Consider the following 51,294-nt stretch of genomic DNA (forward strand, 5'->3'; position numbering starts at 1 on the left):
TGCCATGCGCTGGCCCAAGTGTTGTACCGTGCCTGTGATTTGTGTTGTGCGTGATGTTCTGGTAGGGAGGTTAAAGAAAGGGCCTAGGGACCCGATTGCTTTTGGGAAAGAAAGTATAGGGGGTCCTGCATAAAGTCTCAGGTTTATGTTTAAGTGGGATTGTTTCCAGGGGCTAGATAGCAAAACGCAGGGGGTAGAACGTTAAGGAAAGGGCAGATCCGTGAGGGGAAAATGTTTTCTTGGGGCTAGCTTGCAAATAGTTTCGGACTGGTTTTAAAATGGCTAGTTTTGAAAATGTTGACAACTTTGAAAATGCATAGAACCTAGTAGAAAAATGATAAAAATGTGATTCTTGTTACATTGAATTCCTTATGAAGTCTAGTTTATTTTAGAGCTGAGTATGTGCAATATGCTGCCATGTATTTTGTGCTATGTTTTTATTTTGTGTGAAGGCCATTAAATGCATTAGAAAACACCTAGTGCTCTAAAAATGGTGAAATCACTTTTGTTAGTTCACTTGTGGCATGCATGTTCAAGATCTAAAAGTTGTGCTACTAGATTAGATGGTTTTCATACTGTTTTAGATTTAAAATGCTTGTTGCCATCTTCATATTGCTAAGTGCATGATAAATAGTGAAAAATTGGTAAAATGATGAAACAACTTTTGTTAACCTTTGTGTTACATCTAGAATCTAGGAAAAATGTTGTGGGTACTTTTATGGTTGAATTACATGCCTTTTTAGATTTAATATGTTAAATGGTAGTTTAACTTGTTTAAGCTATAGCTACAGATTAAAAATTGATTTTGAAATGAATCCATCTCACATAGTTTTGTGTTGCTGTCTCCTGCTAGTGAGATTTATTTCATGTTTATTTCTCAACAAAAGACTTGAATTTTACAAATTCGTGCTTGTTTAGCTTATTGTGCAAAATGGTTTCTTTCGTCGTTCTTATGTGATTTCATATTGTTGTTAGGAAGGTTGTTTTGTTACTCGGTGATTTCTTACCGTTTCTTTTATCATTCAATGCATTTCATGAGCATTTGCACTCATAGCATCATCCCTAATGCATGCACGCATTTCATTCTGTTAGAGAGCATATTGTCGGAGAACATAAACCTTGAGCCAAGGTCGGCATAAAAAAATCAAGCCTGAACCCAAAAATAAGTAAGGCCAACCACTTAGCTTCTAGTCGCTTACTGTTTAAAATGAAAGCGTAACTAGGCGTCACTATAGGTTTCTTTTAAGTTATCTTAGCACTTTAGTAGAACCTATGTTTTACTGTGATGACCTTCCTAGCCTTGCTGTCATACCTTGTCACTCGAGTAGTGTTAGTTAGTAACTTAATCTTGCAAATTTACTTAGTCCTGGTTAGTCATAAAACGACCACTGGATAAAAAGAAATGGCAGCAGGATAATCAACACTTTTTCTAATAAGATTCTTCCTTAATGTGGTTTAATAAACTTAAAATATAATAAATAGTTAACATGCTCAATAAATGTTGGAAAATTTGGAGTAGCCTCTGTTAAGACTTGGGAACCTTATGTAGAATCTGTAAATTCAGATTGTCCCTGAAACCTGAGTTAAAAATAGATCTTTACAATCTGCCATTGGATACTGTTTGAATTTTAATAATTTTGGTAGAAGTCCAATGAGTCCCAAATTTTTACAGTAACTCACTGATGACTTTAAGAAGCCTCTTAAACATTTTCAGCCCCAGGTCACACTTTATGCAACCAAAAACACTTTTAAAGTGAAAGCTAGTTAAATGGAATAAAAACCAATATTAAATAAAAAGGGTAAGATAAGCAATGCTAATCTAAGTTGTTTAATAATTCAAAAATAGGATAACTTTCCAAATGAATGCCAAGCAACACTAAAATAACCACCACCTTTCTTTTATAGTTTTGAAGTTATTGAAATCCTATATCTGTACACAATCACCGTCCAAGTAAAGCACGACTTTTAATCACATCCCACCTTGCTTTACAAGAAAAGACATAGTTATAACCTTGTCTAGTTAAGTGTGTCTAAGAGGAAAGAAATGTTTAAAATCTTATCTAAATAAATGTGTTCCATAATACACCCTATGCTTGTACCATAATTAACAAAATGCAATCTACACATAAAAGCATGTAACTAAAATCTTGCATTTGCATCTCGTGTAGAGCTAACCGCGCTGATGGAACGTACGAGCTCGATCGGAACACGAAGCAAGAGGGTGTTTGCTGAGCTAGACATAATCGTGACAAATCAAGGCTCGAACCATAGTTCGGAAGAGCCCAAGGCTGGGTTAGGGCAAGAAGGCAAGTCCCAGAGCATAACCCAATTTTCTAAATTTACGCACTGCTTATGATTACTTATGTTTGTGCATTTAAGTTCATAGGAGTTGCTTGAAACCCTAGTTGCATGATCCTAGGTACCTATGTGCTGAAGACTAGTACGTTAAGTCATTTAGTTGCTATGCTAAATAGGAACACGATAAAAGTCGAGTGATTTCTTGTCACTCGCGAGCTATAGGAATTGCCTGTTTACTTATGTTGGAATCATAAGGATTGACGGGCGGGGCTGGTCTATATGATTCTGAATTGGTGGATTATCCTTTTTGTCTAGTGGAAAAATATGCTAAGGTCGAACCATGACAGTGATTGTTGTGGTCAAGTGTTTGAAAGTACTAATCTCATACCTAGTATGGGATGGGGAAGTCTAGTACCTGATTGAACTGGGACGTGGGCGTACCTCCCCACTATCTCTGGAACTTGGTTCCCCTGCTGCAGCATGTGGGTACAAGTGCAGTCACGGTACGACGATGTTCCGGGACCGTGGGGCATTGTATCCAAGGGAAGTGAGCCCGACCACGTGCCTGTGGATTGATGGGGACGACTGACAAATGAAGCAACCCGTCATGGTGCGCGGATGTCGTGAGGTTAGGTTCACCTTGCAAGGTTTAAAAACTCGATTTGAATCGTCTGTCTCTCACAGTTTGAGACTGCTTGGTCACTATGTTGCACTGAGTAAGAAGTGAAACAAAGGATGATGAATAATACTGATGCTTGATTAAATTGCTTGTTCACATGCTTGCTTAGAATAGGTACTTACCTAGACTGGTTAATCAACTAGAACCTGATGCTAAAATTTGAAAGTAAGGACCTACTTTAGATACTTTCAGCAAAACAAACCTCTCGGCCAAAAAGCCTTGCATGTCTAGGAGTCGGTGGAGTAGTTACCACCTGACGGATAAGCCTTGTTGAGTATTAGTATACTCAGCCTTGCTTGTGGCTACCTTTTTCAGGTGTTGTTGTTTGCTTGGTTGCTAGTGTGACTCGACCGTCTCAACTCCCTCTGGGTTGGACTATCGAGTGGGGCCCATCCTCGGTCGGTGAGGATCGTGGTGATTGATATCATGGCAGGCTTCACCATGGTATTTTGTATCGATGTTAGACTATCGTTTACTTTTCCGCTACTTTTGAACTCTGAACTGTACCGTTATGCTTTTGAACTCTTGAGTTGTAATAAATGAAGTTGGGACTTGTATTAATCTACTTGGATTGTTGTAATCTCTGAACTCATCTTCGTGCGAGTCTGCTTTGTTTTGATCCGAGACAAGTGGTTTTATCGGGTGAAACCCGACGAACTGCCATTTTAACTTGATTAAAGTGTTAATTCGCATGTGAGGCAACATTGAGTACACTTTAGCCGGGTTAATCTGGACAGTTCCACTACACATCGGCACATCAACAAAGTCTCAGGGTCTGATGAAGAAGACCTTCAACTGATAGCCGATGTTGACCAAATTCGCTTGCGTGCGATAGAGGCCATTGAAAGAACAATTAGTCCTCTTTCGAATTCTCTTGTAATTTGTGTGCAGTTACTTTACCCTTTGAAAGTGACCTTTCAATTCCATCCTTTACTTTTTTTGACCTCACGCAATGAATTTCTTTACCACTTTTAGGCCAGGTCAACTATCACGAGAACACTATTGCCTTGGTGATCTGTGAAAGCTGAAAGATTCATGCCATTACACCTCACGAGCTTTTTGTATTGCCTTGAAGATACACCAGCAATCTTGTTATAAATAGACCACTAGTGCTAGCACTTTCCACCGCAAAGAACCATGGCTCAAAGAATAGGAGTCGTAGCTGGAAGCTCATAATATTTGAAGCTCATAGAGGATCTATAACCACCAGATGCTACAAGAATTCTCGTGAAATTGAATAGGATGCTCCTTCCCTTTACAGCCTCTTTTGTGAAATATGGAGGCTATGATGCAAGAAGAATTCTCTTGATGTATCTCCACAACATCTCCAGTGAGCTTCTCGAAGATGCCGTGACAGAAGGACACCATCCCTCGTCAAACTTGCACTTCCTCTTGTATTTTCCTTTATTTTTTGTTCTAAAGGCGATATCGCAAGTTATCGGCTATCTTAATGTGACATCCCTAGTAACTAAGAGAAGTGATTAAGGAATAAATCAAAGCTAACTCTAAATGACTAAGTGTTAAACACCTTTTACTAAAGCACTTGGAAGGCAAGTAAAAACAAATTTTATATAAGAACTCAAATTTTGGCCAATATAAAAGTGGTAGATCTTTTCAAATGAAGCAAATTTCACATTTAGCACCTTTCTTGATTTTGAGTGGAAGGTGTTCAAAAATTGAGTAGAAGTTATGCATTGTTAAATCACATAATTATTGTTTATTGTTGAAATTCAAACTTGTGAAGCAACTCAATTTTTTGCTATGCAACTATGCCTCTTATTATTTTACTTAAATACTAGATACAATTTGATGATTTTACAATATTTTACTTAATTTTTTAGAGATATTTCCTTGTATCAAAAATTAATTTAAAGTTCAATTTTAGCTGTTTTCTTTTGTCAATTTCGTGAAAACCTGAGCAGCTCTTGAAGCGATTGTTGGCATTGTATTGTTTGTATTTTTATCTTTCAAATGAGTATTTTTGGGGAATTTTTAGCTGAGTGTAGCTTGGTCAAATGAGGGGAGAAATTTGAAATAGTTTAAAAACCACGAGCCCACTCGTCAGCACCTGTCTTCCACCTCTCTCCACACCTGCTCGCACCTGTGCATCTCTGGTTGGCCCGGACCAATGCCGAGGCTTGCCGTTGGGCAGCACCAACAACGCCAGCAGGGCGCCCACTGTTGATTGGCTGCTAGGACGTCACCACGCGAAATTCCACCTTTGCCCTGCTCCTCCTCGCCCTTGCAAGCCCAGCCACTGGCCAAAACCGTCCTTCACCTCCTCAACCAGCAGAAGCGCGCCGCCACGCGGCCGTCATCTCCGGCGACCGCCCCTCATTGCCAATAACCGCGCAGATCGGCCCGCTGCGAGCTGAGCTTGCTCTTGGACGCCTTGCCATCCTCATTCACCCACACCAGCCTTTGAACCAGCTTCCCCCAAACAACCTGCCTCTATTACAAGCCACCGAGCTCCTGAGCTGTCTATGTTCGCCGGCTGATTCCTCCGCCATCCCTCCGCCTCCACCAAATCCCTCTTGCCCGCACCAAGTCCACTCCCTCAGCTACGCCCTCAGCCCCTCCTCTCCGTCCACTGGCCATTGAGACACCGAGATTCGAGCTTTTCCCCCTCCGCCCGAAGCTTCAACCGCTGCCGCCTACCTCGTCGTGGAGCACCACCTTCTGGCCTTCCTCGTCCTCAACCGACTGCTCAAATTGACCCTAGGTGAGGCCCTGGTGCTCATGCTCGCGCTTGTTTCCCATGTTGGTTAAGTTTCCACGCGCGTTCCTGCGCTTGCCGCCGGCTTGCGCCGCCGCCTCCTGAAGCCCCTGCTACGTTGCCTTTTTCCTCGGGGTGGACCTGCTACTGGTGAGCCTTTGGCCTTGCTGCGCAGCCCCGCCACTATCTCCTCCCCCACCGCCGCGCAGTTCTCCCCTGCTGCTGCTGGCCTATAGCTGGGTTAGGTCCAAGCCCCGTGCCTGATCTGCTTGTGTGTGCATGTGGACGTGTTTGGAGAAGAAGAAGGAAGGGTAGGGGGTTTTGTATAAAGGTTCCGGATTTAAGAATGAGGTGGGATTTATTCCAAGGGTGTAAGCGCAAGATGTAGGGGGTTAGATGAGAAAGGAAGGGTAGATTTGCTGAAAGAAAGTTTTCCTAGGGGCCTAAATGTGAAGTTGGTTTCGGTTTTGATTAAATTGCTAGATTTAAATTGTTGCAAACTTGGAAAATGCATATAAAAGTGTAGAAAAATGTTAAAAATGTGAATCTTGTTTTGTTGGGTTTCTAATGATATCTAGTTTATTTAAAAAATGATTTTGTTCATGTTACTATTATGTAGTAGGTGATATGTTTTATTTTGTCTAAAAGTCATTAAAAACCTTATAAATCATATGATGAGCCAAAAATAGTGGTTCTGGTTTTGTTGTTTCCTTGTGAGGTCTAGTTTATTTCGAACTTGAGTATGTGCATTCTACTGTTATATATTTTGCTCTATGAATTATTCATCTGCTCTATGAATTATTCATCTCTAGACTTGTTAAATGCCTTATAAATCATGTGATAGTCTAAAAATTATGAAACCACTTTTGTTAGTTCACTTGTGACATGCATGTTCAAGATCTGAAATTTGTGCTACTGGATTAGATGATGTTCATACTGTTTTAAGTTCAAATGCTTAAATAATTATTACTAGGCTTGGTATACTCACAAGTGATTGTTAAGCTTTCCATCAGTAGCATGCTCATATCTAAAAGGTTTACTAAACAGTACCAAAACACCACCATCCTTTCTTTGTGAAGTCTAAAGTTGTTAGAATTTTATATGTGTACACAATCACCATCAAGTCAAGCCCGAGTTCTAAATTGCAACACACTTTACTTTACGAAGAAATCAAAGTTTAATTCTTGTCTAGGTAAATGTGGCCGAAAATGCACCCTATGCTTTGGTAATGAATAACGAAATGAAACCTACGTCGTGAAAGTTTATGAACGAAATGTTATGCATATGCATCTCATGTAGAAGCTAACCTCGCTGACGGAATATACGAGCTCGTACCGGACGGCGAACAAGGACAAAAAGTAGGAGAGATGAACTTGATCGAGGCAAACCAAGGCCCAAACCAAAGTTCGGAAGAGCCCAAGGGTGATTTAGGGCAATAAGCCAAGCCCCGAAGTATGACCCTGGTTTCCAAATTATGCAATGCTTATGTTCCTTATGTTTGTGCATTAAGTTCATAGGAGTTGCTTGAAACCTAGTTGCATGCTCCTAGTACCCATGACTTGAATACTAGCATGTTAAGTCGAGTAGATGCTATGCTAAATAGGGACACAGAAAAAGTTGAGTGATTTTCTATCACTCACGAGCTATAGAAGTTGCTTGTTTACTTATGTTGGAATCATAAGGTTGACGGGCGGGGCTTGGTGCTATGTTTTGCAATTATTGATGCCCCATCTGTATAGAAGAAAAACTGCTAAAGTCAAAACGTGTGGGAGTCTTGGTCAAGTTTTTGAATGTACTAAACACATGCTGAGAGTATGGGGAATCAGTAAACCTAGTACCTGATTGAACTGGCGTGGACCTTTCCCCTGCTCTCTCTGGAACTGGGTTCCCCTGCGGCCGCATGTGGGTACAAGTGCAACCGCAGTACGACGTCGTTCTGGGACCATTGGGGCATTGTATCCAAGGGAAGTGGGATCTGGATAAGCGTCGTGAATTGATAAGAACCGTTGATATATGTGAACCTGTCACAGCAGTAGCATATGTCGTGTGTTTAGGTCCACCTTGCAAGGTTAAGAAATTTGATTCAAATCATCTGCTTCTCACAGTTTGGGACTGCTTGACCTCTTTTCCTACATTGAGTAAGAAGGTGAACAAGGATGATGCTTAATATTGTTGCCTGATTAAATTTCTTGTTCTACCATGTTTGTTTAGAATAGGTGCTTACCTAGAATGGTTAATCAACTAGAACTTGATGCTAAAATATGAAAGCAAGGACCTATTTTAGAAGCTTTTGGCATAACAAACCCCTTAGCCAAAAAGCCTTGCATGTCTTGGACTCAGTGGATTAGATACCACCTGATGGGTAAGTCTTGTGGAGTATTAGTATACTCAGCCTTGCTTGTGCCTATGTTTTCAGGTATGGATGTGAATGACTTGGTTGCCAGTTTAACTTGGCCGTCTTAGCTCCCTCCAGAATGTACGGTTGAGTGGGACCCGTCCTTAGTCAGTGAGGATCGTGGTGATTGATATCATGGCAGGCTTCACTATGGTATTTGTATTGATGTTAGACTTATCATTTTTTTTCCACTGCTTTTGAACTCTGAACACTACCTTATGCATTTGAACTCTTGAGTTGTAATAACTGAATTTGGGACCTGTAATAAGTTATCTGGATTGTTGTAATCTTTGGACTCGTCTTCATGCGAGTATGCTTTGTTTCGATTCGAAACTCGTGGTTGCATCGGGTGAAACCCGATAGACTACTATTTTAATTCGATTAAAGTGTCTATTCGCATTTAAGGTGATGTTGAGTATTCTTTAGTTGGGTTAACTTGGGTGGTTCTGCCACACTTATGATGATGAATACAATCATTGGCTTTTGTAATCCATTGATATGAATAAGTTCGCACGACAAAGCTTATTTTGATATGCTTTTAACATTAATCGCCAATAGTCTTTATTCCAAAGGAAACATTATTTATTTATATATTTTTTATGCTAAAGGCAATATTAACAAATATTGGCTTTCTAAGGCGACGAATCATACATCGGCTCTTACATACTGTCGGCTCTGACCTATCACCTATGGATATAATTCTCTAGCAGGTCAGCCGACACAACCGCTCATATTTGCTTCATTCCTCCTCATCGGCTGCTTGATCCTGCTGAAAAAAGAATTTTGCAGCATCTATGAGTTCATCCTCCTCCAAGGCTTTACTAGATAAGCAGCGCACTTTGTCAGACTCCCAAAAAGGAATTTCGGCTGCAGCAATGGTAGCAGTGTCAGATTTAGTAGCCCAGCAGTCCACCAGGGGGTTACCCAAGTGGTTTATTTGTAGGCAGGGAGGATTGCGAAACTAAGAACTCAAAGGTAATCATGAGAACATGAAGGTTTATATAGGTTCGGATCTCCGGAGAGTAATACCCTACGTCCTGTATGTTGGTGGTTTTATATTGCTTTGCACTAGTGCCAGGAATAGTTGGGATTGGGGTTACCGGGAGGCACCCTTGGCTGCCTTATATAGGCTGAGGACCTAGGGTTACAAGTCAGTTTCAACCTAATCTACTCGGTTGTTACATGGAAGGAGATCTGAGTCAGATTACAATACGTATCCCTCAATATATGGGCTGATTTGAATCGCACGGCCTCCTTGTCTTGTGCTCAAAGTCCTTGGCCCGCACGTTTTGGTCGGGTGGGCCCACTTGTCACGACCAGCCAGTATCCTGGTCGGTGGGGACCCAAGGGGTACGCATATCCCTCAAGCCCCCGAGCAATGTGTAGGCGAATAGGAACCTGAGGTTATCACAGCGAAGCTTGGAATGTAGTCAGCTAAAGCTGTGATGGCGTCATAGTGACGGAGACGATGCACAGTGCTCAAAAAACAAGAAAATCCGAGCGAACGCAGAGCCATATGCGGAAAGTGAAGTCGAGTGCCAAGTTAATGGATGTCGGGCATCTAGCATGTCGAAGTGAAGTACATGGAGGGCGTCACAAGATGCACTCCATAGGAGTAGCCCCCGAGCATTGAAGTGATTAGTATAATCGGTCCAATGGTCAAAAAAGAAGAGATGATCACAGAAGCAGGTCCTAGTGCCCGAGCACACGGATAGGTGAAGCCATGGAGGCCCGTCAACCAGAAGTGAGCGCCCAGTCCCCGAGTATGAGGACTAGCGGAGCCACGGAGGCACACCGACCTGAAATAGGCACCCAACCCCTGAGTACGAGGACTGGCAGAGCCACGGAGGCATGCTGACCTGAAATAGGCGTCCAGCCCCTGAGTATGAGGACTGACGGAGCTGTGGAGGCACGATGACTAGAAATAGGTGCCCATCCCCTCAGTACAAGGACTGGCCCAGCCGAGGAGGCACGCCGACTGGAAATAGGCATCTCGCCCCCGAGTACGAGGATTGGCAGAGCCGAGGAGGCACGCCGACCAGAAATAGGCCCAACCCCTGAGGACAAGGACTGGCGGAGCTGCAGAGGCACACCAACCTAAAATAGGCGCCCAGCCCCCGAGTACGAGGACTGGCGGAGCTGCGGAGGCACGCCAACCAGAAATAGATTCCCAGCCCTCGAGGATGAGGACTGGCGGAGCCACGGAGGCATGCTGAGTCGCATCCTACCCTGAGCTAGAGAGGTCAGCTTAGCGATAGGAGGCACGCCGAGTCGTCTACGGTGCCTAGCCCCCGAGCCTGGGAGCCGGCCGAGCCACAGAAGCATGCCAATTCGCCTCCCACCCTGAGCTAGAGAGGTCGGCTAGGTGGCAGGAGGCACGCCGAGTAGTTTTTGAGCTACAAAAAGACAATACAAACATTATGTAGCATAGTGTAGATCATTTAATAATTGAACAACTTAGAAGTTTAATTTGCTGTATAAGTAAATTCTTGCATGTCTTGCTCTTGTAGGTCGTGTAATTTCCCCGGGTAGTTAGCCTGTCACGTTTAAGCACCTAGCCTTGCTGACCACTACTCACGGAGAGGATGGCTTATCTCAGGCTATAGCGTTAGGGCTGACCCGATGCTCGCATATAGGCGACGCGCAGGATGAGTCAAGGTTTCACGGATTAAGGTGTGTGCTACCCGAGTACTTTAGCAACCGTTAAGAGGGACGGACAAGCCGCAAAATAGTCGAAACTGTGCAAAAAAGCACCAGCATAAGCTGGGCACCCGTGGGGCACAGCCCTGACTGCTTGTGTAGTGGACGGACCAAGCTGTATAGGTAGTCGAGATATGACAGGGTGGTCGGCAAAAGTCACGGAGACATAGGAGAGTCGAGGCGGTCGGGGAAGCCGAGGCATATGTAGGTATACAGAAGCCGAAAAATATTTAATTGTAAATAAGACTTAGCTTGATTCGTGGTCGAGTGGGAGAACCTGTGTCGTCTTCGTGTTTAGGCTTAGAAGCAGCCGAGCGTAATCTTGATCATCGTGCCTAGCTAGGCGGTCGGCAATGAAGCTAACCAGTCGGGATCCGAGTGATTGAGGTTGTCGTTGAATCGTGAGCGAGTGAACCTGCTGACCCCGTACGGATGTGGGGGCCTCTACGCCTGCTTCTCACCTAGAATGCAGGGCTCCTTCTCTTGGCCATATCCGCATGCAGTATGCAGCGTGCATGCCCTGTCCCCTGATTCCCTTGCAAACAAAAATAGCTCGGACCGGTAGTACATGCATGGTCAGCTAATGGAAATTATTAGGTGTATAAAAATATGTATTGACAGGAAAAGGAAATTAGAAAAAAGCAAAAAGGAAAGAGTATGCTCCCGTTTGCACGTGTTTGTCAATCAGGAAACCCTGATTCAATCTTGCATGCACGAACAGCCGGTGTACATAGATGCATATGGGAGTCATGTCCCTATGTCCCGGTGACCAGAGAAAAGCGGAGGCAACCTGGTAGCATGACCTCGATGGCAAGTACGATGATGTTGACGACCATAGCCAATCCAGTGATGAAGTCCTTTATCCTCATTGGTGGAGCGGCAAGTGTACGCTAATCCTTCTTGCGTGCATGTAATCAGCGATGACGGCTGCATCATCATGCCCTTGCTCACTGGCGTGGTGGCCGCCTGGCCAGGTCCATCGAGCGAGCGCATCCGCCAATGCTGCAAGACGCCGATTATGTTGGAGGGTGTGGGTGGGTGGGCACTTGCGAGGAAATCCTTCATGCTCTCGGGGAAGATGACGCTAGGGCGAGATGCCATCAAGCTCGATGGGGAGAATCTCACAATCACCCCTACCTGGTGCACCAACTATCAGATTTAGTAGCCCGACAGTCCACCAGGGGGTTACCCAAGTGGTTGATTTGTAGGTAGGGAGGATTGCAAAACAAAGACCTCGAAGGTAATCACGAGAACACAAAGATTTAGGCAGGTTCGGGCCTCTGGAGAGTAATACCCTACATCTTATATGTTGGTGGTTTGTATTGCTTTGCGTTGGTGCGTGGAATAGTTGGGATTGGGGTTGCCCTCGTGAGGCGCCCTTGGCCGCCTTATATAGGCTGACGACCTAGGGTTACAAGTCAGTTTGAACCTAATCTACTCGATTGTTACATGTAAGGTGATATGAGTCGGATTACAATACGTATCCAGCAATATCTGGGCTGATTTGAATCCCCCGACCTCCTTGTCTTGTACTCCAAGTATCTTCAAGTCCTTGGCCCACACGTTCTGAGCAGGTGGGCTCACTTGTCAGGACTGGCCAGTATCCTGGTCGGTAGGGACCCATGGGGTACCCATATCCCTCAAGTAGTTTCATCAGCTGGCACGATTTCCACCATATATCATTCCCATTGAATTAGCAGCTGATGCATCATGGACGGAATATAGCAATTTGTATGGATCCAATCTCGACCCAGAAGAAGACTGTATGAACCTTTGCCATCGATAATGAAGAAGGTAGTAAGCAGGGTTTTGCTACCAATCATCAATTCAACATTTAGGATGCCTTTACCCTGTGACCTTTTCCCTTCAAAGTCTTTCAGAATCATATTAGTCTTGATCAAGTCTTCTGGAGTCTTCCCAAACTTATGATAAGTTGCATATGGCATTATATTCACAGCAGCACCACCATCAACCAGCATCTTGTCCATCGGCCGACCATCAACACGAAATTTTAGGTACAAAGGAGGTGGCAGTGTCTCTCATCCTCTGATTTCTCAAATACAGCTTGCTGAGCTGGCAATACCAATTGGGAAACCTCCTCTTCATTGCTATGACATATCCCAAATTCAGTAGGTAAAATAAAGACCATTTATTAATTTCAGCCGATACCTCTTTGCCTTTATCCGATTGCTTGACGCGCCACTCCTGGTTCTATTCCTTGAAGCGTAGGCACTGAGCCCTTCTTCTCTGAGTCTTGGTTAACCCTTCTGGGCACCAACACTCTCTAGGAATTAGCTTCTCTTGATGTCCGATACATTCCTCCTTGGACTCATCGACAACAACAGATTTGCGCCTTGGAGGGAAGCTTAGTCTCTCATGCACAAATTGGACTTCCTTTTCTTTATCGGACCCTTCGACTGCCCAATGGTGCCTTGATGACTGATACTCCAATCATTGATGCACCGATCGGCATTATCGCTTGGACTCACGATAGCCTTGATACTGTGAACAGCAGTCTGGGCAATCAACAGCCGATGGTAACCTCAGCTTTTCATTCCAGTAGTATTGGAAGAAAGGATAGTTCCAATGTGACTCAAACTTGCTCCAATCATCATCTGCCCTAGCTTCCCGAACCTCCCGTCTGCGGTGGTTCTTGTTGATGAGCATCATGGTAGTCACTTTAGGATTCCTAGCAGACTGGCTGGCTTTAGCTTCCTCTACTTCTTGAGACCAGGTCACCTTCTTTTTGTAGTCCTCAGCCGATATTTGCACCCGCAGGTCCATTGCTTCATATTCTTTGGCTCTCTGGGACGTGAGAAGCTCTAACCGGAGCCTGGTTTCCTCTTTTCAATCAATTGGGATAGCTTCTACCATGTTGACTGCTGGGAAAGGGTGCTTGTCAACCTTCATCGGTTTCTTGTTGTCGTCAACCTTTAACCTTCCTTATTCTATGACGGTTTAAATCTGTTGATGGAACACCTTGCAATCATTAGTGTGATGTGTAATAGAGTTGTGCAGCTTGCAATACTTCCTCTTTTTAAGCTCCTCAGCCGATGGTATCTTATGACCTTGAGGCAGTTTGATCTATCCCTCTTGCAGCAACAAGTCAAATATCTTATAGGCCTTAGTAATCTCAAAGTCATATGTCTCTGTATTGGTTTAGATCCATGGACATGAGACCGACTTCTTGCTCTTGACCCACTCTGCTACACCAATCTCCCCTTCTGCATTGGAGTCCTCATTAGATGAATCATATGCATTGAAGTTGAAGACTCCATACTTACCCCTACGCAAGTTCTGGAATTGGCTCTCATGAACCAAGACCTTATGCATTAGTTGTGCTAAGCTTTCAAAGTCTTAAGGAGCAAACTTTTCTTTGATAGGATCCAACAAGCCTTTATAGGCCAATTCAACCAGCTGTCCATCAGTTAAGAATATATTATAACACTTGTTGCGCACATCCCGAAACCTCTAGATAAAGGCAACCACCATTTCCCTATTTCTTTGCTTCATCATCATCAGATCCGTCAGCTTCATCTCCTGGGTTTCTACATAATAGTGCCTATGAAACAATGTTTCCAAATTTTCCCTATTGTTGATGAAGTAGGGCGCCAATGTTGAAAACCGTGTGAAAGCGGGTCCTATCAATGATAACGGGAACATTCGCACTTTAAGTGCGTCCATGGTAGCCGTTCCACATTGGACAAGGAACCGGCTGACGTGTTCCCTTGTAGACATATTTTCTTCTCCAGAAAATTTAGCAAACTCAGGAACACGATACCAATGTGGCATCACCACTTGATCAAACCATGCAAGATATGGGTGCTGGTACTTATAAGATTGTTCGTTGGGGTGCAAATCAAATTGACTCCTCATTACCTCATCAATTTTTGCAGCCCAATCTTCATTATTCTGCCCATTTCCTTGCTATAAATGTGGAGAGGTGAGGGTACAAATCCATCTATAACATGAGGTTCTGGAATATCAAACACCCTGTTTCCATCAGATGTAAAATTTAGCTGCCTTGGTGGCGTCGAGTGTTGATTTGCAGTCTGCATAGGAATTGATCCTGATCTTTGTCTCGGTTGGCCATCAGATGGGTCGACCATCGGCTGTCCGGAAGATGAATCATGTGCACCAACTCCATAACTAGATGTGTTAGCCGCATATCTTTTCCAAGACTGCTTGTTGACATATTGCTCCACAACCTGCAAGATCTATTTTGGATTACATTTGCCAATACCCTAGTTGGGCTAATCAAACCATTGTTGACCATAGAGTTGATCTTAGACTAGATCTTAAGGTCATCTTCCTCAGCCACCTGATTTTTGTCTCTGGGTGGTGGAATTGGCACTGGCAGAGGATGCTTGTTGTGACCCCTGTTGCAGTTCATGCTAAACAATTGCAGACAAGCTGCTTGGAACTTTGCAGTAGTGTCTTCTACTTCTTTGCTTTGTAATTCATCAAGTTCGTCCATGGTAATCTCAGCTGCCACAAACTGCTTGGTAGCTTTGGGATCTCCAGATTGATCATCTCCAGTCTCATCGGCCATCTGGTTGAAGTTGAGGCAACGACGAGCACTAATGATGTTTGTTGATTGTTTGTCCCACCAGGCATGTTAAGAGCGTGTTAACGCAAAATCTGGACTTCAGGCTTCTGCGTTGAACAACACAGACGACCTGGGAGATCTGCTTAACTTCAGTGTAGGCTCCAAATTGGCTCGTGAAGGTGCAAGGTGTGCCAGTCAATTTGACCTAAAATTGATAAGGGAAATGTTAAATTCTTGAGCTGGGCGGCTAAGCCTTTGAGCTCATAAACAGGCGTTACTTTGAATAAACACCATAACAGTTAGATTATCAATGTAATCATGCGTGTAAATAAACAAAAGTAATAATGGCATGTGCCATCGGCTATACGAGCCGACGGGCTAGAATAGATGCAATATAAAACAATAGCCATACAAGGAGCCCTTGCTAACCATGCACATATCAGATAAAACCATCAAAGGAGATACTTAGATTGCTAAGAACATGAACACATCTATTACTTCACCATGAATGATTGTACATCACAAGATCATCACCGGATCCTACCTTAATCTTGATGACTCCTAGCTCCAAAACTCCAATGTGATCTTCCTTGCAGGGTGATCACGCCGGTAGAGGTTCGCCTACGCTAACCCCTGAAAACTACACAGCCCTCGGCTCTCTAGAGAGGTGTCCCTCAAACTCCTTCTGCTTCTCTGTTGCTTCACGTCGAGTACATCATCTTCGATGATGGGGCTCGGTGGATTTTTAGGGTATTTATAGTCCAGAGGGCGCATGGCAAAAATTGGAAGGCGAGGGGGCGAAGAAAACCCCTAGGCCGATCGCCTTGGAGGGTCAAGGCCGATCGGCCTGGGCCTACCTTTTGGCCCCTCGTGTCCTGCTTTGTCTCCTTGTCTTCTTAGATGCTCAGGAGTCTTATTTTTTACTTGCCTGTGGGCCTGGCACATTGGTAGCTTCGGGATTAGATTGATCTTCAATAACTTTCCAAATTTTCGCTTGATCTTCTTTCATTCCTCTTTGATCTCGAAGTCATCCTTGCCATATCTTTACAAACTTATCCCTTAAGTCATCTCAGAGGATTGCTTCCCAAAGATGAGCATCAGGGGGCGCTAGAAGACCCTAGGCTGATCGGTATGGGCTCATCTAGACCAATCGGCCTAAGCCCTACCTAGGCTCATTGGACTGCATCTTCATCTAGTTCGATGCTCGTTAAGTGCTTTATCCAAAAATATGCTTTTAGGTCCAATTCCCTGCAAAAAATAGAACATCCTCCAAAATATGTTGCACATGGGAAAATGACCAGTTTATTAGGTGTGATCATTAGTTTAGGTATTAAATTCATATCATTATTGAAGATAAACAGGGGTAAAAGTATGTCAATAATGAGCGCCAACAATCCCCCCATGCTTAAACCTTCTCATCCTCGAGCAAGTCCATGATACTTGCTTAATGAAGAAATCAGCATTGCCCTTCGATGTCATCCCTACACTCAATTATACATAACAAAACACATTGCTCTCTTAAGTATTTAGCATTTAAAGTTCAAGTTGTGATCGGCTACATTTTCATCATGAAAGATAGACTAGCAATAAAGAACATGCCACAATAAAAATAAATACAATGCTCTTGAACTTAAGTGAACGTCAGACCTTTACCTTGTTCTATCATGAAGAGTTTTTTTGGAAAGATGCAAATCCAACAAAAGTGACATTCTCTTGCAAAAGTTCATGGAAACACTCATCTCATCAAGTCACTCAAGCCTATACTAGATTATTTTCAACCTATTCTACTCATATATGAAAGTGGAAGGCTTATGTGGAGCTCGGTAGGTTGAAACAATCCTAGAAAAACATTATATCTAAAATATTATCAAACTAAGAGAGGGATCTATTGGGATTACATAGACTTGTCAAAAAGGCTATAGAAAATAAATGTTGGAGAGGGACAGGGATGAAACACACACATTTTAGTGGACATGTGCAAGGGCAAAGGGTGATCGCAAGACACAAATGAAGTTCTCGTAATCGGATTACACATGATTGAAAAATGAGTATGGATCAATCCTTAATCTTGAGAGCACTGGGAACTTTAATGAGGCTCAACGAACTGAGGAGCATTTTATTCCATTTCTCCTTTATTATTTTTTCCTTTTTCATTCCTTTTTCTCTTCTTTCTTCTTTCTTTATTTTTCCTTATTTTTTTTCTTTTTGCTCCTCAGAACTTCTTGCAACATAGTACTTTACTAAGCACTAGTCAAAGATAATACGATGACTCCTCTTCCATGCTTAGACGATGCTTGTCCTCGAGCATTAAAGAGACAGAAAGATAAACTGCTGAGGTAAGTACTAAAATCTTCAATCTTCATCGGAAAATTATTTTATTCCTCTAAAGGATCATCCATGCCAAATTCAGGGGGTCCAGGGGGAAAACCACCTAGGCTGAGATCGACCCGAGGGTGTCCAGGCCCATCGGCCTGGCCCCTCCTAGCATCTATTTCCTTCGATTTTTATTCTTCACATTGGTGGATGCCTCTAAATATTATTTTTTTTGAAAAGATACTGATATATCTTCTGGATCCTTGTTAAAATATATTTTCATACTCAATAATAGGTTGTGGTCAAGGAGGTAGTCAAAAAATGATAATTTTGGGTTTAGGTTGGATGCCCAGCGAGGTTTCTGAAATTTTCAGTATAGAAACTCACAATGCATGGACAGAAAGGCTAGCAAAAAAAAAGGTTTACACAAAGGAAATGACAAGCTTCTAAGTCTCATACCACAGAAAACAATTTTAATCCATGCATGAATATAGGCTTGCAATCTAAAGGTTTTATCATGAAAGATCATGCATGAATATAGGTTCTGGTAGGTAGAACTTTGATAGAGATTCACAAATGTAGATAGCATATGAATTCATTTTAAATAAAAACAAATCAAGTTATCAGGTCATCTGTAAACTTAAATCAAAGTGCAACATAGAGTTTGTGGGTCTACAATTTAGTAATTTAATCTCCACACTTAAAAGAGCCGGTATTTAATCAATTTAGGTTCATTAAATAGAGAGCAATTAGTCAAGTCATATACAACATTGTATAGATAAAACAAAGTGGCAACCTTTATCATTTTTCCATAAGCAAGGTTGTACCAAAATTATTAACATCATGATGAGCACAAGGTGATGGTTAGCAAAAATAGGGGCTAGCAAGGTTGAAAAGACTATCGATGTTGTTCCGCAATTAGTTGAGTCAAAAGAATTGCTTAGCAATGATAAAGCAAGGCTGGACACTTCGTAAGAAGTCAAGCAATGTCAATAAGAAAATCATTCATTGAAAAATTTCCAACAACCAAATTAACAAGGCTAAGGGTAGGTTGATAGGTATCCTATATTTTTGGCTTGAAACAAGAATTTTGAAGAGAGAAATCAAGCATAGAAATTCTAACTAAGGAGGTTTTTGAAAAACAAAAAGAAAAGAAAAAGCTTTATGATGAAAAGTAAAAAAATCTATGGTTTTAGGATGGCTCTGGGTAAGGGTGCAGTGTAAATGGTTTTTGGGATTATGTCGAGTGGCTCTGGTAAAAGGCTTTGTCAGAACAGAGGTAAAAACAACTCAGGCCGATCTGAATGGTGCAGCAAGTTGATCAACACAAGTTAACCCTACCTCTGTTGGCTCTGGTTTTCATCGGTGCTGAGATGAAGGCTTAGGTGGAGAAAGGTTTTGATAAAAAACAACATGAAAATGCAATGCAACATGAGGTGGAAGAACAAAATGACATGATATGGATGTGGTCTAAGACAAAATAAAAGTTAGCTTAAATTAACTAGCCACACGTTTAGAATCAAAGGGTGGTGCCATACTTTATACTTCTCTCTAAAAAGACACAAAGAAAAAGACTCTAAACACTAACAACACACAAAAAAAGGGTCTATAAGTTTTCCAAGATCAGATAACAAAGTGCTCCCTCAATATTATTTAAAGCAGACAACATGTGGTTGTAGTATTTATTAGAGCAAATGTACAATGCTACTTGATGTTTTTGACTTAAGAGCACAATAAAGACAATCATCTTATGAAAATAAGAAAAATATAAAGACAGGTTGGCTCCCGCAAAGCGCTTGAGTTATACTCATATAGCTAGACTCCTCACCTTGTTCATATTGATGCGAAGCCATGACCCTTTGTGCGAGAATTCAAAGTGTCCATGTAGCTTGATGTCATCTTTTGTAATTCTTCGTGGTTCGCTTCTAACATCTTTGTGTGTTGAATGTAGCCTTCTTGTGTCTTCATGTGCCAATGTTCTGAAGGTTTTTATTTTGTTCTAAACTTCTGAATTAGATTATGTACACTTGATGAAAGCATTTCCCAAGCTCCTCTTCATTGTTGTCATCTTCATCTCCTTCATCGTCTTGTTCTTCATCGCCTTGCTGCCGCCTCTTCTTCATGGATTTTTCCCTGCATCCAAATCAGAAAATATACTGAAATATAGATCTATTGAATATTTTATAAAATTACCTTTCCAACAAGTGATCATGCATCTAAAATAGAGTTCAAATGAAAGAGTTATGCCCGTTTTATTTCAGCATTGCGTGCTGTCCAAAACTGATTTCAGGACCGCAATGTTCGATGATTTGGCCATAACTGCTTGTAGGATCCTCCAATTTCCTTGGTTCTTGATTCGTTGGAACGTAGACTTCATGAGGCTTCTGAATATCCAAAACTATTCTGTTGTTCTCTTCTAAGGTCGCGCAAAATTTGATGACAACATTAGCTTCTCGTGAATTGATCCAGAGATGTTGATGATCTTGATCTTGTGATCTTTGGGGCATTATGTCACATGTCCTTTGGCTTCAAGGGCATCACCATTGCTGCACCAGTGAGTAGCATGGCGGTAATGATGCCTCATCTCCATAATTCTTGCTTTAGCTAAGGTGCTGGGATCAAAGGAGGCTCATGCGCTTTGTGTCGATGATCTGAGCAGTTTTCTTCCTTAGTTGCATCACTCAATTAGAAGCTCTTGAGCATCCCACTAGAGAAGATTGGTAGTATCATGGTACTTCTAATCTTATTACCTCCAGCATTGATCATCTCCAAATCATCGCCTTTTGTGTAGAGAGGTCCTCCAATCATCCTTCTTTGCTTGACACGGTTGCTTCCAACCCCTGTTACTTAAATAAATAAATCTCCAAGAACCATTAGTATTAAAAAATAATTGACACATTGGCATACCTCTCTTATCATTATTTTTATTGTCTTCATTGGTATGGACTCAATGGCAGATGCTGGGCCACTAACAAAGTTAGCACCTACTGCTAAAGAGTTGGACTTGATGTTGTTATCATCTTATCGGAGTCAATTGAGACTTGATGAAGTCCATGTTTGATCATCTAGCGTCTAGTATTTACCTACTTTTAAGGATGCAAACAAGAAAAATAGGGTATATGTAATAAAAAGAATTAGGGTTAGTTCGAAAGATTAGATAAATCGCCCCATGGTTTGAGTTGCCGATCCCCAGCAATGGCGCCAGAAAAGCTTGTTGACGGTAGTTAGCACGCTAATTTGTGAACTACAAGTGCATAGATCATCGTAGCTTTTCCCTTAGAGTATTCCATCCAAGCTTTATCAATCTATGGATCCACAGCAAACTGACTAGTGTTTTCTATCTAGCTCAACGGATCTAATCATAGCATGAAGCATAGATTGCATATATAGGGTAACCTTAATGTAAAGATGAATATCGTGAGTAAAGGTAGATTAAATCCATAGATATATATAATATAACACCACCCAGTAGGATGGTCGATACGAGATCGATACGATGCAACTTAATAAAACCAAACAACTCGATAACTGTGAGCAACGTTGAAAACAAATAGAATATTGAACAAAGCCTAGAAAGTTCTACCTGCAATCTAAGTTAACTCGATAACTAGCCTTTATGAGAAGAGATCAAAATATTGGACGATACCTAAAAAGTTTCGATACAGATAACGTAATGACCGGGTGATGGTACTTACAAGCTTGCCTAAGATCGAAGCTGATACAGCCTTGCGCGCAAGAAGAAACTTGTTGGTTTCTACTCTACTCTTACTCCTAAGGTTTTGGTGGAATGGAGCCGAAAGGTTGTATTGATTGATTGATGATTATTCATTGAAAGGCTCATAGGTTTATATTTATACCCTGGAGCAAACTAAAGTCCTAGTCGGTTACGACATGAACCGGTACAAATGAATCTAAATTACTAAAGATAAATGCCCACACTTTCCCTTATTTGGTGGAGTCAATTCTACTTCGGATCGGATTCTTCTTGATCTTTTATGGGCTTCTGGAATCCGGTCACCCGTGACTGTCTTTGGTCAACGCAGGGTCATCAACAGACTTTCTTCTGCAAGTCCATCAGCTATCAGAACTTTATCCTCATCGGCTAAATCAGTATCAATAGATCTCCTAACTTGTAAGTTTACCCTATAATCATTGAAGATGCTAAAATGAGGCATTGGGTAGGCTTAAACACATTAAACTTCTTAGACCTTGTCGCAGTTGCTTTTGGGCCATACAAAACCTAATTCAGTTTTTTTTTTCTCATCAAAAGTGAAAAAAATCAAGGTTAGAAATTATTTTGAGCACAAAGGGAAATATTCCAAATATAAAGAAATGTTTAATAAAAAATAACACTAATCTACATGCTAAATAAAATATTTCGAGTAAAGAGAAAAACTTTAAAATCTAGAAAAGTGAAATATTCTAAGAATGAAAAATGTTATGATGAAAGACAGAAATAATTTTGAGCACCAAGCAAAAAATTTCCAAACAAAGAAATAAATGTTCCTAAAAATGAAAATATTCTTAGGAAGAAAAAACATTAAATTGAAATTGGGTGGGGTGGCGAGGGGCCAATTTTTTTTTATTTATATAGTATATCTTATATACATCATTGAAGTACGTCTAGCATCGGGGTCAAGTACTTTCGGGAAAAAAATGCATAAAAATTTATGCTGTGCCTGTGACAAACCATGGGCTTCCTCAGTTGCATCTCGACTTGTTGAGTATGGTCATGGACTCATGTAGTTTATACACCTGTTTGGTAGGTCCATTGCAAACTTAAGGTTCGTTTGGTATGGCTTCGCTGTTGCTTTAGCTTCCCCCTGACTCCACAGCAGCGCAGCGCTAGTGCAGTAATTTATTTTTTTTTGACTTCACCGGCTCTCTACTGTTTCCGGTTCATTTTTTCTCCAATGACCAATCTCCATCCTCCTGATTCCGAAATGCCACCGTGACCCATCCTCTGTTCAACTGAAAAATAAAACTTGAGGTAGACTTATATAATTTTGTTCACTAATTGATTGTGTATACTACTTGCATAAATAATTTCACTGGAATGTCTAAGTTACACGTGTAGCTTAAGTTCACGTGTTCATGCTGATGAAGATGTAAGAGGCAAGGATCAACAATTCGTCATTAATTAGGCAGTTCTTGGGTACGACTTCATATTTTTATCAAGTTTGTTGTACAATTAATCTTGAGTTGAGATATCATCTCTAAATTATACATTATATGCTTTTCTTTTGTTAACTATCGTTATATACATAATCGACCCAATGTTGGTATAGTTTAGACACACCTAGATCACTGATTGAAAAGCTAATAAGGAAGAGAAGGTGTGCAAATTCGGCCCACCCCACTTGGCTTTATTTTTTTGCCTGCCATGGGCAGCTGCACATATTTCTTGCTACCATGTGCTGTTCTTTTAAGATTTCCCTGATTCCATATATGTTAGCTGTCCAACCATGTTGTTTTTCAGTTGGCTACAAAAAAAAAACTTTTTTTCATCCCTTGGGCTAGCACATGCTTTTTTACAGCTTTGAACCAAGCCCCATTAGCTGATTCCATTTTGAGTGTCCATCTGGACCCTTTTCACCTCCTTTCAATGTACATATCATACCTAGTTATATGAACTTGGAGAATTGATCATTACTATTTGCGTATTTCGCCTCTGAGCTATACATAGCTTAATTTTCCCATGCTAGGCTGATTTTTAGGGACGTCACGACCATTTTCGGGCATTTTTGTATGCACCTTTTCCATTTCCATTCTTCCTTAAGCTATGTGACCTGTTTTTTCCCCTGGAGTTTATTAGCTAGCATTGTATCTGCTGTTGGAGAGGGGATTGAGTCTGAAAGCAGGTGGATTAATACGTTAATTATACTGATTGTATGTATTGGACATGCATGGGCAGTCACTGAGGTACCACTGACCAAGTTTGCTTTTGACGGTTCTTCGATTAGGCAACTAATAATTAAACCTTTCTGTGCGTGCACACATGGTGCTTTCGTCATAATAATCTAGACTGGTCGATAAATTGCCTGTGCAGATCTATAGCCAGATCGAAAACGATGGATGGACCACAAGAACCGTGCATTTGGTGTATTTTGACCCGCGGTTACGGTCTTCTAGAGCAAGATCGGATGTGGGGCAAAGTTTGTTTGACAAATTATATATATACATTATTATTAGCTACTTGTTCTGCCATAAAGAAAAGAGGGGGAGATGTATATATGCTACTAGTTTTAGTGTAAACATGCATTAATACGCAGTAGTAGATCCTTGTTTGTTTCATCCAAATTATATTTATGTATGCATAGTTTGATACTGCATGAGGTATGTTGCTGTGGACTGTGGTTGAAGTGGCCGGCAGACTCCGCCCAATTCTTCTCAAGATTCCAGAGCAAGCGGATCAGCCTCTAGTGTGTTTGATGCAAACACACTGTATAAGAAATTTTACATTTATCCTACAAGTTTTTTGTTTACTGAGTACAGTAGTGATCATGCATGCATGGCACTGTTCACATTTTATGTCAAGTGTCCCCTCTTCCTTGTCTAGAAAGACAATGCTCTTAGTTTAGAGAAATAACAAACATATTCAGAATAATAAGTGCAGGAGCATGTTCCTATGTGCATGGACATGGCATATCCTGACAAATTACGCTTACCATATAAAGAACATGAGCATATATACGATGGAGCAGTACCAGCTGAAAATATAATGCATAAACATGCTATATTCATAATAAAAATCCACTGTGTAAATCTTACAAAAATAACATTATATGCGCACGATCCGCATGATGTCAGTAAATTTTGGAAGAGTGTTGGTGAACATGCAAAAATGCTTGGACGAAAAATCGAGTACAAATCACACAGTATGGACTTTTTGGTAATTCGAATTTCCTTTAAAATATTGCAATATATTCATAGAGTATAATAGCTTATACATGGTTTGAAATTAATATGAAATTAAGCATCAACACAAACATGCCATTGTTGTGAAAGCATTCATTTATTGAGCACAATTAAGTCAGGATTGGGGATGCAATCTCCAAAAAATGCATACTATGATTCAAGTAGATATATATGGAAGCTGAAATTTTTAGCAATATATATGATCCATTCAAAATCAGCAAGAATACTGTAACTCAAAGTAGACGTGGAAGCTGAAGTACCTTTTGAATAATATATATGATCCATTCAAATCAGCAAAAGATAGAGAGTCATACTGCGAGGACCCAGGTTCAATAACCATACAATTATACATCAATTCCTCAAAATATGTAACTGTCTGGCTGAAACCTTAACATAGAACACACCATGCAAGATCTTGGCAAGCAATGAAGTATACTTACCCCAGGCCATACATATGCTGTAACTGAAAATATGCATCTTCTTATTGTCATATTGAGTTGAAGTCCTTGTGCTTCATGCTTGCAAAGTGCAAACTGTCACTATTGTATATGGAGATCCTCTAGTACGGCGGGCGTGCATGCGGCCATGCACTCCCCTCGGCGCCATGGCCGAGCTGACCGCCTCCAGGCAGGAGCAGGTTGGGTGGCACGGCCCCGTACATTGGCATCGCCAATGGATCGGGCAGCCCGCCGCCCATCATCGGAGGGACACCACCACCGCCAGGCCGGCCAGCTTCCATGGCTTCCTCATCAACTTCTTCGTCCAACGGCAGCCTCTCGTACGTCGCGTTGGCAAACGTGGACGCCATCACCATGACCGGCCCAGCCGCCGTGAGCGAGCCGACCACGATGCCTCCGACCACCTGCCCCTGCCCGCCGGCGAGGTAGACGGTCAGTCCGGTGGCGCCCGGCGGTGAGGGGCCCGGGAGGAACGTGCCGGTGAGGGACAGGATCTCGAAGAGGCCACGGAGGGCCACGACGGCGCCGGGCGCGGCCGGCTGGCGCAGGGCGACGTCGGCCACGGTCCCCGCGCCGCTGAGCACGCAGACGCCGCGCTGCCTGCGGCGCGCGAAGCGGGCGATGGACTCCGCGACATCCGCTCCGCCGGCGACCTCCATGACGTGGCTACGCAGCGCGTTGGGGCTGTCCCGCGTCACGAAGATGGGCGGCTTGGGCTTGTTCTTGGACCCCGGCGGCCGGCCGCGCGGGCGCCGGTTGACGGGCGGCACCACCGCTCCCTCCTTGGGCTCGCCGTCGACGTCATCGCGGCCGTCGATGTGGCCACCCGTGCCGCTCTGGCTCTGCTCCCCGTCCTTGCCGGGCGCCGCCATGTCTTGGCTGCCCGGCTGGTTCTTGTTGCTGTCGTGGGCTGAAGAGGAAAGCGGCAGCGCCTCCGTGGGTACTGGGAGGCCCAGCCTCCCTTCGTTCCACCACTGGTTGGCCAGCTTGAGGCTTCTGCTTCTCTTGGCCTCTTGCTTCTTCGTCTTCCTCCTCCCCCTGACAAATTCTTGCAGCGCGCAATCGGGCTGGCCGATGAAGTCTTCTAGCTTAATTAGTTGCTTCTTGGCCTATTCTTTGTAATTCCTGCACAGAAATTAAACTACGAAAAACAAGTTAATTTCATGGCTATCGATCTGCATATGTAAGGTATCTACAGTCTATATTATGTGTACTGCAAGTAGCATAGTAAGGCAGATCGATTCCGTCGGTGTTCGTGCTAATTGATCTATTTCATGAAAAATTGTGTGAGGGGGAAAGAGGAACTGGAATAAGTTTGATCTGATCTCGAGAAACTAGGGAATTCGTACCTACACATGACCTGAGTCAAGGTACAGCAGATCGATTGGATTCGGGGTAGCACAAATCAAGTGGCGGTGATCCAATTAGCTGCAGGAGAGAAGATCGATAAGCAACGAAGACTAGCCTCTTGGTCTCCACGCTTTTTGTTTTGCACCTTCTGCTAGCTTCTTGCAGCTGAGCGGAGACTAGTTGCTGCTGAAGTCAGTGATAAAGGGAATGGATTTAGTTGCGAGCAGGGATATAAAAGGGTGAGGTTATGGATGGGTACATTGTGGTTGTACTTGTTACCAAATCGGCGCTCTTGCATCAGTTGTATATGTACATGGGACTAAAAAAATATAAATGGCTAGGCGCACCCTGCCTCTTGGTGTAACAGAAAGCATATGCATGGTTGGGGGAGTAGAACTTCGAGAAAGGGACTAGTTAACACATGCATCTTTCCAACTTTTTTCTCTACCTCTGGATATGGACCACTGCTGCATCAGTTCTTTTGTTGAACAAGTTACACTATTATACGGTTGTAATTGTTTAAGAAATAAGTTAATTAAGCTGCAATCAAATGGTAACTAAAAAATGTTATCTGTCTAACGAACTGGTTTGCGTATATCATACATAGATATACTATGTACACGGTACGTAACACTTTGTTTTAATACCAATGCTTTGTATCACACGTATGCTTAAGAGTTTGGAAGTAATCTATTTACTCCGTGTGGCGTTGATGAGGTTGATTTAGCAATTGCTAGCTAGCAGCTAGGCGCCTGCATTAGGTACGATGGAGGATGTTGGTGATTAAGGCTGCTTGCACGGTCGCATGAACCGATGCAACGAATGGAAAAAATGTGGGGCTGTTATAGGTGGGGATTACACATATAGAGCTTTTGAAATATATCCAAAACATATTTCTTTGACTTTTTAAATTTGACCAACAATATCTCTTAACATAATTTATTTTCAAATAGAAAAAGTTACATATTATAGTAGTTGGTTTCACTATAAATCTACCAACATTATTTTTATATTTTTAGTCTCTATGATTGTTTCCCTATTCATAGTCAAAATTGAAAAGATTTGACTTTGAAAAAGTCTAAACATAGCTATATTCTGGGGAGGGAATAGTCGTTGGTTATTGTGTTCAATTCGCAAAGCTTCTTCAAAAGATGAGGTGTGAAAGGAGGATCTGATCGGCATAGCAAGAGCTCCAAGAAGTTTTGAAGCTGGTCATCTCTAACTTCAGAAATTATTCAAGCTGGAGCTGTGGAAAGGTGAATGGTATTTGGTTGAGCCATTTTGCTCTTATTTTAGATTAAAAAAATTTCAGTACGTACAGACAACTTTATTGATCATACAAACTTCAAATCTGGTATGGACTGCAAACTGGTCCTTGTAGGTGCATGCAAGGTGGGTCGGCTTCATTAGATACCTTTGATGCCCACCAGTTAAAAGAAATGATGAGATTCCATTCCATTCGGTTAATATAATGGTGGTCCTGTATATCCTACCAGCTAGCTAGAGACTTGCTGGCACCACTACGGATGACTCTCACACTGTAAAAAACGATTTGTAGGGCACTTTATTTCTTTTCTACCGCACCTACAAAACGGTGGCGTTACTGTCAGTACAAGAAATTTTCCAACTAGTGAAGAACCAAAAAGTATCATAAACGCATTTTTTTGTCATAAATCGTGATTTATGATGCGGGAGTGATGAAAACCCTTCATCATTAGTCGAGTGTCATAAACCGCGACTAGTGACGTTCCTTATTTCGATGCGTCACTAAGATAATGACGAATGAAAATTCGTCCCGCATGTCGTCATAAAACTGTTTCAGAGGTTGTGCCACGTTGGACAAGAATCCAACGTGTATCTGACATGGCAGGGGTTTTATGACCATTTCGGTTCATCACAAATTGAAGCCCGATCCATGTGAGAGTCTTTATGAATCCAATTTTGTTGGGCCATTTTTAGCCCATTTTAGGTTTCCGTGCTATTCTTTGGACAAAAAATGTTTGGTGCACGCCATATTGGGTCTTTTTCTGGCCTAGCCCATCTAACGAAGAGCCATTATTGCATTTCACGGTACCATATTGGGCCATTTTTTTTCTAGGCCCTAGCCCATTATTGCATTTCGCAGTGCCATATATTTAATTTTGGCTGCTAATCACCATCACAATCATAGATATAAAAACAGCTCATTTCCATCTTCCATATTGTTCACATCATAATTAATGAATAGTTTACTAGCAATAATAATACAACATACAACAAGTTCAGCATCAATAATGCAACATACAACAAGTTCATAGGCAACACACTTCAGTTGAGGGAAGGATTCACCTGGCTCTGACTGGTGCTAAAGTTTATCAGGCTAGAAATCAGAGAATGCAACTACTTTGTTGTGTTGTTCAAAGCTTCGGGGTCTTCTGTCTGAGACTTTAATGTTGTTTGATGTGTTTCAACACTCAATCTCAGTGCACCCATCTCTGACTCATGTTCAGCAATCTTTTGCTAAAGTTGTGCCCCACCTTGTTTCTCACTCTCAAGATCAGCTTGGATTTCTTCTACCTGCAGCACAGTACCAACCCTAGTCCTTTTCTTTGAGGGTGGGTGAATGCCAGCAACCTTCCGAAATATCCTAGATTGGACAACTTCAGCTACTGCTTCAGCAACAGTCTTTGGTTGGTCATCTCTAGGTTGGTGACGATTTATTCTATCTGAGCCTAATAAAAGAAAGAAAATGAATGGTCTCACACAAAAGTACTCACAAATGTTTCTAGTGCTATTGTTGCAAAGAAAAATGCAAAGTAAACAAGTACTTGCAATGGCTGCCTGTACTGGAGCGGTGTTGCCATTTTTGCTGCAATGAAAATTCTTGAAAATATCAATTGGAGTTGGGTCTCCTTCAACTTGCTTCTCCCTCTAATATGATGTGAAAATAGGCATAAACTGTTAGCTTGGAACAAGGAGCATGATCAGATCATCAAATAAAGTACAGAGCAAAAACATGACTTGTTCAGTTGCTTACCACAACATGAGCCTATGCAAGGTAGCTTCTAGACCCTGTGCTCTGAGGATACCTAACCAGTCTACGATTATCGATGTTTGTAGTATACCTCTCCTTTACAATAATGAAAACTCGTGTAAGATACATGAATAAGAGGAATAGATCAGTACATGCAAATGTGCTAGTGGCAAGTTGAAGTTCTATCATACCCTATAAGGTTGGCTAGACCACATCGTAACTAGTTTGTTCCACTGGTCGTCATTCCTAGTGGTCACAGGAGTTTTGGTTGGGACTTCATTTGCTGCAAGACCATTGAAGTACTTTTTCTTGAGCCGGTAGCTCCCCTGTCTCTGTTGCGACTTGAGCATGTCAGTGCATGCCTCTATGACAGGTTGGCTAGTGGTGTCAATGTCAAATTGTCCCTATATTAAGCACAACACAAGAGTAGTCAAAAAAATAGATGAAAAGAAAGGATGCAAAGAACTATGGTAGTAGATGAATCGACATATACACACCGCCAGTTTGCTAATGTAGTCCTTGAGATACTTTTCATTTTAGGCCTTGTAGTCCTTCTAGCGAGTAAGGATCGGTATATGCCCACGCAGTATGATCCCACCCTCTGATGAAAACTTTGCATCTTGCATTGGTGCCTCTGGCCGTTTGAGCCCTTCTTGAACATGGATCGGAAGCTTGGTGTATAACCCTCTACTTATCCTGTCTAGATCTCTGCCCAACCATCCCGTGGCACTTGTACTCTTGTGGAAGGGCGTGCATCACCTAATAATTTTGTTACGGTCATACAGGCGGCGTGTGTTAATAGTGATTTGGTTGCTAATTGCGATGTTCCAATTTTTTGGCTTTGAGAAAAAAGAGATCAAATGACTTTCCTTCACCAGTCATCATGTCGACGATGTCCTCAGTGTGGGTGGCTATTGCTTGGCCTTCTGTTGGCAATTCTTGTGAATCAGAAGTCGTCCCATCTGAAACTCCTGCCTGAGCAAAAGCCAATGCCTTTGCCCTAGTCACTCTTGGAGGCATACTGTCAGGGGCATCAGGTGCCCGAATTCTCTTGGACAACCCTCTTCCCCCGCTGACAGGTATGTTATCACTGATCTAATTGGACAATTGCATAAATGAAAATAATGAGAAGCAATCCTGCATAACTGATACAAGAAATTTGGTAGGCAACAACAGATACCTCGTGTTGGCATGTCTCTTGGTTAGATTCAAGCCGCTCCTGAGATGGGTCATACTTTGGATCTGGATCTTCACTTCTGGTTTCATTGGTATCCTTTCTTTTTTTCCTTTTGTAGCCTGTTTAAGGTTGCTTTCGACTTTTCCAACTTTGAGGGAAGGTAGTATGCCATGGTTCCTTATGATACTTGCAGCCCTCACCTATTCATATGGATGGAGCTTTGGTTCTTTATCTTAGGAAAAGAAAGAAACTTCTATAAAATTGTCCAACCATTGTAAACGAAAAAACTACTTTACAAGAAACAAACTGCTGCAAAATCTAAAGGTAGAGCGCACCAAAACAAGATCCAATATAGGATGTTCCTAGCCAAAATAAGATCCAGGAAAGGATGTTCCTGCCCAACCTTATACGAGCCGAAAGGGCAAACTACTGTAAAAGAATTAAATTAATATAAAATCATAAAGGTACTGCCTCTAAAACAAGATCCAAGATAGAATGTTCCTACCCAACCTTGTACTAGCCCAAAGAATAACTAATAAAAGAAACAAACTAGTGTATACATAGGAACTGCTAGATCTGCAAACAAACAACAAAGTAAAAGCAGTAATAAAACCAAATAAGGAAACACATCAATCGCATCACTGGGGATGCTTAATTGGGGAGGAAAACATTGTACTTGGTTGTTGATGTTTCCTTTGTACAACCTTCCCGTCTAGTGCCATTGCGTTCACTGGTCCTACGGAGGGAGATGGGAAATGGGCGGCAGCTATGAGGGGAAGATTGTGGATGGCGGTGAGTAGGTGAAGATTTGGGATGGCGGTGAGGAGGAGGTGAAGGTTTAGGATGGGGGTGTTGGCGGCTGTTAGCGTGCCAATTTGAACTGCAAGCGCACGGATCAGTTGTAGCTTTTTCCTTAGAGTATTCCCCCAAGGTTTATCAATCCGTGAAAACAAGGTCATAGGATCTAGACTAATTAAGCATCGGAAAACATAATTCAGGTTGCAAGATGATTGTGAATACGATTGAATATAGATATGAAGCATGAGCAGATATGAACAAGAGGTAACTCATCTAGAGCAAAGCCTAGACTATACATATGTTGTAGTTCTAGCTAGATGGCAAGCAAACACATGGTTCTCATTCAAAGCATCTTTAAACCACCACCTACGGTCTGACTTCCCATAACCCCCACCTTACACAGCATCAGATCCTGTTACAATCCTGCCTATCAACGCAAGCAGTCTAAGGGCATGAACATAAAGCACATACCTAGCTGGGCCTCTAGCCTTCGTCTTTTTTTGGGTTGTTGCTTGTCCTAAACCTCATCCAATTATGCTTCAATTAAGTCCAATTTCCAGCGAAAACAGAATATCCTCCAAAATACAATGCATATGCGAAAATGACCCAATTATTGAGTATGATCAATAGTTATGATATCATTTGTATGCCAACATTGAAGATAAATAGGGGTAAAAGTGTGTAAATAACGAGCATCAATAATCCCCCCATGCTTAAACCTTGCTCATCCTCGAGCAAGTCTTCAATAGAAATCAGCATTGCCCTTCAATGTTAACCCTGCACTTAATCATACATAGCAAGACATGATGCTCCATTTAGATGTTCAATTAATATTCAAGTTGTAGTCAGCTTATCATTATGGAGGATAGACATTTTTCAATGATAAACAAGCCATAAAGAATTTAGAATAGTGCTCTCAAATTTAAATCAACTTCAAAACTTTTCTTTCACTGGAGCACAATTTTCAAAAAGGAGCTAGATCAACATCAGCAACAAAATTCTTGCAATTACTCATTGGAAATTCTCAGCTCATCAAGTCTCTCAAAGCATGTGCTAGAACATTATCAACCTATTCTACTCATATAAATATGTGGAAGGCTTTATCTGGAGCTTGGTAGGTAGAAACAGTCCTAACAAAGTACTATATTCAGAATATATCAAACTACGAAAAACTTGTCAAAAAGGTCATGGAGAAATAATTGCTTATGGAATGGAACACACACTCTTTAGATAGTTGGACATGTGCAAGTGGCAAGTGAATGATCCTGAGGCACAAATAAGGTCCTCTTTATCGGATTGCACATGGTTGGAAAATAAGTATGGACTAACATTTAGGGCACTGGAAATCTTATGAAGCTTAAAGAACTGAGGGGCATTTTTATTCTCATTTTTCTTCACCTTTCTTTCTTTATTTATTTTTGCTCTTTTTCTTCTTTTTCTCAACTCACTTTTCTTTTTCTTCTTCTCTTTTTTCCCTTTTTTCTTTTACCTCCTCAGACTTTTTGCAACATAATACTTACTCAGCAGTAGTCAGAGATAATGCAATGGCTCCATCCCCCCATGCTTGAACGATAATCGCCCTCGAGCATGAAAGAGAGAATAAAATGACTGCTGACGTAAGTATAAAATACTTTGGTCTTCAACAGAAAATTATTTGATTCTTCCGAGAGGTCATCCACACCAAAAATTAGAGCTTCTAGAGGAGGGAACCACCCAGGCCGATCGGCTTGGCCCTGTATTGCCTCCTTTTCCTTTGATTTTTATTCTTCACATGGTTGATGGCCTCCAAATCTTGTTTATCATGAAAAGGTGCTAATGGATCTTTTGAATTGACGTTGAGAATTTATTCCATACTCATATTGGGTTGTGGTCAAGGAGGGTAATCATAGAAATATATATTTGGGTTCTTGGTTGGACGCCCAGCGAGGTTTGTGAAATTTCTAGTGTAGAAAAGTCACAATGCATGGACAGAAAGACTAGCAAGAAATGGTTACACAAAGGAATGACCAGTTTTTAAGTCTCATACCACAGAAATCAATCATAATCCAATTCATCTGAAACATAAACTTGCAATCTAACATTAATCATGATGGTATAAATCTGGCTTTGGATAGGATAGAGCTCTTGCAAGAATTATTACTGAACTGACCAGCATAAAGAATTTTATTTCACTAAAACAAAAACAACCCTTCAGTAAATTTAAACAAGAGAGCAACAAGAATTATGTGGGTCTTAATAAAAGTTATTTAACCTCCACAAAAATTAGCTGGCATTTAATTCATTTTAAATCATATTCAAGGAGCACATATTGAGCTATGCATAACTAAATACAACAATCAACAAGGCGGCAACATCCATCATATTTCATAAGGCATAAACAACATCGTCAAAATTAATCATATGGAATTAAGCTCAATGTGATGAACATTCATTTGACACACACACACACACTAAAAACAAAATTGAAAACATGCATACACTAACACAACTTGTGATATGAAAAATAAGGAGGAGAGAAATATAAGCAAACCAAGAGTGTAATGTTTCTATTTATTCCATCTGCTTCTCCCTGTCAAATTTATAAGTCCGACAGTCCACCAGGGGGTTACCCAAGTGGTTGATTTGTAGGTGGAGGTGATTGCAAAACTGAGAGACCAAGTTGAGAAGTGCCTTGGTCTATTTGTGATGAGTGATTGACTAGATGATTTGAGGCTTTACCAATTGAGTCCATATTCCATATACGCTTAATTATGCTAACGGCTAACCGGATGTGTTGCGTTGTGTGAGTTGTGTTGTGGTGTTTCAGTATACCGTATCTTGTGTGTTGTGTCTCTTGGCTTGTGATGCGCAGGTGTAGGATGCGACATGGCGGTCGACGGCATGAGGTGAAGGTCAAGCGCGAAAGGTCCATGCCGATGTACTAGGGCTGTGAAGGGTGGACACGAGTAGGCTTGGACTCAGGGACCCGAGGAGTCCAAGCGGAGTCATGGGCGATCCACATGGTGCACGGAATAGCAAGAGTACACAAACGGTGATGGAGACGGTGTCAGTCGAGTCAAGCAAGACGGAGGCAAGTCGAGTAACCGGCCCAGGAGCCAGGAGCGGAAGACTTGGAGGTGTCGAAGGCTTGGCAGAGGTCGAACACGCATTGACATCGGTGAGTCACGCCTTGAAGGGCGTGCAAGAGGGTTTGCCCAGTTTGATCACAAAACCGGGGGTGAGTCACGCCAGGAGGGTGTGTAGAGGGTTTGACCGCTTTGACCTTAAAACCGGGGGTGAGTCACGCCAGGTAGGTGTGTGCAGACGGTTTGGTGGTTTGGGCCTCAAAACCATCGCGCAGGCAGGTTTGCCGGTTTGGGCCTCAAAATCGGGGGCGAGTCCGCTGCGAGCGGACGGCATCGAGTCGGAGGATGTGTGGCACCATCGCGAATATTGCGTCGAGGCGAAGCGAAGTCGTGAAGGAGCCGGGTCCGTCCAATGAATGACGAAAAAGTTGGACGACTTTACCCCTAGGGGTATTTGGGTTGTGTGCTTAATATAAGGGCATTTTGGACATTTGCCAAATGCCTATATATGTATAGGAAGGCTGTTGGGGTAGGAATCCCTTTGGTTGTTTTGGTGGGAGTTTTGTCATTTGTTTTGTGAGAGCCTTTCGTAGAGGGAGAGAGGGAGATAGGATGGATCTTTGTGTTGATTTTTTTACCATCCTAGCTTGTATTGTGCTTAGGAGTGGCTTGTAACCAGATATGGTGGAATAATCCAAGAATCAATTTCGTGCTCAATTGCTTCTCCTTCTCAAGATCTAAAATTTATCTTTTTCCTTATTTTCGAAGCATTTTTGGGTGAATTTTTGGATCTCACTATTGGCAGTGTTTTGAGTTGTTTTTCTTGGGGAAAATCGGTGCTAGGACATGTGCAAGAACGCCTAGGATGATGCCCTATCAAATCCATGCACGAGCACCTTGGATTTTGAGAGTTCCCAAAAATCCCCTTCTTGTGCCCTTCTCCAAACTCATGGAATCTTGTGACCAATTCGTGAGCTTTTCAACTTGAAACTTTAGAAACACCTTTGGAATGTTGTTGTGAGGCTATGGTTCAAATTTTGTGATTTTTGGAGGTCATTTGGTCGAGTTTTGGATTTTTCTTCTCTCCTCACGAAGGCTGAAATCTGGGATTCCAGAATATTCCGGAAGTAATTCAGGAAATTTCTTGACCTCCGGAAGTTTCCGAAGGTTTCTCCGAAATTCCAGAATTTTCCAAAGGTTTGGCCGGATTTTTCCGCACAGAGGTGTTATTTTTCAAAGTCCTTCCAGTACTCATTTGGACTCTTTCTTACTTCCGCGATTCTCAAATTGGGTTCCTAGCATCATTCCTAGGTCCATTAGTTTGTGCATAGCTAAGCGGACTTGATTTTGCTAGAAGAGAGGCTTGTGGGTTTTTGGCCGAAGTTCTTGGAGAAAATTTGAATAGTCTCACATTCACCCCCCCTGATCGCCTTTCCGGTCCTTCAGAAACCAAGAACTCGAAGGTGATTGCGAGAACACAAAGGACACGAGGGTTTGAGATAGGTTCGGGCCTCCGGAGAGTAATACCCTACGTCTTGTATGTTGGTGGTTTGTATTGCTCGAGAGTTGATGTTCTGGGATTGCGTACCCTTAGGAGGTGCCCTTGGCCGCCTTATATAGGCTAACAACCTAGGGTTACAAGTCAGTTTGAATCTAATTTACTTTTTAGTTATATGAAAGGTAATCCGAGTCGGACTACAATACGCGTCCCGCAATATCTGGGCCGATTTGAGCCGCCCAACCTCCTTGACGTGTACTCCAAGTTTCTTCATGTCCTCAGCCTGTATGCCCTGGTCGGGCAGGCCTACTTGTCAGGTCCGGCCAATATCCTAGTCAGTGGGGATCCATGGGGTACACATATCCCTCAAGCGCCTGAGCGATGTGTAGGCGAACAGGAACTTGAAGTCATCGCAGTGAAGCTTGAAATGTGATCGACTGAAGCTGTGATGGCGTCATGGTGACGGAGAGGCTGCACGGTGCTTAAAAAAGAAGAAAATCTGAGTGAACGCAGAGCCATACATGCAGGCGAAGTCGAGTGCCGAGTTGACGAATGGTGGGCATCCAGTAAATTGAAGTGAAGTACATGGAGTGCGTCGCGCACAATGAAAACGTTACCTAGCACACCCATTGCCAGTAACTTGTGCATGGCATCAATGCCATTCCAAAGCAGAAGTACATCCAGTGCCAACCTATCAGCTATGAATAACCTGCAATTCATTTCTAGATTCCCACTGCATGAATCGGTCATTGATTAGTTCAAGCGGTGCGCATGGAGAAGGAGAAACAACCATTGCCTAGCCACATAAGCAAGGCTGACTACAATGTGAGGTTAAGTAACATAGACATCTGTATCCTTGCAAAATATCTCACATAGATCACTTTTAGAAAGGATTGGCGCAGCAGCAGTCAAAACAGAATTCTACCCATTCTCATATGACAACAGATCCACCAGAACATAATTGAGCAGAAATATTTCCTAAAGTTCTTTCCCAAAGTTCTAAACGTGATAACGAAACACCAATAAAATATAGAAAGTACCTCAAACTAAGGAGTGTAATTGAATTGAATAGTGACATTTGCATATAGCCAAGCGTTACCTACATTGTTCCGAAGCATAAGCCGCTGGTAGTCTTGCAAGCGAGCATAGTTGCAGTAATTGGCGAAGTCTCAATAAGTATAACCATGATAGTATTCGAATAGGAGCAACAAGGATTTTCAAACAATTAACAGTATCTCAGTGTGTACATAAGAGAAATCTCTCGTTCCTTGATAATCTCTCCAATTACAAAAAGATGGTATGAATAAAACGCCTTTTGCTACATCATCTAAGAACTATTGACAAAAGTGTTGGGAGGAGCAAAAAAGAGGACCCAATCGTTTGGCTAGTCAAGAACACAAGAAGTTAATCCAGGGCAATGCACTCTTTTGATACACTCATATTGACATCACCTTCCTTCTTTTCACTGTTGAGTATTGCAGAAACAACATATGAAGTCCAAGACACCGGAGGGCATATTGTATTTACATTCATTGTCTTTGTATGTTAGTAGTTGTCCCAAAATTCGCTTTCTGAGCTCGTAGCCATCCTGCAAAATTATAAATTTTTGTAATGTAAACAAACTGCAGTAAATTTGTATATCTAAAAAACAACATTAATTTAAAAGTTTCATGGTACTGACCTTTAAAACTGGCAATTGTAGTTCTTCATCTTTCCATGTGGACATAAAGAGGGAAACAAGATAACCGGATAGTTCCCTGGTATAAGATAGATTTTTTAATAATCAAAGTTATAAATAATATTCTAAAAATGATTCAAGTACCTGTTATGAACTGTAACATCAGGTATGATTATTTGACGCCACAGGAAAATATCTTCATTCCATATAGATCCAGGGCATGTTTTTGACATGGCTTTTGGTAAGTATTCAGCTATCCATAAAAGTTTCTTCACATGTTTTTGACATGGCTTTTGGTAAGTATTCAGCTATCCATAAAAGTTTCTTCACATATCTTGCATTTGGGTTGTATTGGTAAATGGGATTAAGAGGAGTTGGATCCAAAATGTATAGTGTCCTGGTGTCTTTATTGAGTACAATAAGAATGAAGCCACCATTGAATTCTATTGGCATAAGAATCTGCATTTGGCAAGTTGTTAGAATAGTGAAAACAACGGTGGTGGTAGGTGTAGAGATATTTTCCTTATTGTTTTGCATCTTGAAACACTATATGTAATACCAGGCCAGCAAAGAACGGTCTCTGCTAGTCGTTCCACATCCAAGTTTTTACGGTAGTTCGGGTGTCATCCAAAATCTGTAGTAACCTAGGAAATTAAATAATAATTGTTTAGAAATGTGATCAAAAGGGATGTGTACATGTATATAGACACGTGATAACATATGAGAACATACCTAAAATTGCATGTCCAGACAATGTTTTGATACTGTTCCTTTGGTCTTCTTCACTAATTCAATGTTGTCGAACATAATCTTTCGTATGACCAAATTAAAACAATCATGGTCCATGGTCAAATCCTCATTTATCATTTCTTGCAGCTTTTTGATAGTCAAGGTAATGGAATATGGTTTGGAGTTTTGGATCCATACTTTCCTAAAATTTATTAGGGAAATCAAATAGTGTATGCGTTAAATTGCATTGGAAATGTCGAGCAGTAGTAATTTGAAATGGCTTACTTCAATGTTTCTGCACAATTGATTGATTTGATGTAGTCGCAAAGGCCCCCAAGTAACTCTTGCTCACTCATTGTAGAAAGAATGGACATTAGTGACTGGTATTTATTTTGATCTGATAATGACTCTAATTCTTTGGATTTCATTTCATGAATAGATAATGATTCTAAATCTTTGGATTTCATTCCATCATCTTGACTTTCCAATATCACAACATCATTTGAATTTTCCTCAGTGCCATAATTTTGTACAGACTTGGTAGTCATTTCTGCTGTGTTTGTTTTCCAACAAAACAATATGCTGGCTAACTTCTGTCTAAATTGACTAATATCTTCCTACAAAGTAGCAATGAATGTGGGTAAGTATAAACCTTAATATGACGTCAGCTATATAAAATATACCTGTGTAATAGCATGAGATAGTGTCTCTCCAGTCCAGTATTCCATAAACTTGAGCATAAATAGACCACAAGATGAGCTGTATGGTTACAGAAAAATAATTATTCAAAAAAATGCAAAGAATCTTACAGAAGATACATGACATACAGAATAAATAAACTACAAGAGACCATTTTCATGTTGTTGCCCAGGATGAAACGCAGAAGGAAACGATTAATGCAGCAGAAGGAGATAACTAAAAGACCAAGATGGGTGAGAACGGGATCCATTTAGTGACTTAATTGGTAGGTCTCAAAATCATGCTGGGAATGCACAAGACTTGTTAGACACATGTTGCACAACCATATTATAGGCTCTACAGGTGGCAAAGGGCAACCAAATAGGCAAATCGACTATGAGATGATTATGTGAAAACTATTAATTTTTAGCAGAAATAAGCATTTTATTTTGTGCCAAGACTACCAGTTCACCTCATAAGCATCAAAATAAATTGTGTTCCTTTGGTAAATGAATTGTATGTGAATATAGTGCACAAAACTCTATGCAACAAAGGGCCTCATGATTTCAGAAGCAGGTATCAGCAAAAAAACATGATTTCAGAAATACAAGTGCATAGATGTGATAATTTGTAGCCCTTGCCTATTGGGAGCAATCTGGTGGGTTCTTAAACATTGCTTTAACAGTGTGAACATTCCAAGGTTAATGTGTTGAAGCATACCCATCTTTCTGGATTGGTTTTTCCAATTGTTCTGTGATCGTCCATTCAGTAACTTGTAGGTTTTTCCAATTATGATCAATCAACTCTTCCTGTTTTTCAAAAATGCTCAAATGGCATCGCAGGCATGGCAGTCCTTTTAGCTGTATATAAATTGAATATATTAACCAATAGCTAAAGCTATTGAGCTAAGTGGTGGATCATATAGAATATGTTATTACATAAATAAAGGGTGATAAATGCTACAGTAACTTACCATATTAGTGAGGTCATAAAGATGGAACTTCCAACATAATGAGTCTAGTACATGTATCTCACAATTTTTTACGTTAAGAATAGCTAAATACCAATGTGTTTCTTCTATATTTACTGGAAGTAGAATCTACAAGTAACAAGACATTAAATTAGTTGCCTACTCAAAATGGACAACGTCAGGACAAAGCAGTGCAGTTGGGGAAAGTAACTCCCACAACAATAGGGTAAGGCAAATATTTATATGTACATAAAATAGGAGTTTCAGGCAAATATAGAAAGAAAACCACATCGTATTTATTGGAAAAAGGTAAAACAATGCAGATGCAGTCGCAGTCTAGATAGATAGGTATGCTGAACTGCATCCAAAGTGGTAAGCACACTTGGTAGTCGACAAACTTCCAAACTTACACTTTTAGAAATTCAACCAGTGCCCAGTGCAAGTTCCATAGAGAGGACTAAGTAAAAAAAAGATTTTGCTAATCTAGGACAGGATTTTGCTAATCTAGGACAGTAGATATATACATGTGATTAGCTTGTTATGACAAGGGTTACACTATCTATCTATAAGAGTAGATATAATAAGCCAAACCTATAATTTGTAAAATATGAAAAATACAAAAATATATGTTACCATTTCATGTTTTAGATATTTTTTCACAATCTCTATAATAAAGTTGCCACCTTCATTTATTCCAAGTAGTCCATCTCTTTTTATCAGTCCTGTAACAAAAGGATTCTCATAATAAAATTTAATATCATTCATATTTTGTAGATGAGCCGTATCCTTTATACAACATATATATGCGCTGATTACCTGTAAAGATTAAAAGATACATTAGCAGTCATTAATGATATGATATTCAGAAAGTATTTTATGAAAGCGTACATACATCATCTTCCACGTATTTGCTTTGATCTAGCAGGCACAACAATTCTTTTTGTTTGACAGATATATCGTCTATCTTCACCATTACATCAGATTCCAAAGATGTTTCAATTGCCATTTGAGCACAAAAATTAAAATCGCTCATTGTATAATCTGTCAAAAGTAAAGTAATTTGAACAATCATAACTGAGGGAACTAGCAATGTATATAATGAAAAAAAAATACCAAATACCTTTTGGGAGATAATCATATGCTTTGTCCAATGGGTCACAACAATCAATCTGGTTATCTGATTCGGAAACAATCGATTTAGAATACTTTGATTTTTTAAATGGCCTATCATTAAGATCCACATCACTGGGTGATTCAATGTTCAAATCCATTATCTCAAAGCGAGTATTATTCCACACCAAAATCTACCGATCCAACACCCAGGAAAAAAGTAGAAAACAAGATTATAAGCAATTGCAGTCATCAATATGAGTGAATAAAAGAAGTTAAACAGCATCCCCATCCTGATAGCGAGGCAGATTCATCTAGGAAGAAGTTAGTTACCTTGGAGAACCAGATTGGCACGAGGAACACCTTGGAGAATGAACCTGTCGTGAGGACTCGCTGGCCGGGGCTGACGACGAAACGGACGGTCGGACGGGGGGCTACAGCCAAGAGATCGCGACCACCGAAAGTAGGATTGGCGCCCGATAAGTTCAAGACGGCCCGATATTCCTCCTCTTCTGTTTATATTAGAAGATTGTTCAAGATTAGTACGAATCAAGTTCGATTTCATGTTGGTTACGACAGACAATATGGATCAGAATGTATCTGAGAGAGAGTGGTGGTGGGGGTGGGGGGGAGGGGGGAGGGGGGCTATACCAGGAAGGGTGGGGGGAGGACTCCTGGTGCGCGGCGGCCATTCCCGCCACCGGCGGGCATATCTCAGCGGGCACATCTCATGAAAAGGGTGGCGGCGGGCATATCTCAGCGGAAGGGTAGCGGCGGGGGGAACATAGAAGCCGGTGGCGGACAGGACTGCGGGGTGTAGAAGAGAAGCTGGCGGTCTCGGCGGGCACATCTCGTGGAAGGGTGGCGGCGGGCAAAAGCCGACGGCAGGGTGGCGGCGGGGGAGCGTAGAAGCCGGCGCCACTGCAGGGCGTAGAAGATAAGCGAACGGGACTACGGGGCGAAGAAGAGAAGCTGGCGGCGGACAGGACTGCAGGTTGATTACCCAAAACTTGAGGAGCTTTTTTGCAAAATTAGCATGACGGTTGAAGGATTGAAAGAAACATCCTCTCTTTAACATTTATCATTCTCATACCCATGCGTTGCCACGGTCACGAAACTGCAGCAGATTCGATTGTGTTTTCAAGCTACGGTTGCGCTTCTCGGTTGTTTCACCATCTACATTTATGAATGAGTACGACCTAAAGATTTTTCTTGATAAAAATGAAGAAATCTCTTCTCATAGCTCTTAGTAGTGACATTGGGACCGTCAGATATCTTTCCATCGTAAAATGTAACACCTGGAATTTTGCTTATTTTTGGATGTATTCTGTTTTGCACATGGAGAAGGTGCTTACCGTAGCGAAGTATACCTAATTAACCTCTCAAAAAAGCACTTCGCCCCAAGTTAACATTGTCAGATACCTACAGAATTACATTACACGTCAATACATCGCTTCCAAAAGGAAATTTTTTTGAAATAAAAGGATAGTCAACCGTATGTAGCTTACTTTGCTTTTCACCAGAGCAGGTAATAAAAAAAAGCCTGCCTAATGCCAGGCAGCTGCAAGGGAGTTACGGTCTCACACTCGTTGAGCTGTGCAGTTCCGTCGATAACCAGCAACTCCAGAAGATTTGACTTTTTGGACTTCTTGAGCAATTGGCCAATACCAAAAGCAAATCTGTCCGTCAGCACACCATACAACCTGAAAGAGCTGGAAACTGTGCAGAGAATGCATTTCGTTCTCTGCAGAAAATATAATTGATTTTGCCTCGCGCTGCAATAATTTGGAAGCTCAAAGTTTTTGTGAAGATACGTCAACTCTCGCACATAAAGGATCTGGCCAGCTTGGACTTGGATTTATTGCATGCATTACCGCGTGACACTCGGGGCTCGTTCGAGGTCTTCAACCCTTCCTCCTCCGCCGTCGACCCACCCTCCATGTTCCGCCCGGCCGCCGCCGCCAAGTCCACCTGCTCGCTCATCTAGGAAGTAGCTGGCGGCATCGAGTATGTCGGCAAGCCGACTCAACAGGCGGATGAGTGGGAACTCGTGCAGATCAACCAGCAGACTGGCCGGCTGCACGGCGTGTCCGCCCGCTCCTCTGGCGGTGGGCAACAGATGCCCTACGCGCCTGAATAGGCAAGGACCTCGGGCTGCAAGCATAAAAAATTTAAGACACGAAGCAAATTGTGAGAGATTGGAGTCGATCGTGGGATTTTGTGATGAATTCCTTGGCAGAAGTTGCAGCGAGAGGGACCTAAACATATCCTTGAAGGACGCCAGTCGCACCTGGGCGTGACGGCGTGTTAATCTCGGAGACGACGGCGGCGTAGCCGACCTTGAGGTGCATCGCGGCGTCGACCCACACGTCGTTGGAGAACCACACTTTGGGGCCTCCATCATCGCCAGAGCTATCGGAGAGGATGCCTCGCACATATCCAATTCCAAACCGATCTCTCTAATGGCTCCTTGCCACCTGGGCCTCACGTCACGTACGAGCTCACGTATTTGACTGCAGTGCAAACGTGTAGGATCGAGTCGGTCGTGTTCCTTCTCCAGCCCGGACGAAAGCCCACTCCAGGCCGGTACGGACCAAAATTTTGCCAGGATGACAACGGACAAAGAAGGGACGCGTTGCGACTTGCGTACGAGAGGGATGGACTGCAGGCTTGAGGGGGGCTTTTCGTAAAATTACCACGACGGTTGAAGGATTGAAAGAAACATCCTCTCTTATAATATATATATATATATATATATATATATAGAGAGAGAGAGAGAGAGAGATTAGGTATAGAGTTATGAAATTAATTGATTTTTAAGTTGTAATTATATGAGTTCTAATCAAGTGTGTGATTTTACTTTCTAAATCATAATTAACTCTATTCCATAATATAGTGCATGGTTTATTATCACCCGTATGAGAATGATATCCGTGGGATGTTCGATTAGATCTAGATGTCCGAGATCAAAAGTATCCTTCACCAGTTCACTGTTAGTGTCTTTGTAGTTTAGATAAGCCTTTGACTTACAGACTGAAAGAAGCCCTCCGATCGAATTGAGATTGGCAGATTGATTGAAGTCCAGCCAGCGGGGGAGGGTGACGCTTTGCTCCAGTGGCACCAATTGCAGGCACCTTGCTGTTGCTGGCCAGGTTAAGCCCTCCGATCGTTTAGTTCCCTCCCTCCCTCGCCGTCGCAATGGAAGCGTCTGGCTTTTTTCCATGCTAGCACGTAGCGTCGTAGCCTGTTCGACGGAATGCCACACAGGCACAGCACGTAGTTTTTCCATTTTTATTCACTGCTAAACAACACACATGTATGGTCGAAATATTTTCTTTTGTCCGTTGAGTACAGGACACCTCAATCCATTTTTATAGCAAGATTTATTCTATCTTCTGCTGGATTCTGTTGTGCACTTAATTGGTATGTGACATTCCAGACTTCCAGTTCGCGGGCGACAATACATTTTTCTGTGACCATCCTAGTGCCGAGTAGTTCCTTCGTTTCTCCTTTTAATTCTCTGTTTAACTTGTTTCAATATAAAAAAAATCATTGGATCGTTGTTTTTTTTTTCTGAATCTCAGTGTGTTGAATTCCAGCATAGGCTTCATCCTTCATGGCCTAATTAATTTATGAGTCATCTCACTTTTCAGTCAGATTAACTTGCTAAGTTTCTAAACTGCCTAGCGAGAGAAACACAGAGCAGCCAATTAGTTATTCTTCCCTGTCTAATGGGGGCCTCACATTCTACACTAGAGAAGAGTATTGGGCATCATGTTCTTCTTGACAAACAACCTAGAGGCCCAGCAGAGCATCACATTTGAACCTCAACGTTCAGTCTGCATATTCGCTCGGAAAAGGTGGAAAGGAACTGGAGAGAAGTTTCGCGAACATCATAATTTATGTGTTCCAGCAAAACAATTACCTCTGTCATGCGTGCCTGTTGTATATTGCGCTCCCTTTCTAAAGCAGAAAGAAAAGGATCCTATGATTATTTGTCATGGGGTTGACAAGCTCCGTAGTTTACTATGGTTACACGTTTACAAGCATAAAAGACAACATGCCGCCCGCCCAGCACCCCCCTCCCACCGCCGCCGCCACTACTAGAAAAATGATCTCTCATCTCGAGGCTTAGGATCGGTCACTTTTTAGCCTAGTACTAATGTTAGCATGAGTACCGGGTCCAAATTTGGGATTCCCCGGAGGCCCTTTAGTACCGGTGGGGGTTCCACCCGATACTAAAGGCTTTAATACCGGGTGGGAGCTCCACCCAGTACTAAAGGGAGCCTTTAGTACCGGATGGGAACCCCATCCTGTACTAAATTTCCAACCCCCCACCCCTCGCGCGCGCTGTGCACGACCCCGACCTTATCCTCTGTTGCCTCCCCTCTCCTCTTCCTCACACTTCTCCTCTTCCTCTCACTTCTCTTCCTCTGCCTCACACTCCTGATCTCCTCTGCCTCACCTTCCCTTCCTCCTCCGCTCGCCCCTCATCGGCGGTGAGGCACAACGGCGGGGCAAGGTGATGGCGGGCGGCGGTGATGGCGGGCGGCGGGCGGAGCGGCGGGGCGAGGCGGAGGGGCAAGGTGGAGGGAGGCAGGCGGGCGGCGAGAGGGGGCAGATGGAGAGGGGCAGAGGGAGTGGCGTTGGGCGGGAGAGTAGGGAGGCGGAGCGGCAGGGCGGAGGGAGCCGGCGGCGGTAGGCGGAGGGGGCGGTGGGGTGGGCGGGGGCCGGCGGGGCTGGGGGATTTCAATTTTTTTAATTTTTTAACACCCTTTAGTACCGGTTATTTCAACCAATACTAAAGGGACCCCCCCTCTAGTGCTGAATTGCTAGTACCGGTTGCACAACGGGTACTAGAGGGGGGTTCCCAACCGGTAGTAGAAACGTTTCTCTAGTAGTGCGCCGCCGCCGCCGCCTCCCTGCCCCCCCCTCCGCCGGCGAGAGCCGCACAACACTTCTCACCGCGTACCCTACACCACCAGCAGCAGCCCCAACTACCTCGCTCCCCACCCGTGATGCCGCACGCCCTCTCCTCCGGGGAAAATTTCTTCTCTGTCTCCCTGCCACCGCTGCCCCGGTGACGCCGACCGGCAACCGTCGATGAAGAAATCATCCCGGAAACTCCGGATCCGCGGGCCACAACACCGGATCTATAGCCTAAGCTCAAGGATCTCCCTCCTGCCACACGGATTTTGCGGGTCTCGTACGCGGAAGCAGTAAGGCGGGGAGGAGTCAACGGACATCCTGGCTCAGCGGCGCAGCGCCATAAAGAGGCCCGACACGCCTTTGACTCCGAGAGAAGCATTCACTCTAGCGATGAGACAAGGCCACAGCACCTTCACTCCACTGCTACGGTGAGGACGAGCCGTGCCGAGGCCTGGCGCCAAGCACCCACAAGCAACGCCACTCAAGCCCCACCTTCACTGTCTTCTGTGCGCCATGAATGGGTGCCAGTGACGCGTCGCAGACAGCATTCACACCGAGCACCGCCCGAGCAGCTTCAACAAGACGTCAGCCGCAGAGGTGGAAATGACCAGCACCAATGGGAGACTTCATCACGGCCAACCACTAGGGCTCTATGCGCCTTCATCCATGCGACTGCCAGACACTGCTTCAAATGCCTCGCCTTGAACCACCGCGCGGCAGCTTGCTGTGACCCAATTCGCTGCTTCAGGTGTCACTGTTCGGGACATAGGTAGCGCCATTGCAAGGCTACACGGCCCCTCGCTGACGGCCACCCCTGCCAAGCACTACGCTAGTGCCCACACCTTCGACAGCTCAACCACCAGCACCCTCTACCGCCACCACCAACGCTTGCCCCACCTTTGCTCTCCACACGCCAGCCGCCGCCACTGCCTGCCGCCGACCACCACCGCCCAACAGCGCATCAATGCCCACAGACTTGACAGCTCCACCACCAGCATCCTCCACTGCCACCACCAACGAAGCCCCCACCTCTACTCTTCCCACGCCCACCGCCACCACTGCCACTATCCAAACCGCCAACAGCTCCCCACACCTAGGCCAAGAACGCTGGTGTTGGGGGGAAATATTAACGATCCCCTAAAATACCGCTTAAAGAAGCAGACACGAAGGCCCGGGCCCACCTAAGCATGAACAAAGCTCCGCCTCGCCCAACCACGGCCTCAGGGTCGGGAACGCCCGACCTCCCTCGACAAAGCTTCCGCCTCATCCGACTGCGGCCTCAGGATCGGGAACGCCCGACCCCCCTCAGCGAGGCCTCCGCCTCGTCCGACTGCGGCCTAAGGGTCGGAGGCGCCCGACCCCTCGCAACAAGGTTCCGTCTCGTTCGACCCCAAGCACAGGGGTCGGGCTCGCTAGGACTCCCAGGACAGGCATCCCCCTCGGATGCGGAACAGGTGGGCAAGACAAATAAAATCCTGTGGGTCCCCCCGTCAGCTTCGCCATAAATGCGCTGCAGGCCTGGCAGAGGAAACGATGACCGCGCCCCTCACGCAACCCGTTGCAAGTACCCGTGCAAGACCGCACTGTGCAAGCTATAGTGCCGGCGGCTGACTCCCATTCGCCGTAGGGTACTCATGGCCTGCGCCGGCCGGAGCGGAGGAGAGACCGGCCTATCCTCGGGCCCCGCGCACCCTCGGGTCCCGCACGCCCGGCAGTAAGGATGTGACGCCCTCTCTCCGGGAGCCATCATCCGAATGGTGGCATCCACCGTCCTCCCCAACAGACACCAGGATAACGACGAAACGCCTTCATCATGACCCGACGCCTACAAGTGCCGAAGGAGCTATCTGTAGGGAGCAACGACAGTTGGCACACGGCCGCCTCCCCCTCCGGCATGCACGCCGGCGTTCGCCAGGGGCCGGCGGAGGCGTCGGGCGCCTAGGAACTTGCTCCTCCTTCCTGCCGTATTTTTTACCATTCTACGCTTTACTCTTTACGGTCCTCTTCACCCGGTCCCAGCTATAACTCCGGCCACCCCCCTTGCGATATAAAAGGAGGAATCCAGGGCCGGAGGGGGGATCGGCTTCTTCTCCCACAAGCCACAGCACACAACGACTCTCCTTGAGAGCACAAGCACGAAAGAGACTTGGGACCAGTCCCTCTCTCGTCGACCTGTAACCCCTACTACAGAACCCCGCATGGGCAATACGAGCATCCTCGATACTGGACGTAGGGCTTCCCTTGCCCGAACCAGTCTAACCCGTGTCTCCCACGCCACCACCTGAGGCTTTACGCGCATAAAAGAAATTTACTAGTCTAAGTCTTGATCCGCCGATCTTGACAACGACAGTTGGCGCGCCAGGTAGGGGACCTTTGCGCGTACATTCCCAGCCTCAGATGGCCAATTACGATAGTAGCTTTGCTCCGGGCTCCCTGATCCGATTCGGGAGCCTGGACTTCCTTGCCACCGGGGAAGGGATCGAGCTGATCCCTGTCCTCGTCTTACCCGCTCGCTCAGCCGCCCCCAGCCCCGCTGCCGGGACGGCGGCGAACGGCCGCTCGCCCACTGGAAGGACCTCACCAGGGGGACAGCCCTTCGGGCTACGCAACACCACGGGGGCTTACGGACACCTCCTGGCACGGTCCATGACCGCGTCGCCCGCGAGCAACGAGCTCGTGGGCGCAACGAGGGCGATCTCTGATGCCGGCTCCAGCAGCGGGAGTCCCCACCCCTCGCACGAGTGCCTTGTGGTCGACGCGCACTCCGAGGGATCCAACAGCAATGATGCCGAGGGGAGACAAAGGGCTCCCCCCTCGCGCGTCGCAGCTACAACCGGAGCCTTACCAAGGGCCCCGGAGTGCTCTCGGCAACCAGAGGCGTGCATGGGCGCCCGCCAAGAAGTCGAGCACCCCCACCACGAGGGGGGAGCACGACAACGGGCGCGCGACGTTCAGCAACGCATCTACGCGGACGAAGAGCGTCCGCAGCTCTTCGCCCGCGCTAGCCAAAACGTTGCCGCCGCGGCGGTGTTGCTCCGATAGCTCCCCGAACCAGCGACGCCCGAGGAGCGACGGGCACGCCAAGAGATGCGCAACCTGCTCGAATGCGCTGCCGTCCAGCAGGCGGAAAGTTCGGCGTCCCGGCGACGCGGGCAGAACGCCAGCCGGGCGACGCCCGACGCGCCCCCGGAAAGGCGGGGGGAATCCGTCCATCAGCCCCCTCCGGGGGCGAATCAGGCCGCGTCCGCCCGACGGACCCCACCACCCGCGGGAGGCGAGGTTCGATCCGTCCACCAGCGCGTCGGCCCCGTCCGCGACGCCCGCGACACCCTGAACGCGCGGAGACGCTCCCGCGCAGACAGGGAGGACGGGGTGGATCGAGGCTACCACGTCCACCGTGGCGGGCGCTACGACAGCGGGGAAGACCGCAGCCCGAGCCCCGGTCTGGCTGGGCCCCGGGCCTTCTTTACGCGCATCCTGAACGCGCCCTTTCCGCCGCGCTTCAGGCAACCCACGAGTATAGCCAAATACTCAGGGGAGACGAATCCTGGAGTGTGGCTCAGCGATTACCGGCTTGCATGTCAAGCCGGCGGGGCGGATGATGACCTGTTTATCATCCGCAACCTACCCCTCTTCCTTACCGACTCCACGCGAGCTTGGCTAGAACATATCCCTTCGGGACACGTGCGCAGCTGGAACGACCTGAAGGAGGTTTTCATAGGAAACTTCCAGGGCACGTACACGCGCCCCGCCAACTCCTGGGATCTCCGGAGCTGTCGCCAGGGGGCGGACGAGTCCCTCCGGGATTACATCCGGCGCTTCTCCAGAAAGCGCACCGAGCTCTCCAACGTCGCGGACGTCGACGTCATAGGAGCCTTCCTAGCAGGGACCTCCTGCCGGCCCCTCGTCCACGAGCTGGGGCGCCGAGGCCCGCGAACCATGGAGGAGCTCCTCAATATCGCCACTAGCTACGCTTCTGGCGAAGAGGCCGTCGGAGCGATCTTCGACCGTTCCAAAGGCAAGGCGAAACGGGAGGAGGATGCCGACGAAGGCACCTCCAACCGCCAGCAGAAGAAGAAGGGCAAGCAACGGCGCGAGGCCCCCCTCGTGGCCGCGGTCGAGCGCAAGCGGGGGCAGCCGTCTCCCGAGGGCGCTCCCGGCTTCTTCGACAAGTTGCTTGAGGGACCGTGCCCGAACCACGAGTTCCCCATGAAGCATGCCTACAAAGACTGCAATCTCATGAAGAGATACTTCGTGGGCAATCCAGTGAAAGGCGATCGGAAGCGGAAGCCCGATGAGGAAAAGAAGGGCGACGAAGATAAGGAAGATGGCTTCCCCAAGGTAGATGGCTGCTTCATGATCTTCGGCGGCTCCGCGGCATACGATACCAAGCGCCAGCAAAAGCTGGAGCGCCGGGAGGTCTACGCAGCCGAGCCGGCGACTCCGGCCTTCCTTGACTGGTCAGGGCCGGCCATCACCTTCGATAGGTCCGACCACCCTGGACGCGTCCGGCATCCGGGGCGTTACCCTCTCGTCGTCGACCCCATCGTCGGCACGACGCGCCTCACCAAGGTACTCATGGATGGGGGCAGCGGCCTTAACCTCCTCTACGCCGAGACTCTCGACGCTATGGGGATCGACCGTTCCCGCCTCCGTCCCAGCAAGGCACCCTTCCATGGCGCCGTGCCAGGGAAGCAGGCGACGCCCCTCGGGCAAATCGACCTACCCGTTACGTTCGGGACCCCTTCCAACTACAGGAAGGAGGTCCTCACCTTCGAGGTAGTGGGGTTCCGCGGAACCTACCATGCCATCTTGGGACGGCCGTGCTACGCGAAGTTCATGGCTATCCCCAACTACACCTACCTCAAGCTCAAGCTGCCGGGGCCCAACGGGGTCATCACCGTCGGCACGACCTTCCAGAAGGCATATGAGTGCGACGTAGAGTGCTGTGAATACGCCGCGGCCATCACCGTCTCGAGCGGCTCGGCGGTCCAGCTTGCGGAGGCCACCAAGGATCGGCCCGACTCCAAGCAGCCGAACATCTCCTTCGAGCCCATCGAAGGTATCAAGGAAGTCCCCCTCGATCCCGGCTGTTCCAACGCAGGGGTTGTGCGGATCAGCGTGGCCCTATCCCCCAAATAGGAAGGCGCGCTCGTCGACTTCCTCCACGCGAACAGCGACGTCTTCACGTGGAAGCCCTCGGACATGCCTGGCATCCCGAGAGAAGTCGCCGAGCATTCCTTGAACATCAGGGCCGGCTCCAAGCCAGTGAA

At 44.4% G+C, this 51,294-nt stretch overlaps 2 protein-coding genes across 3 annotated transcripts; both read right to left on the minus strand.

The window, feature by feature from the left end:
- Positions 1–24,819: 24,819 nt before the first annotated feature.
- On the minus strand, positions 24,820–26,601 carry LOC101779536 (AT-hook motif nuclear-localized protein 20). 2 transcript variants are annotated; one of them, XM_004956205.3, is made up of 2 exons: positions 26,376–26,601; positions 24,820–26,151 (listed from the first exon to the last, which is right to left on the minus strand). In XM_004956205.3, exon 2 carries the CDS (start codon positions 25,896–25,898, stop codon positions 25,128–25,130), a length of 771 nt encoding a protein of 256 aa, XP_004956262.1. In that variant the 5' UTR covers positions 25,899–26,151; positions 26,376–26,601; the 3' UTR covers positions 24,820–25,127. The 2 variants fall into 2 exon arrangements, with proteins under 2 accessions (XP_004956262.1, XP_012699379.1); XM_012843925.2 differs by having other exon boundaries at positions 24,820–26,167.
- An 11,736-nt stretch (positions 26,602–38,337) lies between these two features.
- On the minus strand, positions 38,338–39,824 carry LOC111256376. Its single transcript, XM_022824281.1, has 4 exons — positions 39,733–39,824; positions 39,018–39,093; positions 38,620–38,629; positions 38,338–38,536 (listed from the first exon to the last, which is right to left on the minus strand). The coding sequence occupies exons 1-4, from the start codon at positions 39,775–39,777 to the stop codon at positions 38,338–38,340; spliced, it is 330 nt and encodes a 109-aa protein (XP_022680016.1). The 5' UTR covers positions 39,778–39,824.
- Positions 39,825–51,294: the final 11,470 nt, after the last annotated feature.

This window comes from Setaria italica, chromosome II (assembly GCF_000263155.2).
Source record: "Setaria italica strain Yugu1 chromosome II, Setaria_italica_v2.0, whole genome shotgun sequence".
Lineage (NCBI taxonomy): Eukaryota > Viridiplantae > Streptophyta > Magnoliopsida > Poales > Poaceae > Setaria > Setaria italica.

Excerpts from the sequence above, each read along its gene's own strand:
- LOC101779536 (XM_004956205.3), bottom strand. The coding sequence starts at position 25,898 with ATGGCGGCGCCCGGCAAGGACGGGGAGCAGAGCCAGAGCGGCACGGGT.
- LOC111256376 (XM_022824281.1), bottom strand. The coding sequence starts at position 39,777 with ATGGACGATCACAGAACAATTGGAAAAACCAATCCAGAAAGATGG. Across the intron at positions 39,094-39,732 it reads AAACCAATCCAGAAAGATGG|CTCATCTTGTGGTCTATTTA; the intron begins GTATGCTTCAAC and ends GTAACCATACAG.